Raw genomic sequence first — 62676 nt, 5'->3', positions numbered from 1 at the left:
AGGTTGCCGCCTCCTAGACGGCTTGTGGAGAAGTTGCCCGGTGACCTCTCCGAGAAGATTGTGGAGGAGGCCCGATGCCGGTTTGTGAGTGGTTTGGAGTTCACCACCTTCGGAGTGAAGGAAGAACTACCCTAGTGATCGAGGCTTGGGTAGTTCTCTCCATGGGCCGGCTCCCGCCTTGCCCACCCCTTAACGAAGGGGGCGTGCGGTGGCTTCGTGGTTGAGTGGTGGAGTTGGGCTCGCCTCAACGGGGAGTAGGAAACCGGCGAGTTTCTGAACCTCGGTGAAAAATCTCTTGTCTCCTTGTCTCATTTGATTGTCGCATTTACATTTGTGCAATTTACATTTCTAGAGACAAACTTGAGATCATATCACCCTAGGATTGCTAAACATTGACATAGGAGTGTGATTTACTTTCCTAGAGATATAATTGAGCCACTATCACCCTAGGTTTGCAAAACATAACTTAGGTTCTTAGTTAGAGTTGACCCTCACCAAGCCTAGCAACTTAGGTTAGTTTTGATTAGGTTTCATTTAGTTTTAAATCGCCTATTCACCCCCCCTCTAGTCGACATCTCGATCCTACAAGTAGTATCAAAGCTTGGTCTCTCTTAATTGGGCTTTATCGCCTAGAGAGAAGATGTTGAACGAGGTGAACCATGTAGGGAAGGCTCCCATGTTTAATGGCACAAACTATTCCTCTTGGAAAATTAAAATGTCTACTCACCTCAAAGCTATGAGCTTCCATATTTGGAGTATTGTGGATGTAGGCTTTGCTATCACTGGCACGCCCTTGACGGAGATTGATCACCACAACCTCCAACTCAATGCCCAAGCCATGAATGCTTTGTTCAACTCTTTGATCCAAGAGGAGTTTGATAGAGTGAGCAACCTTGAGACCGCATATGAGATTTGGAACAAGTTGGCGGAGATCCATGAGGGCACAAGTGAGTACAAGGATGCCAAGCTTCACTTCCTTAAGATCCAATATGAGACATTCTCCATGTTGCCTTATGAGTGTGAATGACATGTATGGGAGGCTCAATGTCATTGTGAATGATCTCAAGGGGCTTGGGGCAAACTACACTGATCTTGAGGTTGCCCAAAAGATGCTTAGGGCTCTACCGGAGAAGTATGAGACCCTTGTCACCATGCTCATCAACTCCGACATGTCAAGGATGACACCGGCAATCCTCTTGGGGAAGATCAACACCAATGACATGTACAAGTTGAAGAAGAATGAGATGGAGGAAGCCTCACCTTCGAAGAAGTGCATTGCTCTCCAAGCCGAAGTTGAAGACAAGGGCAAGGGCAAGGTGAATGAAGCCAATGAGAACTTGGAGGAAGATATTGCCCTTCTTGCTAGAAGGTTCAATGATCTCTTGGGAAGGAGAAAGGAGAGAGGAAGGGGCTCCAACTCCAATAGGAGAAGAAATAGATGACCCAACAAGACTCTTTCCAACTTGAGGTGCTTTGAGTGTGGTGAGAAGGGACACTTTGCTTTCAAGTGCCCTTCCAAGGATGATGATGGAGACAAGTCATCCAAGAAGAAGAGTGGAGGCTACAAGCTCATGAAGAAGCTCAAGAAGGAAGGCAAGAAGATTGAGGCCTTCATCGGGAAATGGGACTCAAATGAGGAGAGCTCCGCCTCATCCGGGTCCGAGGAAGAAGATGGTGATGATACAAGCTCCAAGAAGAAGAAGATGGCCGTTGTTGCCATCAAGGAGGCTCCATCACTCTTCGCTCCACTTTGTCTCATGGCAAAGGGCTCTTCTAAGGTAACATCTCTTAGTGATAGTGAGAGTGATGATGTTTCCTATGATGAGCTTGTGAGTATGTTTGAGGAGCTCCATGCTTATAGTGATAAGGAGATTGTTAAGTTCAAGGCCCTAAAGAAGTATCATGCTTGTTTGGAGGTCTTGTATGAGGAGCTAAAGACTTCTCATGAGAGACTCACCATTTCTCATGAGAAGTTTAAGGAAGCTCATGACAACCTCCTTTCCACTACTCAACATGGAGCTCTCATTGATGTTGGCATATCTTGTGATTTGCTTGGTGATAGTGCTACTTGCCATATTGCTCATGTTGCATCATCTAGCATTTCTACCTCTTGTGATGATCTTGTGGATATGTCTAGCTCTAGCTCTAGCTCTTTTGTTTCTATTTGTGATGCCTCACTTGTTGTTGAGAACAATGAGCTTAAAGAGCAAGTGGCTAAGCTCAACAAGAGCTTGGAGAGGTGCTTCAAGGGTAAGAACACTCTTGACAAGATTTTGAGTGAGCAACGGTGCATCCTTAACAAGGAGGGACTTGGATTCATTCCAAAGAAGGGTAAGAAACCTTCTCACCGTGCCACTCGTTTTGTCAAGAGCAATGGTAAGTATTGCTCCAAGTGTCGTGAGGTTGGGCATTTGGTGAATGATTGTCCCGGTGGTAAGCCTCCTAAGACATGCATGTTTGGTTCTCATTATATGCTTAGGAAGGCTCATGATGGTAGCATTGTTGCTAGATATGTGGGTTCCCCTATACTCGGTGGTAAAAAGAATGCCATTTGGGTGCCCAAAGCTTTGGTCTCTAACCTCCAAGCACCCAAACAAGTTTGGGTACCTAAAAGAGCTTGATCTTCTTTTGTAGATGAACTACCGCACCGGTGGGAGCCATTGGGTGCTTGATAGTGGATGCACTCAACACATGACCGGTGATAGGGCTATGTTCACCACATTTGAAGTAGGAGGGAATGAACAAGAGAAAGTGACATTTGGAGACAATAGCAAAGGAAAGGTAATTGGGTTAGGTAAAATTGCTATCTCCAATGATTTGTCAATTGATAATGTCTCTCTTGTTAAATCTCTAAATTTCAATTTGCTTTCGGTTGCTCAAATTTGTGATCTTGGCTTGTCATGTGCTTTCTTCCCGCAAGAAGTTATTGTTTCTAGCCTTCTTGACAAGTCTTGTGTGTTCAAAGGTTTTAGATATGGAAATCTTTATTTGGTTGATTTCAATTCTAGTGAAGCAAATTTGAAAACTTGTTTAGTTGCAAAAACTTCTTTGGATTGGCTTTGGCATAGAAGGCTAGCCCATGTTGGCATGAATCAATTGAGCAAACTTTCAAAACGTGATCTAATTGTGGGCTTGAAAGATGTGAAGTTTGAGAAAGATAAGCTTTGTAGTGCTTGTCAAGCCGGCAAGCAAATTGCATGTTCTCATCCTACTAAGAGTATCATGTCCACATCTAGACCATTGGAGCTCTTGCATATGGATTTGTTTGGCCCAACAACCTATAAGAGCATTGGTGGTAATAGTCATTGTCTTGTGATTGTTGATGATTATTCTCGCTATACTTGGGTGTTCTTTTTGCATGATAAATCTATTGTTGCCAAGCTTTTCAAAAAGTTTGCAAAAAGGCCCAAAATGAATTTAGTTGCTCTCTTGTGAAAATTAGAAGTGACAATGGTTCCGAGTTTAAGAATACCAATATCGAGGACTATTGTGATGATCTTGGTATTAAACACGAACTTTCCGCTACCTACTCACCTCAACAAAATGGTGTAGTGGAGAGGAAAAATTGTACATTGATTGAGATGGCAAGGACTATGCTTGATGAATATGGTGTTTCCGATTCCTTTTTGGCGGAAGCCATAAACACCGCTTGCCATGCAACCAATAGGCTTTATTTGCATCGTCTCTTGAAAAAGACTTCCTATGAGCTAATTGTTGGGAGGAAGCCTAATGTTGCCTATTTTCAAGTTTTTGGTTGCAAGTGTTATGTTTACCGAAAGGGTGTTAGACTAACCAAATTTGAAAGTCGGTGTGATGAAGGGTTTCTTCTAGGTTATGCCTCAAATAGCAAGGCATACCGGGTCTACAACAAGAACAAAGGTATTGTGGAAGAAACCGCCGATGTTCAATTTGATGAGACTAATGGCTCCCAAGAGGGGCACGAGAATTTGGATGATGTAGGTGATGAAGGCTTGATGAGAGCTATGAAGAACATGTCAATTGGAGATGTCAAGCCTATTGAAGTGGAAGACAAGCCATCCACCTCCACTCAAGATGAGCCATCTACTTCCGCTACGCCAAGTCAAGCTCAAGTTGAAGTGGAGGAGGAGAAGGCACAAGATCCACCTATTCCACCAAGAATACACACCGCTCTTTCCAAGGATCACCCAATTGACCAAGTGTTGGGTGACATTAGTAAGGGTGTTCAAACTCGATCTCGTGTCGCTTCGATTTGTGAACATTACTCGTTTGTTTCTTGTCTTGAGCCAAAACATGTAGATGAAGCTCTTTGTGATCCGGATTGGATGAATGCTATGCATGAAGAGCTCAACAACTTTGCAAGAAACAAGGTTTGGACTTTGGTTGAAAGACCTAGAGACCACAATGTCATAGGGACAAAGTGGGTCTTTAGGAACAAACAAGATGAGAACGGGTTGGTGGTGAGAAACAAGGCAAGGTTGGTGGCACAAGGTTTCACACAAGTTGAAGGTTTGGACTTTGGTGAAACTTTTGCCCCCGTGGCAAGACTTGAGGCTATTCTCATCCTTCTTGCATTTGCATCATGTTTTGACGTAAAACTATTTCAAATGGATGTGAAAAGTGCTTTTCTAAATGGTGAAATTGCCGAACTTGTCTTTGTTGAACAACCTCCCGGTTTTGAAGATCCTAAAAATCCTAACCATGTTTACAAACTCTCAAAAGCTCTTTATGGTTTAAAACAAGCTCCTAGGGCTTGGTATAAAAGATTGAGAGATTTTCTTTTGTCAAAGGATTTCAAAATTGGAAAAGTTGACACCACTCTTTTCACAAAAATCATTGGTGATGATTTCTTTGTGTGCCAAATTTATGTTGATGACATCATATACGGTTCTACTAATGAAGTATTTTGTAAGGAATTTGGTGATATGATGTCTAGGGAATTTGAGATGTCCATGATTGGAGAGTTGAGCTTCTTCCTTGGACTTCAAATCAAGCAACTCAAGGATGGGACGTTCGTGAGCCAAACCAAGTACATCAAGGATCTACTCAAGAGGTTTGGCTTGGAGGATGCGAAGCCCATCAAGACACATATGGCAACTAACGGGCATCTCGACCTTGATGAGGGAGGTAAACCAGTAGATTTAAAGCTCTATGATTGGTAGCTTGCTTTACCTTACCGCATCTAGGCCGGATATCATGTTTAGTGTTTGCATGTGTGCACGGTTTCAAGCCGCTCCTAAGGAGTGTCACTTAGTGGCCGTGAAAAGGATTCTATGATATTTAAAGCATTCCTTTACTATTGGCTTGTGGTACCCAAAAGGTGCTAAATTTAAGCTTGTTGGCTATTCCGATTCGGATTATGCCGGTTGCAAAGTGGATAGAAAGAGCACATCCTGTAGTTGCCAAATGCTTGGTAGATCCCTTCTGTCGTGGTCATCCAAGAAACATAACTCCGTAGCCCTCTCTACCGCCGAGGCGGAATATGTTTCGGCGGGTAGTTGTTGTGCCCAATTGCTTTGGATGAAACAAATCTTGTTGGACTATGGCATATCCTTCACCAAAACCCCACTCCTATGTGACAATTATAGTGTCATAAAGATAGCCAATAACCCGGTCCAACATTCTAGAACCAAGCATATTGACATACGCCATCACTTCCTAAGAGACCATGTTGCCAAGTGTGACATAGTCATTAGCCACATAAGAACCGAGGATCAACTAGCCGACATCTTTACCAAGCCTCTTGATGAAACCCGCTTTTGCAAGTTGAGGAATGAGTTAAATGTCATAGACTTCTCTAATGTGGCTTGAGATGGTGCACCATGGTTGCTTATTTTGCATATTGTATATTTGCTCCTATTTGCTCTTATGCTTTGGATTTATTGCCATTTGGTTCTTCATTGCGAAAATGGAGCATGTCACATTAAGGGGGAGTTTTGCACTCTTGCATGTGCTCCACTTCCTTTTATATGTGAGCAAATCAACTAAAAGTGCTAGTAGTGTTTCCAAAATGCCCAAGTTAACATAAGTCAAAACTTTTGCAAAATCAATGTAATTTGAAAACTATCTCTTAGAAAATGTTTCAAAAGGTTCCCTATATGTTTTCCAACCCTCACTTTGCAAGAAAAATGTTTTTTTGAATGAAAATGCCATTTTGGCCCTCTTTTGAAGAAACTAGAATCTTGTTTTTGGCCAAAATGAGATTAAACCCCAAAATGAGATTGAGAAGGAATTTGAGAAAAGTTTCAAAACAAAGTTGGTAGAGAAGAAGTTTTGAAATGTTTTTGGTGTTCAAATCATATTCAAAAACCAAATATTTCAAAAGTTGTTTGAAAATCAAATTCGCCCAAAAACCCCTATAGACCATAAAAGGTCACCTCCTAGCACTCAAGTGAGTTTTGTTGCAAATTTTCATAAATTTCAAATATTATGAATGGTTGGCAATATTTCAACTCACACATTTCAAAATTGCTCCAAAAAACAAAATTTTGTTGAATTTTATTGTGTGGGGGTAGCCGATCTATGCAAGGGCTGTGCACAGTCGGCTGGGGGCCAGGCGGTCTGACCGGCGCTATATGCGCGGTCTGACCGGCCTAGTAGCGGCGGTCTGACCGGCCGCATATAGCCGGTTTGATCGGCCGCACCCCGGCGGTCTGACCGGCCGTATATAGCCGGTCTGACCGGCCTGGGATGGTGGGCCTAGGACTTTGTCCTTTCTTCCTCCTCCTCCTCCTACCCGACCCCTCCTCATCCCATCTCATCTCTTCACTTCTCCAACTCGAAATTTCTTCTCCTCTCTCCTCTCCCAAACCCTAGCCACCTCCCTCCACCAAATCCATCCGGTTCAACCGTCAAAATCACTCCGGTTACACCGTAAGTGAATCTAGTCCTCTTCCTCTCTCTATTCCATGGATTGATTTGAGTTTTTATTGAGTTTGTGATCCATGGCATGGAACCCTAGGTGAAGGAAGAGGTGTTCTTCGATTTGCACCAATAGAGGGTAGTTTCTTGGTGTGATTCAACTCCTTCAACCGGTAAATCTCTCTCCCTCTTGTGCATTGCTCTTAAATCGGTCTATTTCAATCTCTAGGGTTAAGGGTAGTTTCCCCCATTGCTTCAATCTTGATGAAATAGACCTACACCTTGATGTTCATGTTTCAATCTTGTGCAACACTGTCCTAGCAATTTTTAGAATCATTTGTGTGGATTGTGGAAGGATTCGGTTGTGCTACTCTCAGTGGCGGTCTGACCGGCCGAGGGCCGTCGGTCTAACCGGCCTTGAGCCGTCGGTCTGACCGGCCGTTGGCCGTCGGTCTGACCGACTTCGAGCATGCGGTCTGACCGGCCGTGGCTCTCGGTCTGACCGCCCCTGACAGGCCGCACTCCCCCTTCCTCCCACTTCACTATGTGGTTTCTAAAATTATTGCTTATATATCCTTTGCTCCTGTTTTTCAGTGATGCCTCCCCGCACTCGTCATGGTCGTCGTGCGCCAACTCCGGATCCCGTGAGTGAGCCTGAGGAATCGAGTGGAGAGGATTACGCTTAAAGTGATGAAGAGGTTGAGGCCAATGTTGAGGGGGCTAGTGAGGAGGAAAGTGGAGATGATGACAGTGGAAGTGGAGAGGATGAAGATGAAGAAAGTGATAATATGCACATTGATCCCTCCATCCAGTTTGTTGTGAACATGAGGAATCCATCACAGTATACCATCTTGAGGCACCATGATCAGTTTTTGAGGCCTCGGGACACCCCGGATCCCCGTTTTCACACCGCTTTCCAGAAGAGTGTGTATGAGCAAGTCTATGCAGGGAAAGCTTTTGCAGAGCATAAGTGGATCTCTTGGAGAGACATCAATGAGACTCCAGAGTTTGAGGGCTTGCAGGATTTCTTCAGGACTGTTGGCATTGACCGGATTGTGACTCTTAAGCAAGATTACAATGAAGATTTGATCCGGCAGTTTTATGCTACAGTGTGGGTGGCTGGGGACTATAGTGAGATGAAGCGGATGTCCGACACCCTCCAGTGTTCTATCTCTAGGAGGCAATTCCGGCTGCTCCTCAATATTCGCTTGGACTTTGGAGATGACTTGCATCAGGAGCACACCCATAATCCGCTCTCCATAGACTACCTCTCTCAGTTTTATGAAGATGGAGCGCGGTACACATATGGGAAGGTTGCCGGCTTGAGGACCATCCCGAGTGTGGTTAACAGGATTGTGAGAGCTACCATCCTCCCTCGCCTGGGTAACAATGATGACATTAGGGGGGTGGCTTGGCACGTCATCGATGCCATCATTCAGGGCCGACAGTTCGACATTGTGACTCTCATGCTGCAAGAGATTGCCATCTCCAAGGGGACCTTCACTCAGGGAATCTATTATGCCCCTTACATCATGAGGTTGATTCAAGACAAGCTTGGGGCTGCTGGGCAGAATTTGAAGAAGCACAAGCAGTACAAGCCCCGCCTTCAGCTTGGAGCTCCCTGTTCTCCTAGGGTGGTGCCCTCCTCTCATCCAGGAGCTAGCTCAAGCTCAGCACCTCCTCCTCCTCATGGGTATGATCCAAATGCCTTCTTTCATCCTCAGTATGCCTATTTTGGAATGCAACCCAACGAGTACTTCAACCCGGTACTTGGGTCTATTAATACCCTAAGTAAAAGCATTCAACGCTTGTCTACCGGGCATGAAGCTTTGCATGAGGATGTTCGTGGCTTGCGCACAGATGTTGGAGACTTGAATGCTTCCGTGGGGAGATTGCACACTCGAGTGGGTACATTGGATTCTCGAGTTCAAATGTTGGAGAGCTCCCAAGCATTTGTGTACCATCGTTGTCGTGATGCTTCTCATCCTTCCACTTCGGCGCGTCCTCCTTCTCCTCTACAAGAGTGAAGACCTTTTTGGTGCTTGATGCCAAAAGGGGGAGAAAAGTGTGTTTTATGTTGGGTTGGGACTAGTAGTAGTGAGGTTAGTCACCTCATATTTAATAGGTTAAGGAGGTTTGGGCTATATTTTGTATAGGTATGGGCTATTACTCTATCTTGTGTGTTATTTGTCGTTTTGTTAAACTCTCTATTTCATTTGGACCCTTCGTGGTCTTGTAATAGCCTATGTTTTATTTGTGAGCCCTTTATGTGGTCTTAATGTGAACTTGTGCTATGATGGATGGTTGGTGTTACATTGATATACTTGTGACCATCTTATGCATTTGGTTGATTCATATGTGAAGTTCACATTATAATTTGCATATGTGTTGTGCTATGTTGAAATGTGAAATTGAAATGTGCATTGGCTCCATATTTGCTATTTGTAATTGTTATGCATATGTTTAGGGGGAGCTTTTGCTTGTCAATGCAATATATGTCCATGTGCTCTCTGTTTGATTATATATATTTGTGGTGTTTGTCATCAATTACCAAAAAGGGAGAGATTGAAGCATCTAGGCCCCTGGTGTTAATTTTGATAATTAATGACAAGCGCTAATTGTGGACTAACCGTTGTCTTTGAACTATACATTTTAAGTTAGGTCCACATCATATGTGCGCATGGATGATTATCGATAGATTAAAATTGACGGCGCAAAGCAAAGGGAAAGAAGACAGTAAAACTAGCGCTTTAATTTAGAATTAATCGAGGTGTAGGGCGATCAAATTTGCTAGTTTATTTTTAGTTTCGCCGTACTATTAAGAGGGGTAATGACCTAGCAAAGAGATGATTTTAATTGCCACATTAGGTCATTGCATTTTCACTTGTGCTCACATTTTCATCACACACACAAAAATCACTTTGCACTTTCACTGGGTTTGGCCTGACCAGGGATGGTCAGACCGGCCACATAGTGGCGGTCTGGCCGGTCTGACCGGCGTGCCCTGGCCGGTCTGACCGGCCGCAATAAGGCGGTCTGACCGGCGGCACATGCCCGGTCAGACCAGGCTCCTGGAGGCCGAGATGGTGCTGCTCGGGGTGGCCGATACAGAGCCGACGGAGCCGTAGTCAGTCAGACCGAGCCGATGGCGGTCTGACCGAGCCGAGGCCGGTCTGACCGCCCACTCAACGCCGGTCTGACCGGCCAGGCCGATGGGGCCCTTTGACAACACTTCAACGGCTAGTTTTCTAGCCGTTGCAGAGTAGCACGGTCTGACCGGCCACATACCTCCGGTCAGACCGGCAGAGCACAAAGTTGGGGGATTTCGCCCCCAACGACTAGTTTTGGTGGGTGGGAGTATAAATACTCCCCCACCAGCAGCAAGGGGACTCTCTTGGCACCCAATTCAATTGCATATACCCCTTGCACCTCTCTCACACTCACTTGAGCTTTGTGTTCATCCATCTAGTGTGTTAGAGGGTTGATTAGACAAGAGTCAAGTGCATTTGCTTCCATTGTAGAGCTAGTGTGGCACTTGATCATCTCCACGTCGGGTCATTGCTTGTTACTCTTGGAGGTTGCCGCGTCCTAGTCGGCTTGTGGAGAAGTTGCTCGGTGACCTCTCCGAGAAGATTGTGGAGGAGGCTCGGTGCCGGTTTGTGAGTGGTTTGGAGTTCACCATCTTTGGAGTGAAGGAAGAACTACCCTAGTGATCGAGGCTTGGGTAGTCCTCTCCATGGACCGGCTCCCGCCTTGCCCACCCCTTGACGAAGGGGGCGTGGTGGCTTCGTGGTTGAGCGGTGGAGTTGGGCTCGCCTCAACGGGGAGTAGGAAACCGGCGAGTTTCCGAACCTCGGTGAAAAATCTCTTGTCTCCTTGTCTCATTTGATTGTCGCATTTACATTTCTAGAGACAAACTTGAGATCATATCACCCTAGGATTGCTAAACATTGACATAGGAGTGTGATTTACTTTCCTAGAGATATAATTGAGCCACTATCACCATAGGTTTGCAAAACATAACTTAGTTGCTTAGTTAGAGTTGACCCCCACCAAGCCTAGAAACTTAGGTTAGTTTTGATTAGGTGTCATTTAGTTTTAAATCGCCTATTCACCCCCCTCCCTCTAGTCGACATCTCGATCCTACATTTCATCGGGGTTTCAGCCAGTGAGTTATCTGGACGTTGCATCGGCTCATAAGGATTGCATATACATATAAGTTGGATTTAGCTGATGACAACAAAGATTTCACTGTTTAATCTAATCTTGTGGATTTCATGACATCGGACCTCCAGCCGATGTGTGCTTTAACCTTCGGATCGATGCTTATTTATCATATCATTGCTAGCCGATTGGTTTATACTGGATTATATTGTTATTTTATTACATCATCACCAGCCGATTGCTTTTATATCATCATCTACATTGGACATATAGCCGATTGCTTAAACCCTATTGCTATCGGCTGGTATCGGCATCGGCTATTATCGACTATCGGCTGGAACTACTCCATCGGCTTGTCAGCCGATTAGCTGTTTTGATCTACTATTTGCATATCTTGTCAGTTGCAGGATTAAACTGACTGGCACGCTCACATCTCACCAATCTTTGGACCTGCACGGGAGCTAAGCAGATCTCCCAGGCCAGTGTGTTCGATTTTTTCGTCAATAGTTACATATAAATGTTTCTATTATTTTGGGATAAAATTTAACTCCTTAGATTTATGTGACGGAGGGAGTATAAGTAATATAAGTCTATCTTTAATTAGATGAAGTAGTATCATTAGCTATATTTTTAATAGAAAATATCTTTCATTAATATATAATAAAATTAAAATGTTACTTAAAGTCATCTATAGCATACAAAATAAAAAATGTTATATAAGTTTGGAAACTCCACAAATGTAAGAAAAAATAATCACTCATATATCGTACAAATAGATATGCACCACCTCCATCATTGTGACATATTTTTTTTCTAATAAATTTGAGCATATACGGTTTCAACTAATATGCCCAAACCAGTTATTAACGGACCCATGTTTAAAATAGAGTCAAAAATAAAAATTCGTAATAAAATTCAAACAACATTAAACAAACTTACACGCGCGTACGTGCGGGCTACTTCCTAGTAAAAGCACGTTGCAGGTAAACATAAAGTAAAAATTTTCCCACTAGAACGGAAAAGCGTAAAAAATAATCCGAAGATTTGTTATAATTTGAAATTAACAGTAAAAGCAAGTTTTTAGGAAGGTTTGTGTTGCAGCGAATAAAAGTCTTATGCATATTTCATCTTTCATCTTTTTAATTGCTCGCTCACAAGAAGTATATTTCAAGAATTGCTCGCTCCAATAAAAGTCTTAGGCATATTTCAACTTTTTAATTTCAAATGAGATTATCATATTTGTAATGTATATATAATAAATTAAAATGCATTTATATTTGGAAAAAGCACACCGAAGGTCCCTCAACTTATGAGCGAGATAAAAAAAGTCCTCGAACTGCAAAACAAGATATGCGGGGTCCCTTACCTATATAAAATCGGTCGCAATAGGTCCCTCGGTAATTTTGATCCCAGTTTTATCCAACGTGGCGCTTTGACCACGGCCATCGGCGGCTGAGTCCGCGTAGGACCCATGTGGACCCAACATGTCAGCGTGTCCACCTCACCTTCCTCTCTCTTTCCCCTCTTCTCTTCCTTCCTCCTCTTTCTTTCTCTCAATCTTCTCTCTGGGGCTTTGGGCAGGCCACCGCCGTCGGTAGACGGGGCGAGGCGGGAGAGGAGGTCCGCAGCCGGTGACACAGCGGCGACGCGGGAGCAGGGGAGCAAGGTGGCGGCAGGGGGAGCTGTGACTGGCGTGGGGGAGCTATGCTTGCCCGGAGCCGCCACCAACGACGAGGCCGAGCGGCGGGGAGTCGTCGGCGGTGGTGTCGAGGTGGCCTGCTCGACGGAGCAGCGGCGCGAGTGGCGGCGCCTGAGTCCGTACTAGCGCGCCGCTGCGCGGCTCAAGGGAGAGAGGCGGTGGCCAGGTCGGCGAAGGGGATTGCGAGCAGGCGGGGCGTGATGCGGGAGGCGAGCAGGTGGCGGCCCTTTCCCTGCCCGGATCTGCCGCCGCCGACGAGGCCGGAGTCGTAGGCGCCGCCACTCCGCATCCGCAACGGCGGCCCATGGGAGGAGGACATGGCGGCGCGCGATGCGAGAGCAGGAGGCGGCATCTTCGATGGCGGTGGCGATGGAGGTGAACGCCGGGAGGAGGAAGACGGCAGAGAGGAAGGGACATGCTTCGTCGCCGCTCTCCCTTGTCGGCCGCCGCGCGCCTCGCACTCTCCCCCGGCCGCCACCGTTCTTCTCCCCAGCCTGCTCTCGCCTCGCCGCTGCTCTTCTCCCCTGCTGGTTGCCGGTCGCCGGCCATCGGATCTCCTCTCCTCTCCCGCCTCTCCATCCTCGTCGGCGCCTCACCAAGTCGCCGCCGCATCGCCCGTCATCGATCACCAGACAAGGAGCAAAGTGAGAGAAAGAGAGGAAGGGAGATAAGAGGGGAAAGAGAGAGATGATGTGGCATCCTGACATGTGGGACCCACATGGGTCCCACGTTGACTTAGCCGCCACGTAGGACAAATCCGGCGTCAATACTGCCCTGGGACCTCGGGTGACCGGTATAATTAATGGACCCCGCGTATCTGGTTTTACGGTTCGAGGACGTTTTTTATCTCGCTGACAAGTTGAGGGACCTTCGGTGTACTTTTTCATTTATATTGATAGTGTTCTGGGCCAGCCCGTAGGCACAAAAGCCCACCATGCTCTTAAATGGAAAAAAGTTCATTTTTATCCGTCATGTCTTTGGGTTGTCTCTTATATGGCTTAGTAAGTCTATTGTTCGTACCTCATCTCTTTCAGCCATGCTTATAGGCTGGAGTAAGTCTATTTTGGGTCCCTTAACGATTTTGCATCCCCTGATGTTGAACCGGGCCGGCCCATGGTGACGAGGCCCAGCACGGGCCCGACACCAGTCGGGGCGTGTCATGCTTGGGCGGGTCCAAAACCCCATGATATGGGCCGGGCTGTGGGGCCCCGGGCCTTTTGGCCGACGGTGTGAATGTGTGGGGAGGAAAGTAGCAGAGTGAAAGCTGATAGTGGGGTTGAAGCGAAGGGCCCACACGGTAGACAGAGATAGGAAGGAAAAGCATCCCAACGTTTCGAAGGCGAAAATTCGAACCATCCCGCCCCTCCCAAAAACCAGGTGGGCCCACTACCACTACCCACTGCAGGTGGGGCCACCAACGGTTGGGCCCACTCGTCATGGTCACAGGTAGGTGCGGGTGCGGGCGATTGATTCCGAAAATTTTGGGGGTTCCCGCTCCGGCTTCCGCCCAACTCCCATCTGAAATCGATTCGAATCCTCCCTCCTTCGATTTCACGCGGATTTCTTCTTCTCTCCATTTCCTCTTCTCCAGGTTCTCCTCCTCCTAAACCCATCCAAAACCCTAGCAAGAGGAAGAGGCAGCAGCAGCCATGGCGCCCAGCTCCCCGTCCTCCGCCGCCGCGCCCACGCGTACCTCCACGCGTAAGCGCGCCGCCTCCGCCTCCGCCTCCGCCAAGGCCACCGACGAGCCCTCCACCAAGCGCACCCGCAGGCCCAAGGCGGAGACCAAGCCCAGGAAGAAGAAGGACGAGGTAAAGGAGGAGGAGAAGCCGCCCATGGAGGACGACGCCTGCGGGGAGGAGCCGGATGCGGAGGAGATGGCCTTGGGGGAGGAAGCCGAGGCCGAGGAGGCGGAGGCGGAGCAGAAGCAGCTGGACGCCCCCGCCCCCGGTGTGGCGAGGAAGCGGGTGGCGCAGCCCAGCAGGGTCCGACACGGCAGCGACGGCGACCATGACCCGGAGTTCGTCGGCGACCCCTTCCCCGCCAAGGAGGCGCGCGACAAGTGGCCGCAGCGCTACCAGCGCAACGCCGCCACCAGGAGGTATACCACTCACGCATCCCAGATCTGGCCTCCTCACCACGTTTGCATCCTCCTCTCAACGCGTCCTCTGGGTTGGTGGCAGGCCCGATGAGGAGGAGGACATCAAGGCGCGCTGCCACTACAGCTCCGCCAAGGTCGATGGCACGCTCTACTGCCTCCACGACGACGTCTATGTCAAGGTTCACCACCCCATCTCAATTTCCTTCCTTCCTTCCTTTATTACGTCTTGCCATGCTTCGTGTCTATGCTTTAATTTATTGCGACTTGCTTGTCATTAATTGTGTCCCACTTAACTAGCTCATCTGGATCTCTAACACATCCGCCTCACCCTGATTTCTTTCGTTGTGTGTGATTTTTGTTGCATCAAACAAGGATGCTCCTTTCAATTATCAATTGTATGGAATGCCCCACATTTCCACTTATATCTGATTGTTAACTGAATATCCTGTCGTCACAATTCAGTCTTTGCATATACTCCTTTTTCGTGCTTGTGTATTTGTCAAATAATCACAATTATGTGGCCTTGCTCGATGAAATTACTTTTTCTCTAAAGTAGTACATCTCCATTTCGTTTGCAACAATCATAGGCTGAGGAAGATAAGGCCGACTACATCGGTAGAATTACTGAATTCTTTGAGGGGACTGACCACTGCCGCTATTTTACCTGCCGTTGGTTCTTTCGGGCGGAGGATACGGTGTGTATCAAACTCTACTAGAGTATGCTTTCCTTTTTTTTTTGGTGTGTGTGTGTGTGTATGTCCAAATTCTAACAACGTACACATCTGGGAACTATCTTTGAAGGTCATCTCATCCATAATGATGGAGAATGCTGATGATGAAAAGCATGATCTCAAGCGTGTTTTTCTTTCTGAAGAAAAGAATGACAATGTGCTTGATTGCATCATCTCAAAGGTTAAAATCGTGCATATTGATCCAAATGTAAGTGGTCTCTCTCAGAATCTTGTGCTACCTCATGCTTGTAATGTTCCACATTGTGATTTTCCCCTTCATTTCGTTTAGATGGAATCAGAAGCCAAAGCTCGACGGTTGGCTGATTGTGATCTGTACTATGACATGTCGTACACCGTTGCTTATTCAACATTTGCTAATATCCCACTTGGTAAATTGCTCTGTTCTTGTTGCTAGCTGAATTAAGATGACCTCTATATATATTGCCCAATATATATTTGTGAACTGTTTTTCAAATAGAAGCACTAACTCATATTACTTCCACCTAGAAAATGGAGCATCAGGCAGTGACACTGCATCAGATATTTCTTCTGATGATGTGGATTCTTCCAAAGGCAAAGTTGTCTCTGATTCAGAGGCATCTTCAGTGGGAAAGGCTACACTCCTTGATCTGTACTCTGGTTGTGGCGGTATGTCTACCGGGCTCTGTTTGGGTGCGGCACTTGCTGGACTCAATCTTGAAACGGTATTATTCTTCCCTCATTCGTCTGGGAGAACTTTTGCGATATCAGTACTAAACCCTTTTTTTTTCTGCTATGTGGCCAGCGATGGGCTGTTGATTTCAATAGTTTTGCGTGCGAGAGTCTCAAGTATAATCATCCAAGAACTGAGGTATGTTGTGAACTGCATTGATCTATTTGTTTTCAGTGTTGTTTTATGATCTCCTAACTCTAACGAGCTAATCATTGGATCAATGTGCTATGGATTGTGTAATCAAATTTGGCATACTGTGAAGAAACCATTTGGTAATGCTAGTACCTTTTTTTTCCTGAATGCAGGTCCGGAATGAAAAGGCGGATGAGTTTCTTGCTCTTCTTAAGGGATGGCATAGCCTTTGTGATGAATATGTCAAGAAAGATATTGATTTCAGTTCAGCTGGTGCCTCAGAGAACGAAGAGGATGATGATGAGCCTCTTGAGAAGGATGAGTTTGTTGTGGAGAAACTAGCTGGAATCTGCTACGGTGGCAGTGGTAGAGAAGATGGCCTCTATTTCAAGGTACCCTTGTCTCATCATTTGCGTATTATTTATGGGTTCCTGCAGTATTCTGTGAGTGTTGCTTCAACATAATTCTTTTAACAGGTACAATGGAAAGGCTATGGCCGTGAAGAGGACACTTGGGAGCCTATTGAGAACCTCAGGTTGGTACCTTTCTGGCTGGCATATAATCATTAACACGGTTTATTTCTGTTTGAAATAACCTAGTCTATTTTTTAATAACCTAGGGATTGCCCATTGAAAATTAAAGAATTTGTGCAAGAAGGATACAGGAGAAAAATCTTGCCTCTTCCGGTGAGTATTTGCTTTCCTTTTATGCTCTTTTCTGCTATATACTTTGATCTGCTGATGCCATCTATGTTTAATAATTCCATAGGGTGATGTTGATGTCATTTGTGGTGGGCCACCATGCCAAGGAATAAGTGGTTTCAATCGGTTCAGAAACCGCAAAGAGCCACTAAAAGATGAGAAAAACAAACAGATGGTGACATTCATGGATATTGTGGCATACCTGAAGCCTAAGTATGTCCTGATGGAAAATGTTGTAGACATACTGAAGTTTGCAGATGGTTACCTTGGACGTTATGCCTTGAGCCGTCTGGTGGCTATGAAGTACCAAGCACGACTTGGAATGATGGTTGCAGGTTGTTATGGCTTGCCACAATTTAGGATGCGTGTGTTCCTCTGGGGAGCTCTTCCTACCATGGTTTGTTTCCATTGCATTTGTGAACATTTGGTAGTTTTTGATCGGAACAGTGACCAGGTGCATTTGTTAATGTAGGTGCTGCCAAAGTATCCGCTTCCCACTCATAATGTTGTTGTCCGTGGTGGTGCCCCAAATGCTTTTTCTGTAAGTCTGACCATAACTCTAAATTCCATTGAAAGTCTCCGTATTCTGACTAGCTTGATCTTGCTTGCAGCAAAGTATTGTTGCATACGATGAAACACAGAAGCCAACATTGAAAAATGCACTGCTGCTTGGCGATGCAATTTCGGATTTGCCAGAGGCAAGTGTTTCATCATCTATTAATGCGTTTCTTGACCTGCAACTGCAATCTTACCCCTTATCTGCAGGTAAACAACCATCAGCCTAATGAAGTGATGGAATATGGTTCTTCCCCCAAAACAGAATTCCAGCGCTATATCCGGCTTAGCCGTAAAGGTAATAAAACAACCTCTAATAGCTATCATTTGTGTGCTTTGAATATAATGGGTGGGTTTATTTTTGTTATCAATGATTTTTTCCCTTACATTTCACCCTGTACACCAAGTTTAATTCATTTTTTCCCCAAATGTTCTAGAAATGCTGGATAGTTCTTTTGAAGGGAAGGATGGTCCAGATCTAGGCAAGCTTTTGGATCACCAGCCCTTAAAGCTAAATAAGGATGACCATGAGCGTGTGCAGCAAATTCCAGTAAAGAAGGTTGGCAGTTGTACAGCTTTGGTCCTTTGTGAACTTGTCCACTCATTCTTTCTGCAGTCATAATCAATTTACTGTGTTTCAGGGAGCCAACTTCCGGGACCTGAAGGGTGTCAGGGTTGGGGCAAACAACATCGTGGAGTGGGATCCAGACGTTCCCCGTGTATATTTATCTTCTGGCAAGCCTTTGGTAAGTGTTCCGTGCTCTCCCCATTGTTGTGAATTGTTTGCTGCATCTAGTATCTGCTGCTTAGTACGCAGCTAGTGCCATGCTGTTTGCAGTCACAAGGGGTTGTATTTATATTCAGGGGAACACATTTACAGTTGCGATGCATCTATTACTTTGTGGGGACAAATTTATAGGCGCCCTAGGTGCTGATTAGCCCTTTTGAATTATGCTCCCTTTGTTTTGTACTGTAAGGCACCTTGATTTTTTTTCTAAGTCAAATTTTTTTAAATTTGACCAAGTTTATAGAAGAAACGTAGCAATATTTTCAATACTAAACAAATATACTATCAAAATATATTAAATATTAGATTTAATGGAATTAATTTGGTGTTATAAGAGTTGCCATATTTTTTCTATTAACTTGGTACACTTATAGAAGTTTGACTTAACAAAAGTCAAAGTGTCTTATGATTGAAGCGGAGGGAGTATATTGCATTTTTAGGAAAAATATGTTAAAAGTATTAGAAGGCCTGACAAAGTAGCTAGAGAATTTCTAGGAGTGGAGGTTCAAACCAAAGTAACAAAGCATGGCATCCTCTAAATTTTCATGAACTTTGTTATGAGGAGCTCCTAGCCTCCTAATCTTCTATTATATACTAAAAGTCCATGAAACTTCCTACAAACGCTCCTAAGCTGCCACGTAGTATTCCTAGAAACGCTCTTAAATCGCCACGTGGCAATTTAATAAGTTGGTGGGCCTATTATTTTCAATGACTAAATTTATCTTCAGAGGGAAAAAAAACCACAATCCCTCCCAAGTACCAGTCCCACTCTCAAACAACCATAGTCAGATGTACATAGTCGTACATGGTACGACTACGCACGTTCCTCCATCTGGTAACCTATTACTCTAAATATAAATAAAGATAATTCAAACCGGTGAACTCATTAAATTTATTTTAAAAATACAAACTCTACTAATTTTTAAAGTAGACCGTTATCCCTTTCATGACAAACTAAGTAAGAACGTAACATAAGAAAATAACAATATTTATTATTTTATATTAAATTCATTTTGTATAATAAAGATTGATTAAATCACCACATGTCATGTTTTAAACTTAAGAAAAGTAATTCAAAGAAAAAAAAGAAATCGATATACCTATTATTTTTAACCATTAGATCATTTTTAGAAAATCTTAATCCACCACATCATGTCTTAAAGGTTAAAAAAAACATTGAAATCTAAGGAAAAAAAACAATGGTTTTCACTTAGATATCTGCAAATCAGTCCTCTCCACCTTCACATCCTGCCAGTCCATCACATGTGCATAATAGTGCCCACCCCTTGCCATCTCTCAGTTGAGCACTACACTATTTATTCCTCACCAGTCCCTCCCTCTCTATTTTTAGCTATTGAAGTAAAAGAGAAACAACCAATAATTATAGATATTGAAAAGACCATAGTTTTAAGCTACACATATTATTTCTAATCCAACTCTTGCTGTATTTATATTTAAAACAACAATTTAAAATCCACATGTCTATATTTTGCAATATAAAATATATGACATTTAGGCACACTCCACCAGTGCACTTGGCATGTCATCCAAATAGCAACGGATTACTATAAAAATTGTCGAGACATATTTCATTACTATACATCAGTCTACAAATGCTGATAGCTATACTAAATCAATAGTACCCAAACAAAATTGGCAAATTCATGTTCCAATCATTGTTTTTATCGATGGACAACACCCTTGCCATTTTACATGCTATTGGACTTACCTTGAAAAACTATGAAATAATTCAACAAGGCACGTTGCTCCATCATATATTGTTTTGCAAACATGCAAAACTAAACTAGATATTCAGTGCATAAGAAAAAGATAGCTGAAATTTTAATAGTCTAAGCTACTACATTAAAAAATAATTCGAAGGGACAAACAATTTAACAAACATAGGTTGCATCATTATACATTGTTTTGCAAATAGGCATAGTTTAACGAGATAAACACCGTATTATGAAAAAGAACTATCTCAAATATGAAGATGCAGAGTTGCTATTGTATTAAAAAAAATGGTGCCTGACTTATAGAAAACAATATGATTACTTCGTATTTTTTAAAAGGGACAAGTTTGTTCATTTGACCCTACTTTTCAAAATTAGAGTTACCGTCTCACCTTGTTTTGAAATGAGTAAACTTGAAAAATAGCGTTAGTAGATTGGTATTTAGGTTTTGAAATAGGGCAAAATGGACAATTGTCCTTTTAAAAAAAACTAATATGCTCAAATAATCCAAATGTTCTTCCTATTTTCTGTGTACCATGTTACCCTAAACAACACTTTTAGGCAGCCACGTGACACTCTAATAAATTAGAGAAAATTCTAGAAATTCCAAGAAAAGAAAAGCAAAGCATCTTGCCATCCTTTTATCACTTAAACAAGTGGATCCATTATTTCCAATCATTACATATACCTTATATATATAAAAATATCACATCCACCTCCACCTTCTGCTACCTATCATATTCAAGCATGTATTCATGATAGATCACATTCCAAAAATAATATTACCCAATTATATTTAGCCGTCCAACCATATTCACCATAGGCTACGTAGAGCCTCATGTCCCAACCAATCCATCCATTAATAAAAATTGACAACTTATATAGGTAATCAATTAAAAAATGAAAAAAAAAACACCACTTTTCTGTTACACTAAATTTGGTAGACATGTTTTCTAAACAAAATAAGTCCAAAATAAGACGATTACAAGGATTATAAAAAAATGTTTATGGGGATTGATTAAGTAAGCAATAGAAAAAAATGGAGAAATCATGCTTTTGAAGCATAGCAAATGTTTTCCAGTTTATAGTCCGCCATTGTAAGTGTATAAAATAACACAATATACGATGCATGCCTGCGCAGATGCGCGGGCTATCTTCCTAGTTGTTACAATTGCTGAAGAGCTAGCTTGTCTGTGTGGCTAGGTTCCTGACTACGCGATGTCTTTCATCAAAGGGAGATCACTGAAGTAAGTTGCACAATATCTCTGGTTTCTTCTCCTGCAGTAAAATTTGGAGTGCGATATATTTCTTACAAATGTTGTTGTAGGCCATTTGGGCGCTTGTGGTGGGACGAGACGGTTCCTACAGTTGTGACCCGAGCAGAGCCACACAACCAGGTCCGATTGTCAAGAAAGTATAGCAATTTCTACATCAGTGCATCCTTTCTCAACGTGTCTGAATGTGCTTCTCTGCAGATTATATTGCATCCGAATCAGGCGAGAGTTCTGACCGTAAGGGAGAATGCAAGGTTGCAGGGGTTCCCAGACTACTACAAGATGTTTGGCCCTATCAAAGAGAAGTAAGCTTTGTCCCTTTCACATCACATATTATATTGAGTTGCACCGTCCATCAACAATGGTGTCAACTCTAAATGTTGGGTTCTAACTGGAAGGCTGTGTTTGATGGCGGTTGCAGGTATATACAAGTTGGCAATGCAGTTGCTGTACCTGTTGCTCGTGCATTGGGTTACTCCCTTGGGCTTGCATACCAGCGTGAGTCGGAGGGGAGCAGCCCTCTGTTCGTCCTGCCAGACAGCTTCACGGAAGTCGGGCGACAGGCGGCGCCGGCAAGAGCATCCTCTGTTGGTATCCCTGTTGGCGAGGTTGTTGAGCAATAGAACACTTGGGTAGAGTAGAGTCATTATTTGGTTCGATTCGAACCGATCCGGGAGAATGTTGTTTAAAATCACTGATCAGCCACCTTGGTGCTGTCATGTGATCACCATCAATGTTATTATTGATTGATTGAATGTTGTAAGGCTGGTGGCACTCCTGCTTGAGTGCTTGTTGTACTTGTAGCATAAGGTCCAAAACATTCATTCATATCCTTCTATGGGCTATCTTATGTCTGTATCCTGATAGATTGTTTGTGTTCAATCATCATCTCACATTGTATAGGCTGCCCCTGATACCATTGTTGCATCAACCTTGTGCTTTTTTGGGGCTTATTTGTTAGTCCCTCAATCTGAACTAGTAAAGTTGAAGTTTGGATGTTGAAATGGATTTTGGGGCTAGAGTTCTCTTTGGTGTATTGCTGGTACAAAGGCGCTTTGCGAAATTCTATTTGGGTAGCTCCCTTTGGATAGCTAGTTTGTCCTAGGGGGTGTTTTGGTTGTGTCATGTTTCACGATGTGTTTTTTTCTTGTTTTTTTTTTGGTGTTTTTAGAGGTCCTTTGGATCACTCGGTTATATAGTTTATTTTATTAATGAAATGAAGCGTAGTTCTCTTGTTTTTGAGAAAAAAAAAAGCAACAGTCACTAGTTAGATAGTGTGATGGATCAAGGTGCCAGTTGAGGCTAATGACGACTAGAGCCAAACCAGGTATCAAGTGGATATGCAATTAAATTGTTTGCTCCTCTTTTGTGCGTGTTAGTACATTATTTTTTTTTCAATCGGAAAGACTACTACTCCATATGCATTCTTTCTCACATACTCCCTTCCTAAGAAACTGAGACTATCAAACATACTTGTAGGATAAAAGAAAGATCTTAAAACAATAGTTCTTGCCTAGTTACAATAGTTCTACTAGTTCTTTTTTTGTTGTTTCTTTGTAGTTATGTAAATATTTACTCCCTCCGTACTTGTAAAGGAAGTCGTTTATGATAATGTTTAAGTCAAACCTTGAAATATAAATCATGAATAACTCTCAAGTTGTTGAGTTTAAAAATGTAAAAATTATATGAATAGATTTATCTTGAAAAATATTTTCATAAAAGTATACATATATCACTTTTCAATAAATATTTTATAGAAACAAGAAGTCAAAGTTGTATTTTGGAGACCGTGTCAATGTCTTAAACGACTTCCTTAATGAGTATGGAGGGAGTACAACTATACTGAGTATTGTCTAGTCAGTGTTCCCTTAAAAAAAAGTTCACTATTGGATGAAACTTGCTTTTGAATGTTTATAACTAATAAGGCCCTGTTTAGTTCCCAAAACAAAAATTTTCACACTGTCACATTGAATGTTTGGACACATGCATGGAGTATTAAATGTAGAAAAAAAACAATTACACAGATTGCGTGCAAATTATGAGACGGATCTTTTAAGCCTAATTGCGCCTTGATTTGACAATGTGGTGCTACAGTAAATATTTGCTAATAACGGATTAATTAGGCTTAATAAATTCGTCTCGCAGTTTCCTGGCGGAATCTGTATTTTGTTTTGTTATTAGACTACGTTTAATACTTCAAATGTGTGTCTGTATATCCGATGTGACAACCAAACTTAAAAATTTTCCCCAACTAAACAAGGCCTAAAGCTTGTTATTTGCGTGCATCGTACAATGGCAAGAAATTGTACTTTCATTGTATAAAAATAACTAATAAAGTTGTAGTTTGTACCTTCCATCACATATATGCATATGTGGATTTATTTGTAGCATGGCTAAAAATGGAGAATGGCATGGAGAGATATGTGGCATTGGTTGGAAAGGATGACGAGAATTGCGTGTCACCCTCTTCCCTTTGGCCCTGTTGCCCCCAATTCGCCTTCGACCCCTTCTCCTTCTCCTTCAACATCTAATCATCACGGAGAAAGGATAAGGTACATTACCCCCATCACAATGCACAAAAAAGTTGTTTTTTATTGCATTTGGTTGAAACTTGCATGATTGTTGATCTAGCGTTCATATGACATGTTTCTCTAATGTTTTGATGTGCGGACGACATGTGTATTGATCCCTTGACATTTGTATCTCAAATTAAATGGTGATTTGCTCATGCGTTTGATTCACATTATTGCCTTTAGTTTATGAAATACTTTATCTATTTCATATTATAAGTGGTTTCGACTTTTTTTTAAAGTTAAATTTGATCAAGTTTATAGAGAACTGTAACAACTCTTATAACACAAAAATTAGTTTTATTAAACCTAACATTTAATATATTTTGGTAGTATTTTTGTTTGGTGTTAAAAATGTTACTACTATGTTTTTTTCATTTAAATTTAGTTAAACTTTAAAATATTTGCAAAAAGAAAAAAAATCAAAAGCAACTTAATAATTTGAAATGGAGGGAGTATAAGAATGCACGTAAATATGTGATGCACCTCCACACATTCAATTAAACCGTTCACTTTAATGACATAAGCTACTCCCTCTATTTTATATTATAAATTGCTTTAACATTTTTCATAGTCAAATTTTATTTAGATTTAACTAAATTTATAGATAAATTTAGCAATATCAGCTACACCAAATTAGTTTTATTAAATATAATATTAAATGTAAAAACATATTTTTACAATATATTAAAGATGTTACTATGTTTTAAGTTGAAGTAAGAAAAAGAATATATTACACCCACGGTACAACAACTTGGCGGGTGTGTGTGATATAGTGCAAAAACTTAAGAATTAAAACGTTCGAGTGCTAACAATTTGACAAGTGAGTACGTTCTAGTATAAGAACTTGACAATTTAGTATTTAGTGCATCAACTTAGTTAAACATATGCTAGGTGAGTTTTTCTCATGATGTCAATATACCATTACATAACAATTCTACGGATATTACCTTATAATATTGAATTTAATCTTTAAGAATTATAATGCACATCCAATTTACATCCAATTACCTATAAAAATTTTTATTTTCTTCACCTTCCCAAATCTAAACCGAAATATAATAATTTCTATATCCAATTTAATTGACTTTCAGTTATTATTTATTAGGATAAAAATATAAATATGCTTATATATAAATCCATGCACCATGCTAGTATATCGTCAAAATAAGTACTTAAAAATTGAATATGTATAAAAAAAGTGCTCCAAATAATTAAGTTGATGCATAACTTCTTAACTTATTATATCAAAATCATACATATCTTGCAAGTTGTTGTATTTATGTGATTACTTATACAGTTCTGGTACTAAATTACACCTACTTGTCAAGTTGTTATACTAGAACACTTATTTTCTCAAGTTCTTGTATCAAATTACACCCGCATACTAAGTTGATGTGCCGTGGGTGTAATTTACTCTAAGAAAAAGATAAGTTAAAACGACTTGTAACGGAGGGGTAACATGAACAAATCAACTCACAACAATTTTTCACCTGTGTCCTAATTTTATCCGTTATTGATTAATTAAATTTAACTTTTTGCAGGGGTGGGTTCACAAATTTTTTCAATTGTGTTCTTATTTATTAGAGGTAATTAAGTAATTATTATTAGAGGTACAAATTAAGGTCTCTGAGAGAGAGGGGCCGGGGTGGGCCCTAGCTAGGTAATGGCAGCCTCGCCGGAGTCGTCTCCGTCGTCGGCCAACTCCACCACCCCGTCAGCACCGTCGCCGTCTTCGTCGTTGTCAAAATCACCCTCACCTCCCTCCCCATCATCGCCGCCGCCACCAGCATCGACGAACGCGCCACCAAAATCAGCTGGCGGCGTTTCATCTTCCACGCAAGCGCAACCATCGTCGGAATCATCGTCGGAGTCTACGACTACGCCTTCGGCGCCAGCGGAGAGGAAGAGCGGCGGGTCCTCTCGAGGAGAGTCCGGGCGGTCGTCGGAGCACATCATCGATCGCGGTGATGTGACCGCCGGCGTGTTTGTGGGATTGTTTGTGGTGGCGATGGTTGCGGTGTTGGCGGGTGTGGTGGCCATCGTGGTGTGCTGCTGTATAAAGATGACGAAGAAGAAGAAGCGGCCGCCGCCGCCGAACATGCCCTTCTTCACCGACGAGAAGGGCAACGTGTACTACGCCACAGGCGGCCTGCCTCCCATGTGGCAGCAGCATGGCAGCAGCAACTACAGCATCCCACCTCCGCCGCCGCCCGGCTGGCACATGTCATCGTCGGCGGGGGGTTTCAGCGGCGAGATGGGGATGGGGTACTCGTCGGGACCGTACGGTCCGGCGCTGCCGCCGCCGTCGCCGAACGTGGCGCTGGGTTTCTCCAAGAGCTCCTTCTCGTACGAGGAGCTGGCGGCGGCGACGTCGGGGTTCTCGGCGGCGAACCTGCTGGGGCAGGGAGGGTTCGGGTACGTGTACAAGGGGGTGCTCGCCGGGAGCGGGAAGGAGGTGGCGGTGAAGCAGCTCAAGTCCGGGAGCGGGCAGGGGGAGCGGGAGTTCCAGGCGGAGGTGGACATCATCAGCCGCGTCCACCACCGCCACCTCGTGTCTCTGGTGGGATACTGCATCGCCGCCAACCAGCGCATGCTCGTCTACGAGTACGTCCCCAACGGCACCCTCGAGCACCACCTCTATAGAGGCGGCAATGGCGATCGAGTTCTAGACTGGTCGGCGCGGCACAGGATCGCGCTGGGGTCGGCCAAGGGTCTCGCCTACCTCCACGAAGACTGCCACCCGCGGATCATCCACCGCGACATCAAGGCGGCCAACATCCTCCTGGACGCCAACTACGAGGCCATGGTCGCCGACTTCGGCCTCGCCAAGCTCACCACCGACACCAACACCCACGTCTCCACCCGCGTCATGGGCACCTTCGGCTACCTGGCCCCCGAGTACGCCTCCACCGGCAAGCTCACCGAGAAGTCCGACGTCTTCTCCTTCGGCGTCATGCTGCTGGAGCTCCTCACCGGGCGGCGGCCCGTCGACACCTCCAACTACATGGAGGACAGCCTCGTGGACTGGGCGAGGCCGGTGCTGGCGCGCTTGCTGGCCGCCGGCGGCGAGGAAGGAGGATTAATCCGGGAGCTGGTGGACTCGCGGCTGGGCGGGGAGTACTCGGCGGTGGAGGTGGAGAGGATGGCGGCGTGCGCGGCGGCGAGCATCCGGCACTCGGCGCGGCAGCGGCCCAAGATGAGCCAGATCGTGAGGGCGCTGGAGGGGGACGCCTCGCTCTCGCTGGACCACCACCACGACGACGACTTCTCCGCCTCATCGGAGATCTCGCGGCATCGGCAGGTGGCCTTCGACAGCGGCGACTACACCGACGACTACTCCACCACCTCCACCTCCACCCACTCCTCCCGCCTCCCACCCAAGCGCTAATCATCACTAATTCTTTTATTTATCGATTTAAATTATAATTAGCTGGTTCCACAAATCACCCTACACTGGTGGAGAAACCATCTTTACTCCCGGGTTTTCCAACGGGAGTAAGGATCCGGGACTAACCGGGACTAAAGATGTATCCTTAGCCACCAACCGGGACTAAAGAGAAGGGATCTTTAGTCCCGGTTGTTGTTACCAACCGGGACTAAACAGACAATAGCGGCAGTGCAGATGGACCCTTTTTCTTTTTCTTTTTTCCTTTTTATTTTCTCCCGAATCAAGTAGGCAAATCCCCAAATCTAACTAACATCCCAAATTCACAACACCAAATCCACCTCACAAATCATAAAGTTACTTATACACACAAATCAAATACATCACAATATCCTAAGAAATTACTCAAATACATCACAAATCCAAACAATGAATCACAAATTTGTAACTTTTCGGATAAATACATCTCAGTGAATCATCACAAATTAAAAAAAAAGAATGCCGCTGCCGCCACCGGTCACCACGAACGACGGGCGCGGCCCCGCCGCCCGCCGCCCGAAGCCCCGCCGCCGCCCGCCGCCGGGCGCGGCCCCGCCGGCCGCCGCAGCGCGCGGCCCCGCCGCCGACCGGCCCGCCGGATGGGAAGGGGAGGCCGGTCGGGAAGGGGAGGAGGAAAGGAGAGAAGGGGGAGGAGAGGAGGAAGGGGAGGAGTTGGAGAAGAGAGTTAGAGAGGATAGATCTGAGGGGAGGGGGTGAGATTCGATCTGTTAAGTTATAACTGTGGAGGAGAGGATAAGGGATAGGGATTATATACTACGTGTTTAATTTTAGTCCCGGTTGGTACTACCAACCGAGACTAAAGATCATCTTGGTAGTACCAACCGTGACTAATGTGGTGATCTTTAGTCCCGGTTATTGACACCAACCGGGACTAAAGATCTTCGGCCCCCTGACATACATCTGACAGGGGATGAATCGGGACTAAAGATCATCTTTAATCCCAGTTGGTGTTACCAACCGAGACTAAAGATCAAAATTTTTATAACCGGGACTAAAGATCAAAATTTTTATAACCGGGACTAAAAATAATCTTTAGTCCTGGTTCTTTTTGGATCCGGGACTATTGTGGATTTTGCCGGATCGGCCAAAGATGGTTTCTGCACTAGTGCTACCAATCAAACTCGAGTATACTTACTTCTATGGCCATATATGTGTATTATATATAGTCGTTTGGATTTAACTGCTTGTGTATACCATATTCTTCATTAACACATATACATACCTATATATAAATCCTACTCCCTCTGTCCCAAAATATAACGGATTTTGAACGGATAGAATACTTTCTAGTATAACAAATCTGAACAGAGTTATCTAGATTTATAGTACTAGTAAGTGTCCCACAAGTCCAAAATCCCTTTTATATTTTGGGACAAAGGGAGTATATAAGTAGCCCCATAGTTATGATTTGGTGCAGTCACGTCATCTGTATTATTTCAGCCATTAGATGAGGGGAGAGTAGGTGTCATATGAACCGTTCGATTAAATCTGAGTATTGGATACTTGTATAATTGTTGCCCCAACTTTACTTTTCATATATAAGGATACTCTCATTTAAAATGATACCACAAATCACTGCTCCACTACTCTAAATATTCTCTCCATTTAAGTTACTCCCTCCGTTTCACAATGTAAGTCATTCTAGCATTTCATATTTATATTGATGTTAATGAATCTATATAGATATATATATCTAGATTCATTAACATTAATATGAATATGAGAAATGCTTGAATGACTTACATTGTGAAACGGAGGGAGTAGAAATTAACCAAGAGGTCACCAATGCCATAAATCCTAAACGACCGTTACCACTGTCATTTTATCTCCATTTGCAGATTCACATGCATGGGCTTAATCAAGAATTAAGAACATATCTTTATATATAAGATAGCTTTGTTTACCTAAGAATTCTGTACTACCTGCTTAATGCTGAATATACCACTGATGGAATCAACCAAGGATGGGTGCCAATTAAAAATAGGTTAGTATGCTCATATTTCATCATTTTGCATTTTTGTGTGATCTTCACATCTTTTTCCATAATTACACTATAATTTACTCTATTTTTTTACTTGCATCACATTTCTAATCCCTTCTCTTTTGTCCAAACGAGTTTGCATGAAAATGTCCCTCTAGGACAGGAGCGGATCCATCATGGGAGCGGCGGGTGTTTGAGCCTTCAATATTGGCATGAGGACCATGGGAGTCCCTTTAAAGCATCTACAATTTTTTTTGCCATATGTAGATGGGAGAAGGGGTTGTAGCTTTGTTCTAGTATATTCATACCCCTACTATTTTTTTCATGGATCCACCACTGCTCTAGGATGTCACTTACACTATGATATGCGTGGCTCAATGTTTTCTCCAAGGGATATATGTTTGGGATCGTCGGTACGAGAGTATATGCGAGATTGAGGTAAAAGAGATGAAGACAAGGATTTTCATACAGGTTCGGGCCCCTTATATATCTAATTGGTAATAGCCCTACATCCTATTGGTCGAAACCGGTGTTGCTCTTATTCATCTGAACCACATAAGTACAATATTTGGGATAACCTATTTAGCTGTCGTCGACTTGTCGGCATGGATAACCAACTCGTAGTCGATGACAGGGTAGTCTTCCTTCTCGAATCCGCACTCGGCGAGATCAGAGGTAGCGCTAGATCCCTCTTGTTGGCCTCCGCAGACATCATATTGGGATTGTTTAGGCTTATCTCTGATGTCGATATCCGACGGCTTGTCTTGGCGTATGTTGGCTTGTGTATTGTGTGCAACATCTTGTGGCCTTGTGGCGTGTCCCTCTCCTTCTAGGAGGCCTTGTATTTATAACCATAGATATCCCCTTATCCAAGTAGAACTAAAGAGACCAATATGAATACAATCCGAGTAGTACTTGTCGTTTCCTCGTAGAACTCCATTTGTCCTTCTATATACGAGGTATGATTCCATATAAAACTTGATATGTGGTGTGTCCCGCCGAGCTTAATCGATTACTATTAATTGAGTATGTGATATCTATAACCCTAACAAGACGGACATGGTTTTTCATAGCGAATGCATACATAATAAAACTTTGTTTCATCTTCCAAAACAAAACATAACAAAAATAACAAGAATAGATTACCAGCCAACACTATATTACGGTCATTGCGCCCTTTACGTTTTATTCAGGAGAAAATATGCTATATCAAGTTATTCTATTTTTACCACAAAATAGAGTAATAATTGTTGATGGTATCAACTTATTATCATAGCTTCCTCCTTTGTTACTTGATGAATGTAAAGTTTTCCTAATAAAATTTCAAAGTTGTACGTTTCTTCGTTTACTTAAGCTGTACTATATTTTATACGCACACCAATCCAATGTCACTTAATTTTATCTTATAAAATTTGCTTATGTCAATTTCATACATATTTTCACAGCAACACGCGAGGTACAATCTAGTTAATAGATGACTACTCCACCAACTCCTCTGCCGCGCTTCCGCCCAAGTGCTAGCTAAACATATATTGCATCTTTAACCAACTAGAATTTAATTTAATCGATTGATTAATTAATTAGCTGATGCTGGGGCATGCCTTTGCGTGCCGCTTGTACGAAGGATCGACACGCTATAATACACTGGTTGATTGACAATGAATACCTTCATGAATCCTTCAAACATATCTTGAAATTTATGAAGACGCCGCAGTCGTCTCACTATCGATGGTTATGTCGTTAATTAGCTACAAATACAAGCACATGTGTTAAGTTTAGGACTTGAATCCGAGTGGATAGATTCCACCACCAGAAATCCTTCTAATTGGCATTCAAGTAGTGTAGACCATAAGGATCCACCCTCATTTGGAGCTTGAGGCGATGTTCATTGCTTGAAAGCTATTAATGTGCAATGGAGAGGGAGTAAGAGTAAGCAGAGAAAACTTGACTAGAGAATGATTCGGTTGTTGAAAGATATTTGTCATCTGACATGACAGATTTTTATTACACTCATTTTTTTTAAATGTGAAGTGCATAAAAAGTTGATCATAGTTCCTTGTTCACACGCTATATTGCACGTAAGATAATAATGATTTTGTAGGCACCTCTCTAATTAATATGTAGAATCAAAGGTTTCTAGGCTCTGTTTGGTTTCATGGGCTAATGTTTAGCCATCACCTTTTAGCCTCAAATTAGCCTTCAATGATCCAAACATGTGGGCTAATTTTGAGCTAATATGAATTAGCTCCCCTCAAAACATTAGCCCCTCCAAGGGGTGCTAATGGGGCTAATTTTGTGTTGGGACCATCAAAAAGCAAAGCAGCTCTCTCTCTCCTTCTCTATCCTCTCTTTCTACTTTCTCTCCACCTTTTAGTCTTGAATTAGCCCATGGTTCCAAACATGCCATCGTAAGCTAATGTTTAGCCTACCAATTCATGACTAAACATTAGCTCTCAAAATTAGCCCTGGGCTAATCTTCCAAACAGGCCCTGGTAGAGAGCCCAACGATTGAAATTGATCCTACATTTATTGCCATGCACACAGACTATACTTTGGTGAATCCTCTCAACATGTGCTTAGGTAGATATTTAAAACTTCATGAAGTTTACTATCAAACCCATATATATGAACTATGAAGACATGATTATCAAAAATTAAAATTTGGGCTTAGAGTTAACAACACTGAAAGTCTCATTTGTAGGAATTAAATAGTCATGACCATATCATATCCTTCATTCAACCTTGGCCGCCACAACTTCAACCGTATATTGATTATAATGCTTCCTCTGCTATGGATTACCACATTCTTCTCGTTGGTGATGTTGATCGATGTGCCTCCTTACTACTGAGTGGCATCTACTATCACCAAATAGTAGTATATACCATTGTAAAAATATGTTTTATCATAAAAAAATCATGGTCCTAGGTTCATAAAAAATGAATGAATTTTAAATTGCGCATGAAATTTTGATTTGGAGGTCCTCATAAATAGAGGTAGAGTGAGCATGTGAGTGTTTATAGAGGTGAGTATGCGTGTGTGCATATGAGGCTATGAGCACGCGCATGGTGTTTTCTTTTAAGAAAATCATGTTTCGTTCGTTTTATAATATAAGTTGTTTTGACTTTTTCATAGAAAATTTAGCAGCATCTATGACACCAAATTAGTTTGATTAAATAAAAACATTAAAAATATTTTGATAATATATTATTTTGTGTTAAAAATGTTATTGTATTTTAATATAAACTTGATCAAACTTAAAATGGGTTCAGTTATGAAAATAAATCAAAACGACTTGAAATACAAGGAGTACTAAGCTAGCTCATCGTGCCTGTTCAGATTTATGGTATTAGGATATGTTATATATCATAGTAGATTAATGTGGGACGGATGGGTAGCAATGTATGGTCCAATTGAGATCCCCTACGGTACCGCATGTGTCACATGTCTGTATCCGGTATGGTCTGTTCAAACGCCTGAGCGACTAGTTACTTGCTGGAGTTGTTGTATTGTTACAGATAGACCCTTGACAATCAGGCGGATACGAGCAAAAGCAAAGGCGATATTTGAAGAAAAAGATGAGAATGAGAGTGAAATTTTAGAAGTCGGCCATTGGAGAAGTAGGAAATTGGAAGGAAGAGGGTATGTGAAGGCCGCAGGTGGCAATTCGGCCCAAGAAAGCAGAAAGTGGGGTGGCAAAATTGTAGAAAGGCCCAACAAAAATTGTAGAAAGGCCCAACAAATTGTGCGAAAACCACCCCACAAAAATATCGTCTCCTCCGCGTGTGCGGAAACCACCCCGCATAATTTCCAAAATACCCCCGAGCCCTAATCCCCTCTTCCCCTTCCTCCTCGCTACGGCGGCGGCGGCGACGGCGACCGCCGGAGCCGACCCGATCCCACCCGAGTCCTTCCCTGTGCGCGCACCGCTCCTTCCTCTACTTCCCGACCGCCGCTTCCTCCCCTGTTGGTGTGGGCGCGGGCGGCTAGAGGAATCGAATTGAAGGTATACGTCCTCTTCCTCCTCTGCGTCTTGACTTGGTGGATTGAAGGGCCGGCCACCTGCGTGTTGTAGATTGGGAATCCGTCCACTTCCTTTTTCTCTTCTGGATCGATTTCTTTCTTTCTTCCCCTTCAATCTCATGACTCTGCTTCTGGATTTCTTTGATGCGGTGTGGGGTGGGGTGGGGTGGCTGGTGTAGTACTACCAGGCACCAGCAGCAGCTTGTGTTTCATCCTCCTCCTAAGAAAAAAAAAGAAAATAGAACCAACCCATGCTCCATGTTAGGTCAGCCCCTTGGGCTTCTTGTTATTTTGGATCTGTTGTTTCTTCTTTGCAATACATCTCAAGGCCATGTTTTTTTTTCATTACAGATAAGCTGGGGTTCCTTTTGGTGCCTGTCGGTCCATAAAAATAGTTTCTTTGGTTCACCGAATGGTCAAAAAAAGTAGAATTGGGGGACCAAATGTGTGATTCGTATGTAATTAGGGGGCTTTCCATTATATATATTTGGGGTGTGTTTCAATCCTCTTAGCACCCATGAAAACACGACTGTTTCTTAAAGTATTCTGTTTCCAAGTGTAAAAAGGAAAAGGAAGATATGTAGCAGGGGCATCCTGATTCAAAATCTACCTTAGGTTTGGGGTCACGCAAAATTACAATGTTGAACTGTTAATTTGTTTGCTTACAGTTCATTTGCTTCCATTTTGAACTGTTGCATATATGTTTTGATACAGTGGAACAGATTACATCTTCAGTCTTGGTTCTTTTTTTTTTTGGATAATCACTGGAGGGGAGAGATTCCCCACCTGAATTTTCCATTGATAAGAGATTTCATTACAAAGGAGGTTACATAGGGCGGGCAGAACGACAGTGCCGTTGCCATTACATATGTTGGAGTTGCATAGGACAGGAGAAAATTTCTTTCCAGGCTGAAACCACAATCTGATCAGGGCGCTGGATACGCTCAGCCCACAAGTTAGCTTCATCAAGACAGCGTCGAAGAAGTCGTCGGAGGGAAGGTTGCTCATTTCTGAAGACGACATTGTGTTGGTGGTTCCACAGACACCATCAGCAGAGCAAGAAGATGGTCCGATGGTGCGCCACCGGTATTGTTTCAGGGGGGTAAATGCAGCCGACATCTCGTACATCAGAGATTCCAGGATGAACAGAGAGGGCCGCCCAGAAGTCGCAGGTGAAAGGGCACAGCAGGCATAAGTGGCTGGCTGTTTCATCGTCGAGTCCACAGATATCACAAGTTGGGGATTGAACAGAACACTTATCTATTCTAAACCACTAATATAAAAAAAGTATCACTTGCGTTCTTCCCTACCTCCACCCAAAAGAGGTGTACACTGAACTACTACAGTCACCTGCCTTCAATCAAATCCAACGTTCCAACATTCGCCGTTGCAATACGGACAAACTATGCAATTAATGCATTAATTACACATAAATATCTAAGGTAGATCATAAAACCTGCTAAATCCTCACCCTACATAATGCCCATGAATGTAGTTAACATATACTGCTATTTTGTTCTGCTTGGGAAACTTGCTCGCTGAATCATTCTTTTTTTTTAAATAAATAAATAAATATTTTAGCAGGGCCATAATTCACGCTTCTGTAGAGTTCATGTATCAGGGATATCGATATTATTGGGTTTCATTTAATTTTGGATAATAATATTTATTTCATAGTGACGTGGATTCTTTATGTACTACTTAATTTCTTATTGTACTGTCCTGGATTATGCATGCACATTGATTTATTTCCTAACATGTAGATTACGGAACAACTCTGGAGGCATGGCAGAGGGGTCCCTAGTTGTTGCCATTTGCCAGTATGGTGGAGAGTTCACTTCTGGCCCCAATGGCAATTTGATCTACAAAGGAGGAGAAGCACACGCTGTTGACGTCACACGAGAGATGTCACTAGATAACTTCAAGGATGAGGTGTCCAAGGTGTTTCATGTTGAGGTTGCAGATGTGTCACTGAAATACTTTCTCCCGAACAATAACAGAACTCTTATCACAATATCATGTGATCGAGATTTGCAACGGATGGTCGATTTTACTGCTAGTTCTGCACAAGTGGATGTTTTTTTGATAAGTAGAGTGGAGAACAGGTATTTCCTTTTTTACCTTTTTGTGCAGCCTTTTGGAGTAACTTTTGCAAGCCTACAGAACCTTCGACAAAGTTATCTTAGAAGTACAGATTCAAGCCGTAATTTTGCGATACCATGGCTTAAACCTATAGTTTTCTTATAAATTGAGTGTTAAATCTATACTTTTTTTATACTATATCTTAAATTTCTAGTTTTGCAAAATTTACTATTTTTTGAGTAAATCATTCATGTTCTGTTTTGATTAGTATGTTTCTCTTGCTAGGAGTATAACTCAGACTGGAGCCTCCACTGCTAAACCTGGGTCTAATGCACGAGGTGATAAAAGGAAAACGCCAACTTCCAAAAATAAGTAGGTGCCACTGTTCCAGTTTTCTCTATCTGATGTTATTTATAGCCCCGTGCTTTTCCATGTTATATTGAATACCATCTTTCTCCAGGGCATCAAAAAACAAGAAGAAGACTCCCAGTGCTACTGGCACTGCAGTTCAAGCTAATGCCAATAATGTGAAACAGCCAAGACAAGTTGTTACTGAAAATGATGACAACAGGTACATAATTGGGTTTCATAGAATTGCCACATTTTTGCATGTCTTCTCTAATTTTAGATGTTACATCATTTTATTTTAATGACCGTATCATGCCCAAATTTATACGGTTGCTACTTTTGTTAAAATAAACTAGGGTTTTTCCACTGGAATTTGGGAGTGATATTGCCTTTGCCAATACAGCTGGAGCTGGTTCCACAGCTCCAGACATCTTGAATCAGCAAAAGCTTGCTCTCGTTGATAACACAGCGAGGTAATTGTTTGACTAATTTTATGTTCTTCATCATTCCTGCAAGTTTGTGAAGTATGAGTTCAACGGATGTTGGCATGGCTTTTGCAGGGAATCAGTTGGGCTTTTTGATGATTCAGTCAATCCATATGTTGGCTCTGAGATCACAACAGAACCTACACAGGGTCTTAACAATCCTATTGTGTTTTGGGATGATATTATCAAAGGTGTCGGTCAAGAATTTGATAATGTGAAGGATTTTCGTGCTCAGTTATGCAAGTATGCTATTGGGAAAGGATTTGTTTATCGATTCATTAAAAATGAAACCACACGTGTCACTGTAAAATGTGTTGGTGAGGGTTGCACATGGCGGTTGCATGCATCTGAATCATCTCGGAACAAGAAATTTGTTATCAAGAAAATGACAGACGAGCATACATGTGGTGGAGGAAGTGGAGAGGGTCAGCGGCGAGCAACAAGACAGTGGCTGACTACTGTCATTAAGGAGAAGCTGCATGAGAATCCATTGTTCAAGCCAAAGGACCTTGTCAAGGAAATTTATGAAGAATACGGAGTTATGCTGACCTATTCACAGGTTTGGCGAGGTAGAGAAGTGGCACAGAAGGAGCTTTATCATGCTATCCGGGAGACATATAGCCATTTGCCCTGGTATTGTGAAAGGCTTTTGGAGACCAATCCAGGTAGCATAGCTTTGTTGTCTCCGATGGTGGATACAAAATTCCGCCGCTTCTTTGTTGCATTCCACGCTTCTTTGCATGGCTTCACAAATGGGTGTAGGCCTCTCATATTTCTTGACAAGGTTCCACTTAAAGCGACTAATGAGTACAAGTTGCTGGTTGCTGCTGGAGTTGATGCAGATGATGGTGTCTTTCCAGTGGCATTTAATGTGGTTGAAGATGAAAATTATGAGAGTTGGGTTTGGTTCTTGATGCAGCTGAGGTATGCTCTCCAGAATCACAACTATCCTTACAATGCTATGACATTTTTGTCCAGTGGACAAAAGGGATTGGATGCTGCTGTTCCACAAGTGTTCGAAGAAAGTCACCACGCCTTCTGTTTGCATCATATCATGGAAGAATTCAAAGGAGAGCTGAGGAAGGGACCGTGGTCACAACAGATAAGAGATGGGATGGTTGAGGATTTCACTCGAGCAGCCCAAGCCTGCAGCATCGAGGATTTTAACGCATCAATTGAGAGCATAAGGAATATATCCACTGAAGCTGCTGATTGGATTATTGCAAGTAAGCCGGAGCATTGGTCAGATGCCATCTTCAGAGGCTGTCGTTATGATCATTTCTCCTCGAACATTGTTGATGCTTTTAATAACTGGATACCTACCAAGAAGGAAGGATCAATAGTGCTGATGATAGACTCTCTGAGAATGAAAATAATGGAGGTGATAGAAGCAAGGCGCGAGTCTTGCAAGTCCTGGTCAGGGCCTTTAACTCCTTCCATGGAATTCAAAGCGCAGGATGAGATGTCCAAAGCTGGGAAGCTGACTGTGCTGTGCTCTTCTGAAACCGTGTTTGAAGTCCGGGGCAGTGCAATTTATGTTGTCAACCTTGCAAATTGGGAATGCACCTGTCGAAGGTGGCAACTTTCTGGCCTTCCTTGTATGCATGCTGTTGCTGTGTTCAACAGGGTTGGGCGATCTTTCTATGACTACTGTTCAAAATTTTTCAGAATAGAGAGCTACCATTTGGCTTACTCAGGAGCAATATTCCCAATTCCTGACATGGATACCGTTGATTTTAGTGCTGGGGCAAATTTGATTCCACCTCCTAAGCCACGGACATCAGATAAACCCAGAAGGAAGCGTTTTAACCCCAACAAGATACCTACTGTTGTACGGCTCTGTAGCAGGTGCAAGCAAGCAGGACACAATAAGGCAACCTGTGAAGCGATTTTGTAGACAATGGAAGTTCTGGATTATCCAGTATGCGTAGAAGGTATGCCTTCAGTCCGTACTCCAACCTTTTCGTCTCCTAAGATAACCTCTTTCCTTCATTATGAAGTTTGAAATGTGTGAGACTGAAATTCGATAGTCTGTAGAAATCCGACATCTTAAACAGTTAAAATCGATATGCCAGTTGTATCTATAAGTATAACTGTACAGAAAGAGAGCTTGTTGACTGAAAACATCTAAATGTCAATATCATGGTCTTTCATATGCCAAAAAAGGATATCCTTTATGTAAAATTCATATATGCCAACCCTCCAATTCAGGGGCAATGAAAATGCAAATGGCTTGTATTCGAGAAAAAGAAAATGCAAATGGCTTTCCTATGGTATTGCCTATTCTTCCGCTGATTTTGATTTTACATTCTAGATTGTGATCCTGGGTATCAATTTCCTAATTTGTAATGGTATGGGGAGGACTAGATGTGCATTCCCATGTTTTCGCCAGTAGAAAATACCGATATTTATGGAATGTAACAGTAGATATCATTTTGCTCACAAGCTATTGTTCCCCTCTGAATATGTTTTCCTCTGTTGAATTTACTACTTTCCACTGGTAGCATGGAACCATATACATATTGGAGGAGCTGTGCTGTACTGGTGAAATAGTAATTTGGGCGTACTGAAAAGTAGTTGGTGTAGTATCTGTTGATCTTTGTCTGAAATGTTTGACTAATCACATATTCTGAACATTTTATCTCTGTTTGACGATTACAGGGTGAAAGGTCTGAAGCTTTAAGTGGAGTAGCGCTGGTGAGAAGCCGTAGATTTTGTTGGATGGATGGAAGAACGATGAGATATGATGAATGATACCACCGTTTTGTAACTTAATATTATATTATAAATGGGGGTGGAAAGATGTAGTAATTTAAATGTCAAATCTTAAGAAGAAGAGGAATGAAGGATGAGCTTTGTTAGTAGATAGATTATGGTTAGCGGTTTAGAAGTCATAATAGGTAGCATGGCTGTTGAAAATGATGATGATTCAAGTGTACCAGTCCATGATTTTAAACATTGTCTTTCTAGTCTTCTATTCAGTGAAGGATGGCTATCAACTAGTTACCTTCTCATGTTGTGGTTCTACTATCTGGGTACATGCAATGTTTCTTTTAAGCATGCATTGTTGGGGTGTGGTCAGTATATCTTAATAGCTGCGTGAGGCTTACTTTGGAACGGAAAAATGTTGACAAATTCCTGGAAAGAAGTCGTAAAATTTGTGCGTTCCAGAAAGCCCCTAATAATCTGATGTTCTTTCATACTGCCTAAACAAACAATATATTAGGGAGGGGTTTTTTGTGGCAATATTTTGTGAGTAAATTGTATTGGCAATCTAGTACTACTGAATTTGTAGAAGTGCCGTTTTTGATGTAGGACTTGCGTAATGCGTGTGAACCAAGACTAAAGTGCCTGATCTTTTTAGGATGCCACATAAGCTACTATTAAAGAGAACATATCCTATACACACAAGTTTTTCACGTACACTCCGTGCGCACAAACTATCAAATGACGAAAAATTTTAGAAAAAAAACTGGACACATACTTCCAATAATATTACATCTACGTGTAAAATCTTATCATCAAATTCATTATATTTTAGCTGGAAGGGCCTACGCGTCGGGCGCCCGATCAGGATTGGGAAAAATCGGGCTCTGACATCAGCATGACATCAGCACCACGCATGCATGCAAAACCACTTTAAACTGATATTTCTCTTAAATTATTTATCCAAATCATGATCCGATTACACCATTAAATTCATTGCAATTAAATCTTGAAAATAAGACCACACATGGATATATTCCGACGAAAATTTTTTTAACTTATTATTGAATTATTTTTAAATGTTGCACGATGTTCCACCACGTATATCGGAATTGTTTTACTACGTAGATCGAAAATGTTTCAATCATTTAAATCGGGCGTTATTTCACCTTATATAAAAACAATGTTTCAGTTCACTGCAACATTAGATTTATACATAGTGAAATATTATGAGTACACTAGGTGAAACATTTTTGGTGGACCAAAAAATGAAACGAATTCTCTTAATAGAGGGTTTCCAAAATATGTGGGTGATTTGTTGCAAAAGAATGTTTCAGTTCACTGCAACATTAGATCTATACATAATGAAACATTGTGAGTACACTAGGTGAAACATTTTTGGTGGAACAAAAAATAAAACGAATTCCCTTAATAGAGGGTTTCCAAAATATATGGGTGATTAGTTGCAATGGAGTATATGGTGGAGACACATGGTGGGCCCAGGAAGGAGACACGTGCGCATCGGGGGGGGGGGGGGGGGGGGAGGGGGGGAGAGCGTCCGATCCGTCTCCCCCCGCGCCGGTCGCCCGGTAACAAGCAATTTCGATTTTAGCCGTAACAAAAAATAATACAAAATTCTAATAAATTTTTACCTATAAAACTGTTAGATTTTTCACTTTTTTGCTACGGTTAAAATATAATGAATTTGAATTTGATACTTTGCAAATATATGTAGTACTATTAGGAGCAAATGTCTAATTTTTGTGTGACATTTGCTAGTTGATGTGCACGGAGTGCGCACAAAAAAACTTGTGTGCATAAGCTATGTTCCCCTATTAAGGTATGATAGTTGTAGAGAGAAAGTAGCTGTTTATAAGCCAATGAAAGATATATAGGCTGAGGTCTTTTATTTGAGTCCTAGTTTTTCGCGCGTACGTTTTTCAAACTGTTAAACGGTGTGTTTTTTGTAAAATTTTTCTATATGAAAGTTGCTTTAAAAAAATCATATTAATCCATTTTTAAATAGTTAGCTAATACTTAATTAATCACGCGCTAATGGAGTGTTCCATTTTCCTTGTGGGGAGGTGGAGTTCGTAGCCTCACCTCCCGAACACAGCCATAGTATGCCTTAGAAACATTTAAAGAGATTATCCAAAGTGTTACTCCCTTCGGGCTGATAGGTTGATAATATTTGTCGTTTTGGATAAGGGTGAGGTCAAACTTTAGAATCTTTGATTATGAATCATTTTCAAAATATTTGTCTTTCAAATATGGTGACCACATGTATAGATTAGTCTTAAAAAATACTTTAATAAGATCATATATTTGTTAATAATTTTTTACATATTATGATAGAAAATAATGGTCAAAGTTGCTTTTTTAAGACCGTGCCCTTGTCCAAAACGACAAGTATTATCAATCTGGAGGGAGTACACACATCTTTTCGCTTATGTGTATAGTTATAAGCTAAAATTTGAGTTGATTTTGTGTTTTTCTTTATCATAGTTTATTTTATAGCATTTGTTTTTGAGTCGCTAGCAAAACATATATAAAAGTTTTATTCACAAATTATTATTATTGTTCGGTTGCTAATAAGTGGTAAGAATATGCATAAGATTAGCCCAAACAATAACTCCGTAAATCTTTAGTTAGCACACTGCTACGCAAGGGAAGCCGATTTTCTGACGTTGCTGTTCACCTTGACTGCATCACTCTAGGGCCCACATGTTAACCGTTAAGTTGGAGGGAGATCTCAATCCTTGTCACCGTAATCACTTTAGTCCACCTTTCCCAACTCATTTTTCACGCACACATTTTCTAAACGGCTAAACAAATACATAATTAATAATACGTTAATGTTTAATGAGTAGCTTCATTTTGCAGGTGGAAGGATTAGTTCCCAACCATAGGAGGTAGCAGTTGCGTTTGTTATGGGCTTTGGGCCCATGAGATAGATAAGATCGGCCCACTAATAATAGCCGCGGGTGGGGTGTGGCGTGTTGTGTTGTTGCCTCCGCCTCCGCCGCCGGCCGCTCGAGCCTCCTCCTCTCCCGCCAGCCGCCGCCGCCGCTGCTTGCTTGCGATTTTTCAGATGGAGAGCCCGAATCAGAACCAGCAGCAGGAGAGCAGCAGCGGAAGCAGCGTGATGTGCCAGCTGGTCAGTCCCGAAGGAGACCACCTTGGCGCCGCCCTCTACTTGCCTCACAACGTCGGCCCGCCGCAGCTGCAGGAGATCGTCAACCATCTTCTCCACAACGTACCACTATCTCTTCCTCCTTACTCTTCTTCTTCTTGCCTGCCTGCTTGCCTGCCTGATACCTTTTTTTTTTTAATTTCATATTGATATTGGCTTAGGGACCAATTTTATTTCTTCTCCTTTTTTTCTTTTCTTTTATAAAGAAAGAAAGAAAGAAACATTACAATGTATCAATCTGCCTATCTAGACAACACATAAGCTGTCTGTACTCGTTCCTAGGGCCTATTTGAATCGCAGGATTGAGAAAACGTAGGAATAGGAAAAACGTAGGATTTTAATAAGAATGAAGTGTAAAACAGATGATTGCAAAACACAGGAAAAATACAGGAATGACCGTTTGATTGAACCGCAGGAAAACGCAGGAATTAGATGAGAGAGATAGACTCAAACGAAAGTTACCACGGTGCAACTTTTTTTTTCTTGCACAACTCTTTGGTGAGAGAGGAAATCCCTTTAATGTTTAACAAGGGAAAAAATACAAGGTTACAATTCGTTATGACAAGTTTAATTATAATATAGTAAAGGGGAAATATTTGAGCTAATGTGTCACGTTGCATTTATCTTCACCTATGTAATGTACTCCCATTTGGCAGTTGTCCTGCATACTTACTTGTGTGACCTCATCACTCTAAACATTTACTTTAGGAGGACAAGCTGCCATATGCATTCTACATCGGAGATGAAGAACTCTCTGTCCAGCTTGGTGCTTACATGCAGCAAAAGAATGGTGAGACTCCACTCACAAGTTCATCCTACATTTCTTTTCGTCAATTAAGAAAATTAAAACAAACTAGGTGTTGCATCTCATTTCTGATTTCTATCTTTTGATTTTTGTTAAATGAAGCAAATGTTGAGGTTACCCTGCGCATAGTATATCAACCGCAGGCAATTTTCCGTATCAGGCCAGTCAACCGATGCTCTGCTACAATTGCTGGTATGTATACCTTGGATTACGTTCATTTCATTGTTTTCTTTTTCCATTACAATTTTAGGACTCTTTTATTTGACATGTTCTCATATTGCTGGGATTACAATGGGAATATCATCGGACAGACAAACCCTTTGCATCCTTGTTTTATTTGTCATTGACAGCACCAGTACCAGCCTCAATTATGTCGATTTTGAGCTTTCTTATACCACTGCGAATGATGTAATTTATCATCTGCAGGCCATACAGAAGCTGTACTAGCAGTTTCCTTCAGTCCTGATGGAAGATGTTTGGCTAGTGGTTCTGGTGATACCACTGTTAGGTTTTGGGATCTGAGCACACAGACCCCATTGTTCACATGCAAAGGTGAATCTTAGCATTCTTGCATACAGATAATTTCAAGTCATTTTTCTCATACCTTAAATAAGTCGAATGCCCGTAATTGCATTGGTGCTTGTTTTATAGAGTTACACCATGGTTATTGTTCTTTACGGTAACCTAGTGCTTACCAACACTTGATTAACAATTTCTCATGAGAGAGATCTTAGATGATTGATGCAAAAGTGTTTAGCAACTCAGTGCTTATCTTTATCAATATGTCCTAACTCACAATAGACCTGTAAGTTACTTTCAGAATTAATCTTTTTTAATGGTAGACCTAACCTTAACATGTACTGGATAATCAAAGCTTAATGTTTGATACCATAGTATACAGTGTTTGTTCCTTTTAGATGAATTTAGTAGGTTGAGACTATTAAAAGATAACATAATTTATTACTTGTAATTAACACATTACATAAATTGTTTATTTGTCGATATTGGATGTTCAGACGACCTAATAGGAGTTTACTGTTGTAACATTGTGATAAAACTCATGTTTATCAGACATTACTTCCAGTGCATTTGAGTATAATTTTTTGGTACTCTTAGTCTTGTTGACAGTTCCATTTGCATATCGGTATATCCAATGTTTTTGAGGGTGATACCATTAATATTTGAAAGTTATCAAATAACACCGCATCTTCCAGGACACAAAAACTGGGTCCTCTGCATTGCATGGTCGCCTGATGGGAATCATCTTGTTAGTGGAAGCAAGTCAGGGGAACTTATATTATGGGACCCGAAAACAGGCAAGCAATTGGGGACTCCACTTACGGTAAGATTATGACATCTTTGTCTTTCAACCTGTAGTTTTTGTAGAAGTATGAAATAAGAATTATTCAGTTGCATATTTGCAGACCTAACTGCCCTATGTGTCAATTCATGTGAACCTGGAAAATATATGTTAGTTACTTAGTTGACTTGAAGATAACTGCTCCAGTTCTTTTTTCTTAGTACCATGGATTCACATACACTTAATGTTGGAAATAGTATATGGAGTTGTACTTTATATATTGCAGAAGTTTCTTTTTTCTTGCCATGCAGTACTCATTGATCATTGCCTTTACTCATTAGGGGCATAGGAAGTGGATTACTGCTGTATCTTGGGAGCCAGTTCATTTGCAATCTCCTTGCCGCCGTTTTGTAAGTACAAGTAAGGATGGTGATGCACGTATTTGGGATATGACCACAAGGAAGTGTGTCATTGCCCTTACAGGTCACACTAATTCAGTGACTTGTGTGAAGTGGGGTGGAGATGGTTTGATTTACACTGGGTAAGACTATTACACCTTCTGTTTCTATTATAAGGCGTATTTTGTTTCGTTAAGACAAGGGTTTGACTAACAATTTCTTTACAAGTAATATATTATTTATGCGTTACAAAAGTGTAATCATAAGTAAGTACTTTCAAATACGAATCTAATAACATCAATTTTGTGTCACACAAACTATACCCTAATGGAGTAATTATTGGTCAAAGTCTTGTCCTAAAGAAACAAAATACATATTATATTTTTGATTTTTCAAAAAAGGGAGACATACATAGGCAGTCCTTTCAGCATTTTGAAATAAAAGGATAATGACTTTTTTTTTCTTTTGTACTTGGTCACTTTTGGTTATTGCCATTGGATTTGTTAAAATAGGAACAACAACAAATTTTATAATGCCATCATGGCACCATTATTCCATGGTGCAAGAAAGCACTAGGCGTTAGTCGGGTGGCTGGGTGGCGCCTAGTGCCTAATAGGCCTAGGTCAGACCAACTAGTCAATCCAAGAAACTAGCAAGCATATTACATAAAAAATAGACTATATAACACTGAGATAGCAAGAAAACACCACGCAAGGTAGTTGAGTCACCTAATGCACCATCTAATGCGCTACCCAGCGCCTAGTGCCTAATGGGTTAGGCAGTGGCTAGGGCTGTGTTTTAGAATACTGCATTATTTAGGATTGAATCATATACCAGCGTTGTGATACAGGGAATATATTTGTAGTAAAATCGTATTGCGCCTGCATATATATGATGTATGAACTCTATTTCTGTTTCTGCTGCTATGTTTGACAGATAAGTTAATCGAGATCTCAAACCACTGTTTGTGACTAGAAATTCTGAACATGACAGATTCAGTTCAGATTCTATTCAATCTGTATTTTAGATGGAATCTATTTATATAGGAATGCTTACTGCTTCTACTTTGGCAATTGTGAGAAAGAACTATCAAGATAGCTTCCGGCAACACAGGCCACAATCCTTTATTGGTGCCATACAGACAATTCCCTACATTTATTGATATTTATTTAATTGAGTTATTGTGAGAAACCCAATACGTAAGTGACGTTCCGTTAGCCAAAGGATACACTTTTGCTGGTAGGAATAGGCCTTGATCAGGCTAAGAGTTCCAGTTACTTCCCTTTTCCTCATACTCCGTTTACTATTTTGTTTATTTATAATAGACAGCTATAACTTGAGGCAAAAGTGGTTGAGTTCTTCCTAGATGGTTAAAATTAAGTAGCTGAAAGCATATGCGTAATCACTTAGTCTGTTATCTCATTTATCATGAATGTTTATAGTGTTGCAAAATTAAGTAGCTGAAAGCATATGCATAATCACTTAGTCTGTTATCTCATTTATCGAATGTTTATAGTGTTGCTAGAAATGATGTTTAATGCTATGCTGTATGTTTATTTGTACAAAATGCTGTATTTTACAGATACAGTTCTTAAAATGCTATGTACAATTCTAAAACAAATGTATGTGTACTGCAGTTCTGAAGATTGTTCAATCAAAGTGTGGGAAACTTCTCAGGGAAAATTGGTCAAAACACTGCAGGTAATGTACCAGCATTTCAGTGGACATTCAAAGATTTATGCAAACTTTTATGCTCCCAAGTTGGCTTTGCTAGTATTGAATTATGAGCAAAATAGCAAATATCACACAACCACATGCTTTATGAATAAAGTACCAGAGAACTACAGGTTTTATGATCAATTCCAGAGAGATACAGATTTTACGGGAAGTTGTATTGGGAAATGGCAGATTCTGCAGCTTCTGAGGAATTCCTGGCCTGCATGTTCTACATATGGACATAAATGGGTCTGGAGATGCTCAAACACTAGTTAGGTCCCGCTGAACTTTCAACTTTGCGTGGGTTTGTAGTGTAACTATTGTAGGGGACTGATACTACACACGTTCTAGTCATGCATCATCCTTACCTACAGAATAAGCACATGTGAATGCATATTCTTTATGAACGACATATCTGAGGCAAACATGTTTATTTCCTTCTAATGTTGATGGCAATGATAGTTTAATCTAGGGGTGGAAACGAGCCAAGCCTGGCTCGGCTCGGCTTGCAGTGGCTCGCAAAAAAGTAGGCTTGGCTTGGTTCGGCTTGGTTAGGGAAACAAGCTAAAACTTGAGCTCAGCTCGGCTCGTTTCCTGGCTCGAGCCAGCTCGAGCTGGCTTGCAAGCCTTCCTGTTGAAATATCTCTTCATATATATTTTATAATTATTAAAAAAAGTAAAACCAAATCATCAACATGTAAACTTTAAATAAGTTTATATATTCAATTCTTCAAAATCTTAATGATAAATTTTAGTTGACAAATTATAATGCCATATAAAGTAAAACAATCGATATAAACACACGATGACCTAGGCTCGCGAGCCAAAACAAGTGGCTCACGAGCTAGCTCGGCTCGGCTCATTTCAGCAATGAGCTAAAAAGGAGCCAAGCTTGGCTCGTTTGGCTTACGAGCCGAGCCAAGCCAACCAAGCTCGAGCCAAGCCCGAGCTGAGCTTACGAACCCGAGCTTTTTTTCCACCCCTAGTTTAATCTTTTAAGATGCAAGTAGCCTATGAAAGGCCATACAAACTTGGTTTGGGCTCAAAAAACAAAATAGCAAATCAAATTTACAAGGATGCCCATCTACAGCATTCTAAGGCCAAACCCCGATACCAATTGCTTTGTGAATTAGAGAATTCATTGCCATGTAGTTGATGGTTTACTCTGACCAGGGGGTGTTAGAGGAAGAAAAAAAACAAAATTTACTTTGGAAGACGTGTGCATGCTATAGCCATGAACTGAGGGAGTAATTTTGTGTGCTTAATTCATGAATCGTACCAAATAAATTATACATTCTTTCAATTGTGAACTGTCAGCTATACCCAGGAAACAATTTTGTGGAATATCTTTGATCTGATTTTGCCTGTTTTTTGCATGTGCTGGACCTATTATTTTGGTAGCTGTGAACTATTACCTTGCTTTCAAGTCAGCTATTCTATGCTAGTTGTCACTGTCATCTTGTTAAAGTAGTTACACACTTACACTGCATATTCAGGGTCATGGTCACTGGGTCAATTCACTTGCTTTGAGCACCGAGTATGTTTTGCGCACGGGGGCATATGACCATACTGGCAAGACATATTCAACAGCAGAGGAAATGGAGGTATGATGTGATCATAAATTAGTGTTAGAACTGACTCTTAATATTTTCATTTGTTGCTTGCTGAAATGAATTTTTTCACCTGAGAACTTTGGATATCCAGGCAGCTCTTGCGAGATACAAGAAGATGGAGGGGCAATGCGCCTGAGAGACTAGTTTCTGGTTCTGATGATTTTACGATGTTTCTCTGGGAACCAACAATTAGTAAACAGCCCAAAGCCCGCATGACTGGTCATCAAAAGGTATATTGTCCTGACAGCTCCATGAAATGTTCTTGCATTTGTATCATTGTATGTACATTTTGACTTGTTTATGCATTCAGTTTTGTCTCACTGAATACTGAGAAAAGATTGAAAATTCTATGAGTTTCCTCCCTGAAACATGAAAATAATAATGAATCGGTGTCATTTAAAATTAATGGTATGAGTGTTTCCAAACTCCAAACCCATCTATAGAACAGATTATTGTTGAAATCATTAGGACTTGTGTAAGTTGTCAAATGGCATGAACAAGTTGGGAACGCTGGATAAAAACCATTCGATATTATTGCGAGTCGCCCTCGCGCGGCGGCTCGGGGGCGAAACCCTAGCCGCCACCGCCCCTCCTCCTCCCTCCTCCGTGCTTCGCCGCCGCCGGAGCTCGTCGCCGGCAAAGCCGGGCGACGCGCTGGGATGGCGGCGGCGGGGCCATCCTCCTCGGCTCCATCTCGCCCCGGCGCGGGCGTGGCGACGATGGCGGCGGGACGGCGAGGTCGCGGCGACGGGGACGGCGCGGCGGTGGGGCTCTCCACGGCGCGGCGGCGGGGCTCTCCGCGGCGGTCGGCTCTGGCTCCGGTGACGGGCGACGGAGTCGCCAGATCCGGTTGCCCCTCTGGCCGGGGCGACCGGCGACGGGCTCGGTCGACGCCGACGCTGCTCGGGCGTAGGCGGATGGCCGGTGACGGGCTTCTCCGGCGTGGGCTCGTCGGCGACAACGGCATCGGGTCGGCGGCGGCTCGCATTCGTCGACGGCGGCTCCAGTCCGGCTCTCGGTGGAGCGCGCTCCGGCGCCGGCTGCCGCTGACCTGGCCGGGGGCTGCCGATCTGCTGCGATTTTGCCGGCGACGGGGACGGCGCCTCCATCTCCCTCCCTCCTTTTTCTCCAGATCCGGTTCCCCTCTTCTTTAGTTGTTCTTCTTCCAGTGCTCACCGGCGGTGCGGCGCCCGCTCCCCTCTTCTTAGGGGCTCCTCCCTTCTTAGGCTAGGCTACTTCCAGTTGTTGCCGGGGAGCTCCTTGGTGCGGTAGGGGTGGCGTGCGGAGTTGGTTTCCGGCGTCCTGTCTCGCTGGCGTCGGCCGCGCCGTAGGTTTGCTGCAGTTGGGTTCCTGTGTGTGAGGTGGTCTCTGGTCGAGCTGCAATGTGATTGACTTGAGGCAGAGTCGGAGCTGCTTGTCTTGCAAGCTCGGCAACGATGACCCTCAATAGACGTCCAGGCAACGCGATGAGGGTTTGGAGGTGGAGCATTTTGAGAGAGTCGGGTGAAAACCTTGCCTAGTGTTTTTCTAGGTTGATGATATCGACGCCTGTGGGTGCCGTTTCCTCCTTGGAGGTATCGTCATGATGGCTCTCTCTCCCTTTAGGTGAAAACTGGGTTCCTTTTGGAACGGGCGTTGACAGCATTCTTGATGTTGTTCCCTTGTTGAAGGCTTCGCTCAGAAGGTTTCTGCTCCACTAGAGGATGTTTGGTGGTTCTGGAGACCTCGTGCATTATGTTGTCGAAGCTGCTTGCCTTTGGCAAGCTCGGCAACGATGAGTTTTGTGAGGTCTCAATAGTTGCTTTCTTTTCCTTTTCTGTATAGGTTTTCGCCGGTTTCCCGTTTAATTAACCGTGCTTGTTCGGTTTTTGGGCTCGGTTTCCCTTATTAACTGGGCCAATTCTCTTCTTCTATAAATTCCGGCGGGAGAAACTCCTGTCGTCGGTTCCTCGAAAAAAAAAATATTATTGCTTTTTTTACCAATGCAGGGTAATTTTTTTTATTTAAGTGTGCTTAGAAATGATTTTGTCATTTGCTTTTCTTTGTGCAGCTCGTAAACCATGTCTACTTCTCTCCTGACGGGCAGTGGCTGGCAAGTGCCTCCTTTGACAAATCTGTCAAGTTATGGAATGGTATTACAGGCAAATTTGTTGCAGCTTTCAGAGGGCATGTTGCAGATGTCTACCAGATCAGGTCGGTTTTTCTATCTTGCTGTTTCCATTGTATGTACATGCCGCAATGCCTAATATCATCATTTCTGTCCATAGCTGGTCTGCTGACAGTAGGCTTCTATTGAGTGGAAGCAAGGATTCCACCCTAAAGGTATCTATCTCTGTCTCCGCTTAGTTCTCTGTCTTTTACCTAACTGGTCACCGACATGCCATTCAATCTGTATGTTGTCAATCTGGCACTGGAATTCATTATATCAGAATACTTGTCTTTGAGGAGTTAATTCTGTTTGCTTGAGTAGTCATCCGAAAACTGGTGAATCTGACATAAATATTGGTTGGAACTGCCAAGTGTGACTGGTATCATACAATTGTTTTTAGGCATGCCCTTTTAATTATGTTTCTATTAACTTGGCTTGTAAAGTCCATTACTTGCATAGCATGGACCATGGAACTGATACGTTATGCTCGGTCTCTATTTGTTGGTACGATTCAGGTCTGGGATATTCGAACACGCAAGTTGAAACAGGATTTGCCAGGGCACGCAGATGAGGTACATGCATGCATATTTTGGAACAATAAAAATCTGAATTGAAATTATTATAGTGTAGTAACAAAGACTATGTATATATATATAAATGTAAGGTGTACGCTGTGGATTGGAGCCCTGACGGCGAGAAGGTTGCATCTGGAGGCAAGGACAGGGTCCTCAAGCTATGGATGAACTAGTTCCCTTAGAGTTAAGGTACTTAGCTAGTAGCTTCTTGTCATGGTGGCTCTCTCTTGTTCTTGGTGAGAGATTTTGTAGGGTTGGGTTGGCATCTCTTGTTTTTATTTTGCAACCAAAGGCTTGAGGGTTTATAGCTGGTTTTTTTTTTAGATAATGGAATATAATATTCCGGCCTTTGCTCAAAAAGAACTACAGCCAATTATTACAAAGATCCATTCTAGAAGAGAGTGTAGTTTAAGACAAGTTGAACACACCAAACAAGAGAAGAGATAACCCAAACTAAGAAAAGCAAAACAAAATGTGGAGATAGAAGGCCTCGTCAAGGCTTAGGACTGAAGTTCGAAGCCAATGCATAGACCAATGACTATATCTTTGTATGAAGAGGTTTCTCCAAAGCGGTAATCTCATATTCTCATTCCCCGGTTGGACCATGGAGCACCAAACAAATTTAATATATATATATATATATATATATATATATATATATATATATATATATATATATATATATATATATATATATATATATATATATAGTTTGTTGCTAACTTCAATTGGGTGTATACGTATATTATTTCTTCCTCCTACTGTAAGGGATGTAAAAGACATGACAAAAATGGTTACTCCACTGGTTAGCTAGCTACCATGGGCATTATTATATTAATTAATCGGATGTGTTAACAGAAAGAAAATAACATGATATGGTTGAGCTCGTTTGAGTGGCCTTGGATTAGGCTGAGCTCGTTTTGGCAACTAGCTACGGCAACCATAAGCATGTTTTGTACGGAAGTTTTTCTATATAGTAGTATCTTAAAAAATTAAATAAATTCACTTTTAATTTATAATAATTAATACTCGATTAATCATTGTGTCATCGAAGATCCAAACGAACTAAGCCTTACACGTCCAATTGGCTTGCGGTCATGAGTTGGGAAGAGAGTTTTTTAGCATGTGGATCGAGATGACCTTACCTATGTCACTTTTCCAAAAGATTAAAGATGATGAAAAACAGAAGCTTTTCTCCCGATTTGTAAACAAAAATAAAGACAAAATCATCAGAGTATACAAACGCGTACAGAGTATGAAAATTGAACTAAATTGAAAAAAAAAAAGAAACAATGGCTAAAGCATCAGAGTATCCAAATTGAACTAAATGGAAAAAAGAAAGACTTGTAATAAAAAAAATAAAAAACAAGCTCACAAAGAGTATGAAAATTGATTATAAATTGGAAAATAAATAATATTAAGTAAAAAACGGAATGAGCGCGCCAGGTAGGGGTCGAACCTACGACCTTCTGCTTAGGAAACAGACGCTCTATCCACTGAGCTACAGGCGCTTCTGATTTCATGATGATACAAACCATATTTAGCCTAAAACAAATAAATTCAAAGAACTTGCAGACACAAAGAAAATACATACATTATCTCTATGCGCAACAGAACAACAATTTAATTACTTCCCCCATCTGTACAAATATTTCCGGCTCTCCATACGATCTTCCACTTTCACCTAAAAATTTCTGAGAGTTGATTTTAGATTCTTCACAAGTTCTACAGTGGTACAAGATCCATTATCAATCTGCATGCAAATTAATGAATAAAAACATATTATTAATCTTCAAAAATACCAATATTAAACTCGAGACAATCATCATCCTATTTCATTATGTACTTTTGTAAAAAAAAAATAGTTCCTACACAAGTTATAGTCTCCTCTAATTGGTATAAAAAAATATTTGACGTTTAGGACAAAATTCGGATAAACTTTTGAAACTTTTATCATCAATTTACATTAGAATAAGTTTGTAAAACATAATAAGTTTTTATAGTAATTTTCAACGCAAATCTTTGCATACCATTTCTTAACTAAGTATTTGAGAAGTTCTTGACAATTACAGACAATTACAGTTCTTATAAAATTTGATCAAATCATGTTAATATCTATATCTATACCATCTTAAAAGAATCCATAGGTGGTGGTGCCATTGACTGTGGAATCTACATACTTCATCTCCTTTATTTGCTCTCACCAACTCCAAGTCACATGCTCTCTTAATTCTTAGACTTCTAAGAACGTTTGCAAATCACGGGGATTTTGGACGGATGGGATATTTGCTAGTACTATAAACCTGGACAGACTCCCCGTCTAGATTTATTGTACTAGGAAATATCCAATACGTCTAAAATCCTTTATATTTTAGGACGGAGGGAGTAAAATATAATGGGAGTAAGTTATGGAGTACCTGTGCTGTAATGGTGATGTTTAGTGATGAATCTGCAAATGGCACAACATTAGTGTTCATGGTGGACAGGCCGAGCTTCTCGAGCTCGGTCAGCAGCTTGATCAACACCCCCTTCTTCTCAGGGCACACAACCCTCAGCAGAACAGTCGTCCCCTGTAAATTTGCCGCAACTTTTATCTCCACCTCATTGTTGTTACCATCATCGTCCTCATCATCACCGGAGCCGGCACGGCTGCGAGCATCGGAAATTGGGGGTTGCGTGCTCCCCATGCTTTGGATGTCCTGCAGGACCTTCACCCTCTCCCTAAGATGGTGCACATACTCAATGGTGCTGCCGAGAACGGAGACCTTGTCCGTCTGAGAAAAGCAGGAAATCCTGACGGCATTAGTCATGACTGTCGTTACGAATATGTGGCGGTATTGTTATTATCTATCGACCGTTGTGTCAACTACTCTCTCCTTCCCTAAATATTTGACGCCGTTAACTTTTTTAAACATGTTTGACCATTCGTCTTATTCAAAAACTTTTGCGAAATATATAAAACTATATGTATACATAAAAGTATATTTAACAATGAATCAAATGGTAGGAAAGGAATTAATAATTGCTTAAATTTTTTGAATAAGACAAACGGTCAAACATGTTTAAAAAAGTCAACGGCGTTAAACATTTAAGGATGGAGAGGGAGTATATATTTACCTTAGTGATTTCGGGGACGATAGATGCTAGAGTTGTAAACTGCTGGTGCATCTTCTCTCGCCTCTTTCTCTCGGCGATAACATGTTCTTGCATGCTCGAGGTCGCCCTCCTTCCGCCTCTCTTCATCTCCGACAGCGGCGAGCAGAATTTTGTCATGGGACCACTATCCTGCTGCTGCTCCAGCGCCGAGAAGTTGAGTGAGCTGGACGAGCCATTGGTGAGGGAGAAGAAGCTGTCACGAATTGCAGCAGCTGCTGGTGTGTGGCCCTCGGGCTTGTTAATATCCCCGACAAAGGGGAGGACCCTCAGTGATGGGTTATGGTATCCATGCTGTTCTTCCTGTTGTTCTTGGGGCTGGTTAAAAAGCTCGTTGGTAAGGGATTCAGCGAGTTGCTGCATGCTGAGAGGGTCCAGATGCTCAAGCCCTCTAGGATCATCATCATTCTCCTGCATTAAAACAATGCACATATAGCGCCCAATCAGTAAAGTACCTCGTCTGCAAAATTAACCTAGATGCCAATAAACTAGCACAACATATATTAGATTCCCTTGTGATAATTAACACAAAAGATTGATAAATAACTTAGGGTTCTTACCAGTTCTGCAAGCCATTGCTTGGCCGAAGAATCCATATTCAGTTGGAGTTTGTGCAATCCTGGACCAGAACCACCATAAGACCACTGATATATAGTTTGTGATACAGTTAATTACTTGATGCCAAATTGCAAACCTTGATGGCTACTTTGATGCCCTTGATCAAATTAATTCAGAGTAGTCTTGACAAGCCACACACACAGCGAAGAAGAAGAAGAAGAAGAAGAAGAAGAAGAAGAAGAAGAAGAAGAAGAAGAAGAAGAAGAAGAAGAAGAGGATAAGGAAAGAACCAAGGGAGGACGAGGAGGAGAAGCAGAAACACATCAGCAGCAAAGAAGAAGAGCACTAGGCACTAGCTAATGTAAGAGAACAAAATGGAAGCTGGATCAAAAGGCTGTACTACTATATACCTTCTATACTGTTGCTCTGGTACCAAGAGTGTGCTACTGTACTAATTATTAACTGGCTGTTAGCTTCACCCACGAGCATCCTGCATATGACCAAACTAGTTTATTAGCATCTTAGCTTGTATTGAGTTCAACAACTAGAACATCCATAAAAATGATTTTTTTTAAAACGGTCCATAAAAAAGATGATTTAGCAACTGTGGATTCCAACTTTTGAGCCTCCATGGCATCTGCATTTGCTAGCGACTATCTATCAAAAAAAAAAATGCTTTCTAACCTTGCTTCATCATATATAACTGTTAACGTTGACAAAGTACTGAAAGTACTACATGTGTTTTAGCTGAGATGGTTTTTCTAAACTAGAAAGCAATTGCACACATTATTTTTTAAGGGCCCAACACTCGATCTGTGGTTGTCAAGTTTTCCTTGACAACAAATGTAATGAAGTTAATTAGTTATGTTTATTGTTTCACAAAAAAATGTATTAATGATACTATATCTCTGCAGGTCCAGGTGCTCCTGAAGTCCTGTTCTTTTGTTATTCACCTAAAAAAATTATGAAAACTGATTTAGATTCTTCACAAGTTGTATACGGTGATGGAAGATCCATTTTCAATGTGCATTTCCAATTTTCCATCAAGAATGCTTTAATTAATATTATTATATTTTCGTAGTGCGACCGTTATGAACATGTTTCTATGAAAATTGTAGCTAAGACTTTCACAATTAATACCATGCATGTTGGAGTATCATTATCTATAAAAAAAAACATGCATGTTGAAGAATAAAACTGCTCTAATTTAGGGATGCTCATTATCTATCAAGAAAATGCATGTTGAAGTCTGAAACTGCTCTTATTTTAGGGATGCTAATTATCTATAGAAAACAAAATGCAAGTTGAAGTCTGAAACTGCCCTTATTTAGGGATGCAAGTAGGTTTTGAAGAACTAAATAAACGAAAACACCTGATTAGTGGAGTAGGCCATTTCTTGGTTTGCTGCAAGCCTGCAACACTATATATTGGTTAGATTTTTTGTCTGGTTGCAAGTTGACTCCTCTCGTTGTCTTTGAGAGATCAACCCCTATCTCATGTACTCCCTCCATTTTTCAATAGATGACGCCGTTGACTTTTTCTCACATATTTGACCATTTATCTTATTCAAAAAATTTACGTAATTATAATTTATTTTGTTATGAGTTGTTTTATTACTCATAGTACTTTAAGTGTGATTTATATCTTATACATTTACACAAAATTTTTGAATAAGACGAATGGTCAAACATGTGAGAAAAAGTCAACGGCGTCATCTATTAAAAAACGGAGGGAGTAATAGCAATTACATTAATTATTACAAATATGTACTAGCTAGCTTGTGCATGTGCAGTCAAAGCCTCAAAGATAATTAAGGTGATTTTTAATCCCTCAACAAGGCCCAATTGCTGTACTTTCCGCACTTTAATTAAAGCATATATATATATATATATATATATATATATATATATATATATATATATATATATGAATATTAATAGCCTGACATTAATTAGCTGCGGGCGTACAACCAGTACGCTGCACACGTGCTAACTCTTAATGATCTCTGGACCGTATCACAGCTTAAATTCCAGTATATCACAGCTTGATTTATGAATGCTCAATTGTTCATATACAAGAGCAATTAGAGTCGTCTGTTCTTGTATCATCTACTAAAAACATGCGGTTTTGATAACATCCGTTTTAGTCTTCATCCTATTGGGGTGGGGAAGCACATTTTGTGTGATGGTAGAGTTCACATGAAGAATTCATGCTTATGTGCATACTAATGCACTAGGTTGACTACGTATAATTCGTAAGCCGCTGAAGAAACAACGGTTATATATGCAGTTCCTCGCCAACCATAGATGAAAGTTTGTTATTTCCATCTTTAGGGTGGTGTTCTAATAAGTATTTTTCTTTGTTTTAATCAAATTGTGATTTTGTAATTCGTAGTCTTTTGACCTGGTACCTCATATAAGTATGTAATCAAGGAAAATAAAACGTTTGCAGCAAATCAAAGGAGAAGATGGCACGGAGAGAATCATATGCATGCAGTAAGGGAGGGGTGTAACATGTGTGTGTGACGGCCAATCCAACCTGAGATTTTCTTTCTGAAGAAATAAGGTACTCTCATCTGGCATGTTACGTTGCAGCTTCTCCTAGCTTGTAGAAAGCGAATTATTCCCCTACATCATGCGTGTTCGCTGGCTTGTGATTACGCTAATAAATGCATTATTAATTAGTTCCCTCCACATATTGATATTGCCAAACAACAGTAGCAGGATGCCTAGCTACATACTTGCACCCACAGTTTGGAGTCAAAACCACCTGGGCTAAGTCAATTGGAGCATATGTTACGTATATGCAATGAACTGGATAGAAATATTTCTATGTTGATACATCCTTCATGATGTTGAAAACCTAAATTAACCTGATCTCCTCGCAAAAAAAAAAAACCCCGATCGTTTATATATACATTGCTAGCTATAGGTTTATCTATGAATTCAATCTACAGTTATGTAATCAAGCTAGTAGTTCTAGTTGATCAGAGCTTAACCTTTCTTCCAGAACCATAAGGCAAAAAGGCACAAGAAGGAGCTTTCTACAGCAGAGTATCTCCTTTCTTTCATGTAGCACACTAATCAAGACCTTAGGTGCAAATTGCAATGGGATGGTGCAAACTCTAAGTAAGCTTATTAATTAGCTACTACATGCCAATGAATATTGCATTTGTGTGTTTTCCTACAAAACTATCTAATGGCTCCTTGCAACTAACACTAATCTCATACTCCTTTAGTTCCCCCAAAACATATATTACGTGGTAAAACCAAACTATTATTTCTTTTTTGTCAGTTGACTAGCATTAATAACCAACATGGCCAACTTGATGAAACTGCGCCTATGGGTCATGAAAACTGCTGTACGTACCATTTGTTTTTTATGTGCTATATATATAAAGATATATACACAAGGAATAGTTCATATATACTCCCTGCTTCTTGTTAATGTTTGGCCTTGTCATACATTAACTGTGTCATTTAGAAATAGGGAAAATACATCCAGACTCTGAAAACAAAAGGGAACTGCGATATTATTCTGTGGCATTTCATCTGGTTGAGTTATTCTTTGTTTGCAAAGCTTGTGAACCACTCTTACTTGTTCATCTTTCAGTTGTTTAAAAAATCTATATACCAGACGGAATCAAACAGAAGGAATGTAATGTATTCTCCTAGTCTAAATGAATTTGGATTAAAAAGCAACAAAAATTAAAACCAGAAAAGTAATGTGCTTTCGTTGAGAGTCGAACTCAAGACCTCCCGCTTACTAAACGGGTGCTCTAACCAACTGAGCTACGAAAGCTCTTGCAGCAAATTATTATTTATAAATATTTATTCTTTTACAATAAGAATTTATGTTTTTAGATAATGTCAGTAGTTTATGTAAATTTGATACATTAATTTACGAACAAGCCTCGCCTCCTTGTAAATAAAACAAGAGACAGACCTAATGTCACACTGGACCAAAATTATGATTTACGTCAGAACGTTCGTTAGAATACGAATTCAGAACGAAATCTACTTTATTTCCTACCTTTCAAATTGCTCTGCATTTCCTGTAATTCTCTACAGAAATTATGCCTCTGAAACGAGTATTCCACGTACTAAATATCTTACACTAGAACAGCAAAAGTTAAAGACTGGACCAGGAGAATAGTGGGCTAGAACTTAAAAGACAATTATTATGGGCCGTAATCCATCACAATCTAGCTTAGCCTGATATGCCTGTTGATTGCCTTTGTCTCTTCTTTCTCATAACATGCGTAAGTTAGGGCCCATTTGGGAGGACCAATTTTGTCTAAATTCTTGCCCAATATGGACTCCCAAACGAAATGTTAAGAGATTGGGAAAAAAATGTTAAAGTGATGGATTCCCAAACATGGAGAAAACTGAGATATACGACCCTGCAATCAGATCGACCTAGAGAGCCTGCAGCCCTGCAGAGAAGTGTTTTGGCGAAATCGACGTTATCAGCAACACCAATCTATCACCTATCTGCCTTAGCAGGATATAAATGGCTCTACAAAAGATCATTGTTAATGCAGGAAGCAGCTTGGAAAATTGGCAGGTAAGTAGGAGTAGTATGCAAGCCAAAAAATCTGCTTAGAAGACATTGGCCCTGTGAGTGGATCTGTTGTCGTTAGCACTTTCGAAGATGCTAACAATCTGGAAACAAAGGAATGCCGCTTCACCAATGAGAGGTGTGGCCGCTTATCTGTAACTGGCAAGGAATGACAGATTTTTCCAAAACAACATCTGGCTGGCAATCGACATCAGAGAGTGGTAGGAGCTGATCATTATCAAATCAATGCCAAAGAGTATACTAGGAAGGAAAAACTGGGAGCTCTTCTAATAACTTGGTGGAACATTTGGCTTGAATGCAACAGGAGGATCTTTAAGAAAATTTTGTAAAATGAAACTCAGGGTGTGTTTAGTTCACGCCAAAATTGGAAGTTTGATTGAAATTGGAACGATGTGACAGAAAAGTTGGAAATTTGTGTGTGTAGGAAAGTTTTGATGTGATGGAAAAGTTGGAAGTTTAAAAAAAAATTTGGAACTAAACTCGGCCTCAGGTGTCCTTTCTCATGAATGAAAACCTAGATGAATTCGACCTTGCGCTGGCGCTTAGCCCAGATCAGATGGCTTCTATCCCAGCAGTAGTGTTTTCTTTTATCCCTGTAAATAGGCTCTGAGTTTCTTTTCCTGTTCCTAGCCATCTTTTAGTACACATATTGTAATAAGGCTTGTTGGCCACTTTACTCCCTCTAATATATTTGGCAAATCTCCTGCGGTCCATTCTTCAAAACAAAATAAAGAAAAAGGTTGTAAAGAGATACTCCCTCCACCGTTCTTAATACCTAAACTATGTCATCTCAGTTTGGTATTAAGTAATTAGATTTTGACAATGAAAGTTGTATGATTATATTCGTGATATTATATATTTCAATAATTAATTTATCGTATTTTCAAGTATTTATAATTTTTTTGCTAAAAATGGATGTGGTCAAAGCTTAAAATTGAATCGTGCCAGTGCAAATTATTCAAGAATTAATGTGGGTAGGATATAAGGTAAAATGAGCGCCCAATCATTATCTTGAAAGGAATCGAATTGATGTGGAGTTAATAGAAATATTGTAATATCAGGCATTCATTCAGGTGCCCTTAAGGGATCACATGGATATATCAATTGTCAACGATTCCCATTTAGCTCAACACTCAGCTGTTGTGGTCCTAGTTCATGTTGCTTTCTTTCTTTCTTTCTATCCTTGCATCATTCTGTCTCTTCGAATGAAATGGTGTTAAAATGTCAAACTAGCTAGGCCAGAGCTGTTTGATATCATATATATATACCTTTTTCAACATTTTCAAACATCAGAGCTACTGGATAGCCATTCCTTTGATCCAAATGACAACATAGGAACATTTTTCATAGGATCGAATTCCTCCAATAATCCTTTGTTCCCAACGAGCTCTAATTAGGATTACAATAATTACTCTGATGTTTTCTTCATAATTTTTTTAGCGAGAAATTGAGAACAAGCTGTTATAATTAACTATTTCCCTTAAATTTATTGTACACACTCTGCATGGTCTGTGCACATGGTGCACAGGAAAAATATGTTTAATATTTATATTCCTGTAACATTTATAGGCAAAATACTTGGGGTTTAAGAATGCTTTTTTAGCGATGAGGGCTTAAAAAAATGCTTAATTTGCTTTTCTCAGACAAAATTCTGCATAAAGGGGATCATTCCTGGCTTAATTTATTGGAAACCAGGGTATATTGAAGGAAAAAATAGAGATTTGCTCCGGTCCAACAAAAAGTACCTCAAGGTACCGATATCTCACGATACCAAATCGTTTCCGATCGTTGGATCTAACAATGCCCATCCTACCCAACTAGATCCAATGATCAGAAATGATTTAGTACCGTGAAGTATCGGTACCTCGCGGTACTTTTTATTGGACCGGAGCAAATCTAAAAAAATAACATGCATACATGTTCTTATTTTCTTAATATTAAATTGAGTTATATAGTACTCCGTAAGTGTTTTTCCATGAAATAAATAAAGTCTAGTAAGAAGATATATGCTACTTCCTCCGTCCCAGAATATAGCAATCTAGGATGGGATGACAACGAATCTGGGTTAGGGACGGAGGGAGTACACTCCAACAAATAAACAATATTTTTTTGAGCGATACAAGTAAATAATTAAATACTACCTCCGTCCCAAAATTATTTATTTCTAGGATTTAAAATTTGTCCTAAAATAATAGTAATTCTAGAGTACTAATTGCCCCATCAATCATCTCTCATTCAAATTTCTCTCTATTTTACCCTCAACCATCTTTCCACTCTCACATAAACACCATTTAATGAGGAGCACCATAGTCTTTCTTATCAAACCTTAATATATGCTAAACAACATAGAATTACAATTATTTGGGGACAGAGGTAGTAGCAAAAGTGAGTAATTAATTAAAACGAAATAAGGATCGGAGAAGCAGGCATGCATTGCATGATCATATGGTGCAATGATCATGGTATTAATATATGGAGTATATATATATATGGTGCATGCAACAATTAAGTAGAAAGGTTGATATGATGGGCAGCTAATTAACAGGGGGTTAAACACTGTAGTTGATATGCATGGAAAAGTGATGTTTGCCCTTAATTAATCGGTGTATGTTCCTCTCCATTCAAACTTCATCACTCTCATTCACGTGTGCTCGATGGTTACCGCGCATACATACACACAATCACACCAGAACGACCAGAACGAACAATATCAATAATTTTCACTTTGATTAATTTAGTAGTATATCTTTTTGGACGGTGGATACCAAATCTTTATGTGAAAGATACAAGCACGAACACATATATGCATGTGCATCACCTGTTACCTCGATCGACTTTCAAAAGAGTAAATTCCAACAGAAGCTTTTTCCAGACTGCCAAAATCACTGTTCACATGTGGATGTAGCAACCGCCTAAAACCAGATGTCAGATTTTTATTAACAAGCCTTAGAACCAGAACTATATATATATGTGTGTGTGTGTGAAAATCGATTTTCATAGTCGACGACACCTCCTAAAGGTATGTATGTTAACAAAATATCTTTTGGCTGAAAAAGAAATCGAAAAATAATTAATAATCCAGAAACCGTTGCTCCGATCGATCCCTAGAAAACAATTTGCAGAAAATTCCACATTGGTGAAAATTCATCAATGAAGCCACCGCTGTCGCTGCAATATATATATATTCCATCGCCAGTGCGATGAAGCCATGCATCGTGGTTGCAAGCTGCCATTGTCGCTGCAGCCGTAGTCCTAGCTAGATTTGGAGGCCTGCCATCCGGATACACGCAATGTTGCCATTAATTGGACGATCATCTCCTCAACTGTCGTGGATCCAGAAGGCCCTGAGGTCACCAACGTCGGTGCCTGAGCTCATGAGCAACGTACGTCTCGTCCCTTTCTCACGTCGTCATCGGCCACAAGAAGGCGGAGATCGATGGGAAACATACATGAGAGAGAGGGAGGTTGAGCATGACGGGGCTAAGGGGACAGCGTGAGCGTGAGGGGGGCTTTGAGTGATTTTCACAAGCGGTTAACTTACAAGCACCGCCTGTGACAATATCAA

General features: G+C 41.3%; 5 protein-coding genes and 2 non-coding genes across 7 annotated transcripts; 4 read left to right on the top strand and 3 right to left on the bottom strand.

Annotated features, from left to right (window-relative positions):
• The first annotated feature begins 14234 nt into the window (after nt 1-14234).
• On the top strand, nt 14235-22506 carry LOC127752743 (DNA (cytosine-5)-methyltransferase CMT3). The gene is made up of 20 exons (XM_052278146.1): nt 14235-14804; nt 14887-14983; nt 15392-15499; nt 15606-15743; nt 15825-15924; nt 16043-16239; nt 16320-16385; nt 16553-16771; nt 16856-16914; nt 16999-17065; nt 17148-17477; nt 17553-17621; nt 17692-17778; nt 17846-17933; nt 18073-18194; nt 18277-18381; nt 21359-21402; nt 21483-21552; nt 21631-21734; nt 21851-22506. The coding sequence occupies exons 1-20, from the start codon at nt 14353-14355 to the stop codon at nt 22050-22052; spliced, it is 2724 nt and encodes a 907-aa protein (XP_052134106.1). The 5' UTR covers nt 14235-14352; the 3' UTR covers nt 22053-22506.
• Nucleotides 22507-23893: 1387 nt separating this feature from the next.
• LOC127753010 (proline-rich receptor-like protein kinase PERK4) lies at nt 23894-27701 on the top strand. Its single transcript, XM_052278463.1, has 2 exons — nt 23894-23981; nt 25544-27701. The coding sequence occupies exon 2, from the start codon at nt 25666-25668 to the stop codon at nt 27388-27390; it is 1725 nt and encodes a 574-aa protein (XP_052134423.1). The 5' UTR covers nt 23894-23981; nt 25544-25665; the 3' UTR covers nt 27391-27701.
• Nucleotides 27702-33021: 5320 nt separating this feature from the next.
• On the top strand, nt 33022-39378 carry LOC127752727 (uncharacterized). Its single transcript, XM_052278127.1, has 7 exons — nt 33022-33432; nt 35213-35554; nt 35817-35903; nt 35992-36102; nt 36236-36352; nt 36440-38298; nt 39026-39378. The coding sequence occupies exons 2-6, from the start codon at nt 35235-35237 to the stop codon at nt 38259-38261; spliced, it is 2457 nt and encodes an 818-aa protein (XP_052134087.1). The 5' UTR covers nt 33022-33432; nt 35213-35234; the 3' UTR covers nt 38262-38298; nt 39026-39378.
• A 2691-nt stretch (nt 39379-42069) lies between these two features.
• On the top strand, nt 42070-51426 carry LOC127785676 (notchless protein homolog). Its single transcript, XM_052313070.1, is given in 14 exon segments — nt 42070-42326; nt 42972-43053; nt 43171-43260; nt 43495-43620; nt 44283-44410; nt 44710-44909; nt 46404-46467; nt 47979-48086; nt 48187-48213; nt 48215-48325; nt 50146-50288; nt 50363-50417; nt 50760-50816; nt 50909-51426. Coding segments are annotated over 14 exon segments (1440 nt in total). The 5' UTR covers nt 42070-42161; the 3' UTR covers nt 50993-51426.
• Nucleotides 51427-52257: 831 nt separating this feature from the next.
• Nucleotides 52258-52330, bottom strand: TRNAR-CCU (transfer RNA arginine (anticodon CCU)). Its single transcript has one exon. It is a non-coding gene; the product is annotated as a tRNA-Arg (tRNA).
• A 103-nt stretch (nt 52331-52433) lies between these two features.
• Nucleotides 52434-54842, bottom strand: LOC127753388 (transcription factor bHLH18-like). Its single transcript, XM_052278872.1, has 5 exons — nt 54667-54842; nt 54533-54591; nt 53937-54383; nt 53237-53593; nt 52434-52572 (listed from the first exon to the last, which is right to left on the bottom strand). Exons 2-5 carry the CDS (start codon nt 54566-54568, stop codon nt 52504-52506), a joined length of 909 nt encoding a protein of 302 aa, XP_052134832.1. The 5' UTR covers nt 54569-54591; nt 54667-54842; the 3' UTR covers nt 52434-52503.
• Nucleotides 54843-58257: 3415 nt separating this feature from the next.
• On the bottom strand, nt 58258-58331 carry TRNAT-AGU (transfer RNA threonine (anticodon AGU)). Its single transcript has one exon. It is a non-coding gene; the product is annotated as a tRNA-Thr (tRNA).
• Nucleotides 58332-62676: the final 4345 nt, after the last annotated feature.

The sequence above is a fragment of the Oryza glaberrima genome, chromosome 10 (genome assembly GCF_000147395.1).
Source record: "Oryza glaberrima chromosome 10, OglaRS2, whole genome shotgun sequence".
Taxonomy (NCBI): domain Eukaryota; kingdom Viridiplantae; phylum Streptophyta; class Magnoliopsida; order Poales; family Poaceae; genus Oryza; species Oryza glaberrima.
The sequence above is the reverse complement of the archived record's forward strand: the minus strand, read 5'-3'. Positions and strand labels throughout refer to the sequence as shown.

Excerpts from the sequence above, each read along its gene's own strand:
- LOC127753010 (XM_052278463.1), top strand. The coding sequence starts at position 25,666 with ATGGCAGCCTCGCCGGAGTCGTCTCCGTCGTCGGCCAACTCCACCACC.
- LOC127753388 (XM_052278872.1), bottom strand. The coding sequence starts at position 54,568 with ATGGATTCTTCGGCCAAGCAATGGCTTGCAGAACTG. Across the intron at positions 54,384-54,532 it reads AGCAATGGCTTGCAGAACTG|GAGAATGATGATGATCCTAG; the intron begins GTAAGAACCCTA and ends GTTTTAATGCAG. Across the intron at positions 52,573-53,236 it reads ACATCACCATTACAGCACAG|ATTGATAATGGATCTTGTAC; the intron begins GTACTCCATAAC and ends ATTTGCATGCAG.
- LOC127752727 (XM_052278127.1), top strand. The coding sequence starts at position 35,235 with ATGGCAGAGGGGTCCCTAGTTGTTGCCATTTGCCAGTATGGTGGAGAG. Across the intron at positions 35,555-35,816 it reads ATAAGTAGAGTGGAGAACAG|GAGTATAACTCAGACTGGAG; the intron begins GTATTTCCTTTT and ends TTCTCTTGCTAG. Across the intron at positions 35,904-35,991 it reads ACGCCAACTTCCAAAAATAA|GGCATCAAAAAACAAGAAGA; the intron begins GTAGGTGCCACT and ends ATCTTTCTCCAG.
- LOC127752743 (XM_052278146.1), top strand. The coding sequence starts at position 14,353 with ATGGCGCCCAGCTCCCCGTCCTCCGCCGCCGCGCCCACGCGTACCTCC. Across the intron at positions 17,779-17,845 it reads CAATTTCGGATTTGCCAGAG|GTAAACAACCATCAGCCTAA; the intron begins GCAAGTGTTTCA and ends CCTTATCTGCAG. Across the intron at positions 18,195-18,276 it reads AGCAAATTCCAGTAAAGAAG|GGAGCCAACTTCCGGGACCT; the intron begins GTTGGCAGTTGT and ends ACTGTGTTTCAG.